The 59,920-nt window shown below is 41.6% G+C and overlaps 4 protein-coding genes across 9 annotated transcripts; 3 read left to right on the plus strand and 1 right to left on the minus strand.

Moving 5' to 3' along the window:
- Window positions 1-1,100: 1,100 nt before the first annotated feature.
- On the plus strand, window positions 1,101-5,863 carry LOC124043299 (ras-related GTP-binding protein C-like). 2 transcript variants are annotated; one of them, XM_046361750.1, is made up of 7 exons: window positions 1,101-1,617; window positions 1,829-2,032; window positions 2,593-2,792; window positions 3,302-3,416; window positions 3,559-3,701; window positions 4,591-4,739; window positions 4,951-5,863. In XM_046361750.1, the coding sequence occupies exons 1-7, from the start codon at window positions 1,432-1,434 to the stop codon at window positions 5,106-5,108; spliced, it is 1,155 nt and encodes a 384-aa protein (XP_046217706.1). In that variant the 5' UTR covers window positions 1,101-1,431; the 3' UTR covers window positions 5,109-5,863. The 2 variants fall into 2 exon arrangements, with proteins under 2 accessions (XP_046217706.1, XP_046217707.1); XM_046361751.1 differs by having other exon boundaries at window positions 4,987-5,863.
- Window positions 5,864-9,960: 4,097 nt separating this feature from the next.
- Window positions 9,961-36,759, plus strand: LOC124043300 (four and a half LIM domains protein 3-like). Its single transcript, XM_046361752.1, has 6 exons — window positions 9,961-10,128; window positions 31,706-31,885; window positions 32,937-33,111; window positions 34,857-35,026; window positions 35,178-35,364; window positions 35,945-36,759. Exons 2-6 carry the CDS (start codon window positions 31,730-31,732, stop codon window positions 36,103-36,105), a joined length of 849 nt encoding a protein of 282 aa, XP_046217708.1. The 5' UTR covers window positions 9,961-10,128; window positions 31,706-31,729; the 3' UTR covers window positions 36,106-36,759.
- A 4,004-nt stretch (window positions 36,760-40,763) lies between these two features.
- LOC124043302 (chromatin modification-related protein MEAF6-like) lies at window positions 40,764-46,377 on the minus strand. Of its 3 annotated transcripts, XM_046361757.1 has the most exons (8): window positions 46,141-46,377; window positions 45,513-45,628; window positions 43,725-43,812; window positions 43,558-43,603; window positions 43,257-43,425; window positions 42,121-42,150; window positions 41,309-41,342; window positions 40,764-41,166 (listed from the first exon to the last, which is right to left on the minus strand). In XM_046361757.1, exons 1-8 carry the CDS (start codon window positions 46,228-46,230, stop codon window positions 41,152-41,154), a joined length of 588 nt encoding a protein of 195 aa, XP_046217713.1. In that variant the 5' UTR covers window positions 46,231-46,377; the 3' UTR covers window positions 40,764-41,151. The 3 variants fall into 3 exon arrangements, with proteins under 3 accessions (XP_046217713.1, XP_046217715.1, XP_046217712.1); XM_046361759.1 differs by lacking the exon at window positions 42,121-42,150; XM_046361756.1 differs by lacking the exon at window positions 40,764-41,166 and having other exon boundaries at window positions 41,325-41,601.
- On the plus strand, window positions 46,322-51,769 carry stpg1 (sperm-tail PG-rich repeat containing 1). 3 transcript variants are annotated; one of them, XM_046361753.1, is made up of 9 exons: window positions 46,322-46,479; window positions 46,734-46,832; window positions 46,921-47,042; window positions 47,146-47,244; window positions 47,492-47,671; window positions 50,429-50,540; window positions 50,673-50,841; window positions 51,096-51,286; window positions 51,467-51,769. In XM_046361753.1, exons 2-9 carry the CDS (start codon window positions 46,799-46,801, stop codon window positions 51,538-51,540), a joined length of 981 nt encoding a protein of 326 aa, XP_046217709.1. In that variant the 5' UTR covers window positions 46,322-46,479; window positions 46,734-46,798; the 3' UTR covers window positions 51,541-51,769. The 3 variants fall into 3 exon arrangements, with proteins under 3 accessions (XP_046217709.1, XP_046217711.1, XP_046217710.1); XM_046361755.1 differs by having other exon boundaries at window positions 46,454-46,479; window positions 46,734-47,042; window positions 47,146-47,221; XM_046361754.1 differs by lacking the exon at window positions 46,322-46,479 and having other exon boundaries at window positions 46,735-46,832; window positions 47,146-47,221.
- The last annotated feature ends 8,151 nt before the right edge of the window (window positions 51,770-59,920 follow it).

Genomic DNA, 59,920 nt, shown 5'->3' on the forward strand with positions numbered 1-59,920 from the left:
ATCTTTGGGGTTTTCATTTTCGTTGCCATCTATATTAAACTCATGAATTGAGGTAAATTCAGATTTTCTCACTAAATTGTAAAATTATTTTGTGTATTTTTACCTTCCTCCAACCCTCTCCTTCTTGATCTTACAAATGCCACTGTTGCTCTCTCTTCATACATTGGTCCATTTCTAGTTGTAAAGAGAATAACTGACCCTTTCCTTCTTCATCAAGGTCCTCCATAGAGATTAGAAAAAGTATTTCCTTAAGTTTATTTTACCTCAGTCTTTTAAGTTCAACAATTTCTTTACCTCTCTTCATGGCTGTTTGTCTTTTTTCATACTTCATTGATTCCCAATATTTCCCATAAGACTTAAATGGTTGGGCTTTCTTCAAATTTTGTTGTATAATATCTTTAGCAATGATTTTGAAATTAGCATCTTCCAACAGTCTACTATTGAGTTTCCAATAACTTCGATAGTTCTAATTGTTGGATTGCCATACTGGCTGGCAACGTTCTTGCTCCTCTGAACAACAGTGTCCTGACAGCAAGGTTTTATTCAAATCTCCTCTGTTGAAAATGAAATGTTAGTCTAAAAGAAATGGAATTGGCTTTTAACCAATCAGCATTCAGGATTAGACCCACCCCTTGTATAAACAAAATTATAAACTGGGTGGTTCAAGCCCTGATTGGCTGACAAGCCTTGCTATATCAGACCACATACCACAGGTATGACAAAACATTCATTTGTACTGCTTAAATTAAGTTGGTAACCCATTTATAATAGTAATAAGGCACCACCTCTGGGGTTTGTGGTATATGGCCAATATACCACGGCTAAGGGCTGTATCCAGGTACTCAGTGTTGCTTCGTGAAAAGAACAGCCCTCGGCCCCCCCAACAAACTAAATTCCCAACCAACGCGTGTCCCGACACGCGTCCTCTATTCATCTGAATGTGTTGACCGTTGGAGAAATTGCTTGAGCTGCGCTGAAAATTCGAGAAGTGGGAAAAACAACGGGCCAATGTTCTAACACTGCTGTGCGTAGATGTACACGTTTTGGGCTATGATTAACGTTTTAGGCGGGAGAACCAATGAGATTAAGGGGGCGGGAAATACAGGTTATGGCGGAAGTGAAACAAAATTGGCAAGTTGATAAGCTAAACCCTGGGGTGTTGGGTAGCGGAAGTATAGTATACAATAATGTTGTTTGATACTAAAATGCTGGTATTTAGTTCGTAGTGAATACACCCTATAACAGCACTACCTATCGTATATTTTCAAATCACGACGAGGTTGTGAACGACCAAGCAAAACCAGTAGCTAGCAATCTATCTGAGTAGTTAGCGTTAGCATTAACTAGCCTAGCTATCTCCAAACAGGGTTGGATTTGACCAGTAGATTTAACAATCGCTAACGTTGATTTGTTTGGTGGAGTTGAGGTAAAATGTCGATTCAGTACGAGGAGCCTGCATTGGCTCGGAATTATGGTGTTGTGGACTCTTTCCCAAAGGATTTTGGCTACGGAGTAGAGGAACCAGATATCGAGGAGGAGAGCACGACGTCAGGTGACAGTAAACCAAGGATCCTGCTGATGGGATTGCGGAGAAGTGGAAAGTCATCTATTCAAAAGGTGTGTTGCTATACTTATGTTAGTTTAGTTCTCCAATAAGTTGCTGCTGGTCAGTTCTTCTGTGCATCACTCCAATGTTTATAATGTGTATGCACCATAGTGTTTATGCATAGTACACTACTCAAGTTGTTGATTACCTAGCTAGTTAGTCAAGTAGTAATGTACACTGATTGTATTTGTCTAATTTAAACATCTATTGTGCAATATCCAGGTTGTATTCCACAAGATGTCGCCCAACGAGACGCTGTTCTTGGAGAGCACCAACAAAATCTACAAGGATGACATCTCCAGCAGCTCTTTCGTCAATTTTCAAATCTGGGACTTCCCTGGTCAGGTGGACTTCTTTGACCCTACCTTTGACTATGAGATGATCTTCAGGGGCACGGGGGCTTTGATATTTGTCATTGATGCTCAGGTGAGAATACTAGAGGAATGTTAGACATCGTACTAGGGCAATTCCAAGGTAACACACTTTAATTATGCTTTAAAATGTATGCCAAACAAAAACTATTGATTTCAAAGATGAACAAACCATACTACTCCAATGACTACTTAGAAAACTGCAGATGCACAGTTTGGTAACAGAATAATGGTAAAATCTCCCTCAGTTTTATTCTGTTACTGAACTTGTTATCTGCACAGTTCTTCCTGTTATGTTATTTTTGTAAAATGTGCAGTGGAAATTGTTAAAAGTAGTCCTTGTGCATAGAGATGTATGGTTTGTTTAACTCTAAATCAATGTTTTTTTTGTTAGGTATACATTTGAAAGTGAAAAAATTAGTCTCAGCATAATTCCGTAACCATGCAATTGCCCACTACCAATGGCAAACATTGAGAAGGCTCTTCTTTTCTTCAGCAGTCCTGGGAGACAGACTGTACAGCCTACAGTTCCACTGATCTTTATTTATTTCAAAAAATAGGCTGATTCATTGTGTCTGCTCTCCTTATGCCTTTGTTCTCTATTGGTTTCATCAGGATGATTATGTTGAAGCCTTGGGGAGGCTACATCTCACAGTGTCCAGAGCCTACAGGGTCAACCCAGAGATCAACTTTGAGGTGTTTATCCATAAGGTTGATGGCCTGTCAGACGACCACAAGATAGAAACCCAAAGAGACGTCCATCAGAGAGCCAACGATGACCTGGCTGATGCCAGCCTGGAGAAGCTTCATCTCAGGTTAAGGGCCCTACACACTTCACTCAATCTATGCAAACACAGCAACAGCGCATCATTTTCACATGTAGTTCTATGTACTTTTGTGTGGCTCAATTTGTAACGGACTGTATACAGCGCTCCGTCGTTCTGTTTGCATGCCGTGTGTAGCGGCCTTTAGTATAAAGGACAAGACACAACATAATGAACGTCGGCCGTGCGCAGTAGATCACCTGCTGGGTCTGGACCAACTGTGCTATTCAACATGAAGAATCTTAGGGAAATGAACAGTAGTAAATGTCAGCTGAAATTCTGTGGTCAGAGGAGATATGAAGGCCACACTCGCTTTTAACCATTTGTCGGCGCAGTCTGTTTTGTCCTTAACTGGTGGTAGGTTAGGCATGTGGCTGAATGTTACTCAGAGGGATCAGCTTGTTTTTGACCTAACATGTTGGGAGAGGAACTGTTAGAAACACAGGAAATATAACTGCGATCTCAATTCTCTCTTTCTCCTCTCTCTTTCCATGTTTCAGCTTTTATTTGACCAGCATCTATGACCACTCTATATTTGAGGCTTTCAGTAAAGTTGTCCAGAAGCTCATTCCTCAGCTACCAACATTGGAAAACCTTGTGAACATTTTCATATCAGTACGTATTATTTTGACCAATAAGCTGATTTGAACTGATGCTTGTTTTTCTGTACTTCTACACAAATCTCAACAGATTTTTTGCAATGTTTTAGTCCTTTAGATAATGTCAAAATTCGCCCTGTGTTTTTATTTTTGGACAGAATTCTGGGATTGAGAAAGCCTTCCTGTTTGACGTGGTCAGTAAGATTTACATCGCCACCGACAGCTCCCCTGTGGACATGCAGTCATACGAGCTTTGTTGTGACATGATCGATGTTGTCATTGATGTCTCTTGTATCTATGGGTGAGAGAAAATCATATGCCAGGTTTCCCCAACTGGCAGGCTGAATTTGTCCCGCAGGTGGTTTTATTTGGCCTCCCAAGTTTTATAAGCAAAAAATAAATAAATAAACACTAATAATAAATCATTGTTGGACATAAGACTACAAAAACACCAGGAAATCAGCTCCAAGTGATTTTAATTTTGGAAATCTGTTCCCAAGTATTCCCACGCATAATAGAGAGAAACATGATCGTAGACAAATGTAAGAAAGGTTTCAAATTATTGTGTTTTAGTCAACTTTTTTTGTATTTTTTATTTTACCAGGCAAGTCAGTTAAGAACAAATTCTTATTTTCAATGACTGCCTAGGAACAGTGGGTTAACTGCCTGTTCAGGGGCAGAACGACAGATTTGTACCTTGTCAGCTCGGGGATTTGAACTTGCAACCTTTCGGTTACTAGTCCAACGCTCTAACCACTAGGCTACCCTGCCGCCCCATTATGTGTTTGGGCTTCTTGTCGTCAATTTTCAGTCTACAAATCATTTGTAATTATGTTCCGGCCCCCGACCATCTGCTCAATAAAACAATCACCCCTCGTCTGAATCTAGTTGATGATCACTGTCATGCCATTTAAAAATGCGTGTATTGAACATCCTATTTAACTGTCTCTTCATTCAATTATGTTGTACATGCTTGGGATTTATGTGAAAATCATTTGAGATGAACAGTGCAGTGAATACGCATCACTCTGTCACTGTATTCAGTTGAAGCAGGTGGTAAGGATGCTTTTGTGATTGTAAAAGTTAACAAGGAATCGTAGATTGCTGTGATTGTGAAAAGCTATTGTGGAGAGCTTTGAGTTTATTTTGGGATTGTAAAAAGTGAATAGCTTTGTATTCTTCCATTGCAGCCTGAGGGAAGATGGAAATGGCAGTGCATATGATAAAGAGTCTTTGGCCATCATTAAGCTCAACAATACCACCATACTCTACCTGAAAGAGGTCACCAAGTTCCTAGCCCTCGTTTGCATCCTTAGAGAGGAGAGCTTTGAAAAGAAAGGTAAGACAAAAGTCTGGCACCATTTATAGGATTGAACCATTTATGTTAGCAGCCTATTGTTGATTTGACCGACATGCATATAGCCTTTAGAAGAAGTTTAACACGCTGTACTACCATGCTGATCTCATTTGTAGTGCTGGGAGATACTGGCCCAATTCCCTTTTGAAATAAATTCATATAGCGTGATTTATTTTCTGATGTTTTCTTTCAGGTTTAATAGACTATAACTTCCATTGTTTCCGCAAAGCCATCCAGGAGGTGTTTGAAGTGGGGTCCTTGACACAGAGGACAGGCAGACTACAGCCAAGTTTGTCCAACAACAGCTTGTCCAGCGTAAAACTTGGTGTATTAAACGGAAGTGCTGTTTAGAGGAATGTAAGAAAAGGAAAGAGGTTTGGAATGCCTTAGCCACTGAGAATGGACAAGTAGTAATTGTCTATTTTACTTGGAAGGCTATGGACCATCAAAGGTGACACAGGGGAAAAAGCAGGAAAAACCTTGAAAAATAACACTTGGGATGGGGGAGGGTGCTGTTCTGTGCAAGGATTGGAAAGGGTAAAAAAAACGCTGCAATGGACTAAACACTGAACAGAGTTGAAGCCAGCAAGCACATCTATTTTAAGCACCTCAATGTTTTTGGGCTTGACCATAATGATTATTTTTGCTACAAACAGTTTTATGAGTATCAAGATGACAATGTCGTCATTGTGGTCTTCCTCAGCACAAGTAATTTAAACAGGGCACTATCTATGTTTTCCCGCTCTTATTTCAGGCAAGGTTCAACAGGAAGCAATGTTGGAAAACAAATTAATTAGGAAGCCTGCATACAGTAAATATCACTACCATTCAAAAGTTTGGGGTCACTTAGAAATGGACATTTCCTTGTTTTTGAAAGAAAAACACGTTTTTTTGGCCATTTAAAATAACATAAAATGGATCAGAAATACAATGTAGACATTGTTAATTTTGTAAAAGATTATTGTATCTGGAAACGGCTGATAAAAAAAAAAGAAGGAATATCTACATAGGCGTACAGAGGCCCATTTGTCAGAAACCATCACTCCTGTGTTCCAATGGCACGTTGTGTTAGCTAAGGAACTCTGCCTAGAAGGCCAGCATCCCGGAGTCGCCTCTTCACTGTTGACATTGAGACTGGTGTTTTGCGGGTACTATTTAATGAAGCAGCTACTAAGGACTTGTGAGGCGTCTGTTTCTCAAACTAGATACTTTAATGTACTTGTCCTCTTGCTCAGTTGTGAACCGGGGCTTCCTGCTCCTCTTTCTATTCTGGTTAGAGCCAGTTCTGTTCTGTGAAGGGAGTAATACACAGCGTTGTATGAGATCTTCAGTTTCTTGGTAATTTCTCGCATGGAATAGCCTTCTCAAAACAAGAATAGACTGACGAGTTTCAGAAGAAAGTTCTTGGTTTCTGGCCATTCTGAGCCTGTAATCGAACCCAAAATGCTGAGGCTCCAGATACTCAACTAGTCTAAAGAAGGACCGTTTTATTGCATCTTTAACCAGAACAACAGTTTTCAGCTGTGCTAACATAATTGCTAAAGAGTTTTCTAATGATCAATTAGCCTTTTAACATGATATACTTGGATTAGCTAACACAACGTGCCCTTGGAACACAAGAGTGATGGTTGCTGATAATGGGCCTCTGTACGCCTATGTAGATATTCCATTTAAAACATCAGCCGTTTCCAGATACAATAGTCTTTTACAACATTAATAATGTCTACACTGTATTTCTTATCAATTTTATGTTATTTTAATGGACCAAAAAATATGCTTTTCTTTCAAAAACAAGGACATTTCTTAGTGACCCCAAACTTTTGATTGGTAGTGTACATGTTCGTGTTATCGCACTGGTTACTACGGTGCAAAGGGGTCTATTTGGAAGCATACAACTATAGATCTGGGACTATTGCTATATGTATTTCAACTTAGTTGATTTGATTGTTTTGGAGCCTAGCAGAAAACTAGGCCTTGTTCCTCAAAGATAACATTCCCCCATCTGGGAAGAGAACCACCTCGAAAAGTACTTGTGGTTGTAAACTATGATACTGTACCTACTACTCTCATGCAGTTGTCAGTTTCAACCTGTAGCCAAATTCACTATAAAATGAGTTTACTGTTGGGCCAGTCAGTACCCTGTGCTGCATAAAAACATATATATTGAACTATACTAATGACAAAATGTGTGAATGTTTGCTGAAAGGTCTCTGTGTTACAAATACCTGGGTCCAACTTTTTTTTTTACATAATGTATTAATTAATTTAATCTTAAAATTACACAATTATGACTGGTGTGTGTGTGTGTGTGTGTGTATAAAAGCTTTCCATATCAGAGAGAGAAATACCATCTAAAAGGTCAGTACAGTACTTACAGTATGTTTTTAGTAGTGAGTACCAACAACCCTTGTGGTATGTAGAGGTAATCATTCAGACTGCGTCCCTACATAGTGCAATACTTTTGTAGTCTGACTACCCATCCTCATCACTCTGGCCACATCCACTAGCATTTCTTGTATGGAGTGATCGATAGAGCAGCGGAATTCGATTCAGGATGTCAGGCAACTACTTTTGACCAGAGCCCTATGGGTTTCCCTATGGGCCCTGGTCTAAAGTACTGCACTATAAAGGGAATGCTTGAGGTCTCCCTAGACCCCAACTGTGCAAGTTATAATAACTTAATAAATTACCAGCGTTTCAAATGGAGTAGTACAGGATGTTAGTCTTATTGGTTCTAGGGTGCTGTAGTGACTGACTCTTAGCATGCCTCCAAAGCGGCACACTATTCCCTATATAGTATACTATTTTTTTTTACCAGGGCCCGGACAAAAGTAGTGCACTATAAAGGGGATAGGGTGTCATTCGGGATATCATCTTTATGATGAAAGTGTTTGTTACTCATTTGACAACCAATTGGTATGATTCCATTGTGAGATAATGTTTGCATTGGTCTTTGTTCTGCTTTTGGGTGCAAAGGGAGGTGAATCATATTGAATATGTTGTCAGATGCCATAAGGTTATAAATGTGTTTTTTTATTGAGTGTAATTAAGCATTTAAAGCACTTGAATTAGAAGGGAAATTTGAATGTCTCCTATTTTATCTGAAATTGTGTGAAGCATTAAAGATATTTTTTCATTTGAATATTGTCACTCATAACTGTACTGTTCTGAACATCCAGTCTACCTACCATTTTTGATCCTATACAGTAAATGTATTGTCTTGAACCAACAAAAAATGCTTCTGAGGTTGAAACAAGTCACTTGCCTAAATTGAGGCTAGACGTGTGTTTCGAGGCTAGACGTGTGTTTCTTGGCTAGGGTTGCAAACTTCCGGGAACTTTCAATACATTCCCTGGTTTCCAGAAATCCTGGTTGGAGCTTTCCTGCTTATTCCCTCCTCATTCTGGGAAAACCAGGGAATTTATTGCCAGTTCCTAGAATTGTGCAACCCTAGTATTGGCTCATCATGGCACTGCTGCTGTATTACAGTGGGCAGTAGATGGCACTATTGATCTACTAAGGAAAATAATCTGAGAAGCGGAGTATGATGATGTCTATGACTGTTAATAGAATTATAAATATCGGAGGTTCAAGACCACTGACCTAACCACAAATGTAATGTAACGCACACCTAGATTGCTGTATGGTATTTATTATAATATGAAATACCTGGAGTCAGTGTTACATTACTTTGGTACCAGTGACCGTCTCTACATTGGTGACCTGACTTGAACTGTGTATACATGTTCCTGTATGGTCTATGCATTGTAGTCTTTAAGGTAGACCCACTGCATGCTGTTGGGAATGATCAGTTCAGGTGGTTGCTATCACCCAAAAATAATGTTCCATTATTCCATTACATAATTGAACCCCCCCCCCCCCAAATGTTGTACATAATTGAAACATAGGACCTCTGAGCATCTTATAAGCCTTTTAACAGTACAGGGTGAACAACACAAGATAAATAGGTTGAAATAGTTAAGTCAGTTACATGTGAGATTAAACTTTGTTCATACTACCAAGTGCTCATGCATTTTCATGCCTAATGGGTAGTGGCAGGATGGAGCCACAACGTAACTCTTTAATCAACCCCAGACCTCCAGTTTAGACTGGTGGAAAATGGAGGTTAAAAAAAAGGAAAATAATATCTTGCTTGCCAGGGCTTTTTTCAGGAACCCAGCAGTTTCTCGTGACCGCAGAGTATTTACTCTGCTGAGTGAGTTGGTAAGGAGCCTTAATCAAGTCTGAATGAGTGACAACACAAAAGTGAAGCCTTATGGTAGTTAATTGCTTAAGTTTTTACCCCCATCAGCCTCTTATCAACCAATGTTAGTGACAGTGTTTGGGAAGCTACTCTGAAAATATAGTATACCAAGGCTAGCAATTTATTTTCAGTGAAAATGGTTAAGCTAAAAAAAAATGCATATGTCAATCTGAAATGTCATAGACTATAAATACAAGAACAGATCATTTTGGGGTCATATGTTAACATTTGACCCCAAAGTCATATTTAGCCTATTAAACACAAGTGAGAGAATTATGCAGGTCTGATGCCGAAAAAGAAAGGAAATGATTGCCTATTTCACCCATATTTTATTTTTGCAAAAAAAGTAGTAGAGTGTATTTCCAGTAGTTATCTACACCACTACGTGGCAAAAAAGTAATTAACTAGAGAAAACACTACCCAGATTTGAATTTAGTTAAACTACCACCAAGCTAATGCAAAATGTAGTTAAATTACAAGTTGAACTACTTGTAGTTCACTACTTCTTTACACTGGTTAGTGAGATTACACGACCTGGTCCCAGTCCTGCTTGTGCTCTTGTCAACTCCATTGGTAATTGTCAAGCCAAACACGGCATGACACTAATGGGCGACAAGGAGTTAGCCTGATAGTACAGACTAGCACTAACATAACACAGGGATGAAGAACAAACAGATAGATACAGGTTGATGAGTCAGTCGTCTGTGATCCAGAAGGTACAGTAGGAAGCAGTCTACGGACTTCTGTTCACGTTTGACTTTTACATTCAAGTCAAAAACACAGCTTTAACAATGACAACATAGAGATTTTGTCTAAACAAGCACAGACTTCCAAAGTAAATGAATAGCTCAGTAAAAAAAATGTTTTTGTCTGTGCCACTTGAAATGACCTGTGCGGCTGTGCCTCGGCAGTAAAGCGAGAAGCGACATTTCTGGAGGGCGTGATTTTACGCGCTTGCCTGATGCTGTTGCGCAAAGGAGGTAGTAAGTAGGCTGCACGATGCGTTTCACATTCGTTGAAGTTGAGAAGGGTTCAGCACTGCGTCGGATCTTGACTTGTCAATATTTGGAGTCGATTTTGCTGCCAGAGAAAAGCTGCAAGCTACAGGTTGGTGACCTAAACAAATAAACTACATTTGACAAAGTTCCCTGACCCGAAAGGAGCTGTAAATTGGTGGTATGATATTTTACAATCATTTGTATGAGTTTTATAACAAATAATAACAAAATTATGAGAGCCTATGAGAGCCGATAAGATCAATTCATGATTGAAAACGAGATTAAGTGAATAGTCTTGTTTATCCTTACTTTTACTTGTCTACATTTTAGTCAATGAAGCACCTTGATAATACAGTTGGTGATGCGAATCGAGTCACCTGACGAATCGTCCGTTATTAGACCCTTCAGTTCTAGCCTACTGACTATTTTATTTGATAAAATATGTGTTATATGTTAACTATTGTCATAAATTGAGAAAGGTATTTATGCTTATTTTTTATCAAGGGAACATAAATTCGCGTAATGTTTTAGGTCAAGATATCTGGACACTCGACGTCCACAAGACAGATCGCAGCTCGAGAGATCTTTCTCACAACTCACCTGTGTCTCAGACAGTACAGTACAGCTGCGAAACTCTGTGATACGTCTATCATACACACACGATTCGACATGAAGCAGATGCACAAACACAATGCTTGTTAGAAGGAACATTCATTGTTGGTTTTTTTTGGTTGTTGACACAAACCACGGGCAGAGAATGGAATTTGTCTTTCTCTCTCATGCTCTCTCATGCTCTCTCTCGGTTATTTATCCTCTTTATCTCTCTTTACACTTTATACATCCTGTTGCTCAGATTCTTAGCATCTTCCCTTCTCTCCCAAGGAACTGGACTGACAGGACATATGGTAGGATGTAGCCTAATTATATATGGTAGGATGTAGGAAACTAACTGAGGGATGTGGGGGTTGGGGTTAGTTGCCTTGGACAGAGGCACACAAGTTTATAATTGATACCTATAAGACCACAACACAACAAGACCTGCAGACCATTTTGAACAGGTATGATTTAAAGAGAGAACAGGGAGTCTTTTGAAGAGATGGGACCTTCTGCTACATTAACCCCCAGTTCAATCTCTGTTTGAATTACATGGATTCTGACACATTAATGTTGAACAATAACACACGTAACATATTATTTGCTCACACATTCAAACTAAGAGCTTGATTAACAGTGTCCTGATATGGTGGGGGGAGACATTGTGTAACTGGAAGAAGACCGTTTAATATACACTGTTGTTTTCAACTGTTTGACCTTTTACCTGTGATTTCCTGGCGTTATCGGGCATCGCAATAAAAAACTGTAAGGACAAATTCTGTGTAGGACACCTATGCAGCAATCTCAATTAGCCAACATCCTTAAGAGTAATGTCATGTCTTATACTTAAGATTGCAAGTATTATTTTCCCAGACACTCACCATCGTTGGCACCAAATGGAATAGTTTCTGCATGTATTCAGTAAACTCTATATCCATGTCATCATGTGAGTTCGACCCACTTTGGGTGTAATTAACATAGCTCTTTGATTACTTCAACAATTGGCTTTTTATGAGGAGTCTTTCCCTGTGAGTAACCAGCAGAAATGTGGTGGTAACCAGAGAGAACTGCTTCATTATTTTTAGAAAATGAGGAATTTGCCGTTTTTAGAACAGAGGGACGATGGAAGAAAAATGCATTTGCTGTTTTTTTCAATCCCAACATTGAACCCACCACATGATTCTGCCACATTCTGACCACAGTCTCATTCCTCTGACATTCCTCTGTACAATCATTGGAGCAGAGCCAAACGGTTTCCAGGACTTCTGGAGATGGACAAGTCTTTCCCAGGCTGGGAATACATCGTCAATAGCAACTTATTCCCCATATAGTGCACTACTTTTGGAATAGTGCCATTTGGGACAAAACCTGGTACGGGCTCAGGCCATAATTAGGGACATTGACCCATAGGTTATAAATTATTCATTATCATTATCACACTGTTGTTTCTGTTTCTGGCTGGTTCTAGAGTGTCACTTTTCCCACCATGAACAGCAGCAATGGAAGATTTAAAAGGAGTTGGGTTATGCCCTCCTGTCTCTACCCCCTTCTCTCTCTCTCTCTCTCTCTCTCTCTCTCTCTCTCTCTCTCTCTCTCTGTTATGCAGGTGAATGAGGACCCAAAAGCGACTTGGCGAAAACAGAGTTTTTAATCCAGTAAAGATACTTAACAAAACAAAAGGCATAATACTACTCGTAAAGACGAGAACAGACTGGAGACATGATCAAGAACTGCAGGTTGCCTCGGGAAGGCACTTGAACCTAGCAGACTCAGACACCTGCTCACCACGCAGCATCTGAGGGAAACACGACACGACAGGGCAAAACATAGACACAGCACGGTGAATTCTAGACAAGGATCCGACAGGGCAGGAACGGAAAACAAGGAGAGAAATAGGGACTCTAATCAGGGAAAAGGATCGGGAACAGGTGTGGGAAGACTAAATGATTGATTAGGGGAATAGGAACAGCTGGGAGCAGGAACGGAACGATAGAGAGAAGAGAGAGCGAGAGAGTGAGAGAGGGAGGGGGAGAGAGAGGGATAGAAAGAGGGAAAGAACCTAATAAGACCATCAGAGGGAAACGAATAGAAGGGGAAGCACAGGGACAAGACATGATAATCAATGACAAAACATGACACTCTCTCTCTCTCTCTCTCTCTCTCTCTCTCGCTCTCTCTCTCTCTCTCTCTCTCTCTCTCTCTCTCTCTCTCTCTCTCTCTCTCTCTCTCTCTCTCTCTCTCTCTCTCTCTCGCTTGCTCTCTCTCTCTTTATCTTTCTCTCTGTCTCTCTCTCTTTCTCTCTCGTGCGCTCTCTCTCTCTCTCCCTCTCTCTCTTTCTCTTTCTCTTTCTCTTTCACTCTCTCTCTCTCTCTCTCTCTCTCTCTCTCTCTCTCTCTCTCTCTCTCTCTCTCTCTCTCTCTCTCGCTCTCTCTCTCTCTCTCTCTCTCTGCTCTCTCTCTCTCTCTCTCTTTTCTCGCTGTCTCTCTCCCTCTCGCTTGCTCTCGCTCCCTCTCTCTCTCTTCTCTCTCTCTCTCTCTCTCTCTCTCTCTCTCTCTCTCTCTCTCTCTCTCTCTCTCTCTCTCTCTCTCTCTCTTTCTCTTTCTCTTTCTCTTTCTCTTTCTCTTTCTCTTTCTCTTTCTCTTTCTCTTTCTAATGAATTTGGTCCCATTCATTCATTGTGTCCAGAAACATGTGCATTCCACTCCATCTCCACTCCACCATTCCTCAAACTCCCTCTCCCAACAAAATTATGTTTGGGGTCTAGAACCATTTATCTCAACAGTCCTAAAGTGCTTACACATGTAGATGTTGCTCAAAAACAAAGAGAAATAAATCTTACAGCATCCATGAAACAAAGGCAACAGGCTGTAGGGTCGCCAGGGGCTCTGGGAAAATAAACACAGTTGATACTATTAACACCCGGGGCCTGGGGTTGGATGGATGCTCGCTCTACTGGCTACCAGCATCTGATGCTGGGAAAATATATTTACATGCATATTTGTTTTGGATAATGACTGACTGCTGATTGTGCACATCAAGCAAACTTTATTTATTTATTCTTTGGCCGAATTCCCACTGCAAAATAATCCAAATGAAACATAGCCTGTTGCCAAAAGCAACTGTGCTTTAGAAGAGGATGCTAGTGACGTTTCCTGCCTTCTTATCTCCATGACGACCTTTTACTAGATATATAAGATTATATCTATTCCCCTTTTCAATTGATTTTCATCCGTTTATCTTCTCATTTAAAGCACATATTTGTTGTTATCTTTACTAGACTGACTTCTACACCATGTCATACTCTGGCCTTTCCTTTTCTTTGTTCATGAAGACAGCATAGGTCTACCACACAGAGCGAAGAAGGCCTTGGCACAGTGACGTCTTTTTATTTGCTGTCAGATTTGGCCTTTTGTTTTAGTACACACCAGAGGTGGTGCGGGAGGGACGTAGTTCTAAGGCTTTCAGCTGCATCTTGCGTTGTTCCCTACAGGGTATAAACAGCCAGCTGGGGGCCCAAAGCTAAACACAGCCAAGCACGTACCCTCTCATTCATTTAGCTTTTATTGTTCCTCAAAGGGCAGGTAAAAGATTACAGGCTCAGTTTTTTAGGTGTTAATGTCAGCAAGGGATTTTTAAATTACTACCCTACGAGCAGGTGGAGTCCGTGTTTGTCATTCAATTCAGATAAGAATGAAGATTAGGTAAAGTCTTCACTTGTCTTGAGTTGATAGTATCATCATCGCCCAGTCTGTGTTTCCCAGTGCAATTGTGTCTCTTTTCAACACATTGATTCAAGTGATCTCCCAAGGACATTGGCAAAGGGATGTTGGACTTGGTCGATGTTCAAGTATCCAAAACGAGATGTTTTGCAACCTGTGTCTCAAAACATCCCGTTTGGAATGCATATCAACTTGATGAGAGCAACCACTGTTCATTTTGGTTTGTGTGTGCGTGCAGGCAGCTAACAGTGCTTTCTGATCCGGCAGGAAGTCAGTCACTTCACATTGGGTCTCTTTGTACTGGGATAAAAGAGAGAGGGAGCAGTCATCTGACCGATGACAGAATTTATGGCCCCAACCATGAAAATTTTACTATTGCTACAGGAGCTTTTAATGTGTTTATAGCAACTTTAATAGCCCATCAATATCATTCTCTGTGAGAGCTGTGTTGTGTGACCCACAAATGTCTAACAAAATGTGAACTGTTCTGGGCATGTTTAAACATAGGCTAATTTATTTATCTGTTATTTTACCAGTTAAGTTGACTGAGAACACATTCTCATTTGCAGCAACAACCTGGGGGATAGTTACAAGGGAGATGAATGAGCCAATTGTAAACTGGGGATTATTAGGTGACCATGATGGTTTTTTGAGGGCCAGATTGGGTATTTAGCCAGGACACTGGGGTTAACACCCCTACTCCTACAATAAGTGCCATGGGATCTTTAATGACCTCAGAGAGTCAAGTCACCCATTTAATGTCCCATCCAAAAGACAGCACCCTACCCAGGGAAGCATCCACAATCACTGCCCTGGGGTATTGGGAATTCTTTTGGCCCTCCAGCACCAGAGCATCTGAAGGAACTGACCAGGACCAACCCGGCTTAGCTGGTATGCTGGTATGCTGGCTAATCTGGTTTCATGATAAATACATATACAAGTAAAGTGGGGTAACTATTAAATTACAGCTGACAGTGTGATCACGCTCTCTGTAGCCCATGTGAGTAAGACCTTTAAACAGGCTAACATTCACTTGACCCAGTCATTCACTGACCCAGTCTGTAATACCTATATGTTTCAAGAAGAACAACGTAGTCCCTGTGCCCAGGAAAGCCAAGGTAAATTATTATTGCCTCTTAACATTCACTTCTGTAGCCATGAAGTGCTTTGAAAGGATGGTCATGGCTCACATCAACACCATCATCCCAGACACCCTGTATCCACTCCAATTCGCATACCGCCCCAACAGATCCACGTATTACGCTATCTCTATTGTACTCCACACTGCCCTCTCCCACCTGGACAAGAGGAACACCTGAGTGAGAATGCTGTTCATTGAATACAGCTCAGCGTTCAACACCATAATGCCTTCCAAGCTCATCACTAAACTAAGGACCCTGAGGTTGAACACCTCCCTCTGCAACTGGATCCTGGACTTCCTGACGGGCCGCCCCAGGTGGTTAGAGTAGGCAACCACTCATCTGCCACAATGACCCTCAACACAGGGGCCCCTCAGGGGTACGTGCTTAGTCCCCTCCTGTACTCCCTGTTCACCCACGACTGCGTGGCCCCGCACAACTCCAACGCCATCATTAAGTTTGCTGACGACATGACGGAGGTAGGCCTGATCATCGTCGACAACGATATAGTTAGAGAGTGAGAGACCTGGTAGTGTGGTGCCAGGACAACTACCTCTCCCTCAACATCAGTAAGACAAAGGAGCTCATCATGGACTATGGGAAACGGAGGGCTGAGCACGCCCCCATTCACATTAACAGGGCTGTAGTGGGGCGGGTCGAGAGCTTCAAGTACCTTTGTGTCCACATCACTAAGGATCTATCATGGTCCACACACCAACACAGTCGTAAAGAGGGCACAACAACACTTCTTCCCTCTCAAAAGGCTTTAAAGATTTGGCATGGGCCCTCAGATCCTCAAAAAGTTCAACAGCTGCACCATTGAGAGCATCTTGACTGGCTGCATCACAGCTTGTTATGGCTACTGCTTGGCATCCGTACGCAAGGCGCTACAGAGGGTAATGCATATGACCCAGTACATCACTGGGTCCGAGCTCCCTGCCATCCATGTGGTGTCAGAGGAAGGCCCTATGATAAAATTTGATTTGATTTGATGATTTGAATGGTCAAAGACTCCCGCCACCCAAGTCATAGACTCTTCTCTCTGCTACCACATGGCAAGCAGTAGCAATTCACGAAGTCTGGAACCAACAGGACCCTGAACAGCTTCTAACACCAAGCCATAAGACTTCTAAATAATTAAACAAATAGCTATGCAGACTATCTACATTGACCTGTTTTCCACAAACTTTTTTGGACTCATCACATACAGCACAGTCAAAAGTTTGGATACTTACTCATTCCAGGGTTTTTCTTTATTTTTACTATTGTTCTACACCATCTCAATTGGGTTGAGGTCGGGTGATTGTGGAGGCCAGTTCATCTGATGCAGCACTCCATCACTCTCCTTGGTCAAATATCCCTTACACAGCCTGGAGGTGTGTTTTGGGTCATTGTCCTAATGATAGTCCCACTAAGTGCAAACCAGATGGGATGGCATATTGCAGTGTCACCAGCAAAGCACTCCCACCTCCTCCTCCATGCTTCACGGTGGGAAACACACATGCAGAGATCATCCGTTCACCTACTCTGCATCTCACAAAGACATGGCAGTTGGAACCAAAAATCTTAAATTTGGACTCATCAGACCAAAGGACAGATTTCCACCGGTCTAATTAATGTCCATTGCTCGCAGTGGTGGAAAAAGTACCCAATTGTCATATTTGAGTAAAAGTAAAGATACCTTCAAATAAAATGACTCAAGTAGAAGTGAAAGTCACCCAGTAAATTACTACTTGAGTAAAAGTTGAAAAGTATTTGGTTTTAAATATACATAAGCATCAAAAGTAAATGTAATCGCTAAAATATACTTAAGTATCAAAAGGAAAAGGAAAAGTATAAAACATTTAGAATTCCTTATATTATGCAACCCAGACAGCATGATTTTCTTGTTTTTTTATTTATTTACAGATAGCCAGGGGCACACTTCATCAGTCAGACATAATTTACAAACGAAGCATTTGTATATAGTGAGTCTGCCAGATCAGAGGCAGTGGGGATAACCAGGGATATTCTCTTGATAAGTGCGTGAATTAGACAATTTTTGTGTCCTGCTAAGCATTCACAATGTAACGAGTACTTTTGGGTGTCAGGGAAAATTTAAGGAGTAAAAAGTACATTATTTTCTTTAGGAATGTAGTGGAGTAAAAGTTGTCAAAAATATAAATAGTAAAGTACAGATAACCACAAGAACTACTTAAGTAGTACTTTAAAGTATTTTTATTTAAGTACTGTACACCACTGATTGCTCGTATTTCTTGGCCCAAGCAAGTCTTCTTCTTATTGGTGTCCTTTAGTAGTGTTTTTGTTGTTGTTGCAGCAATTCGACCATGAAGACCTGATTCACATAGTTCATGTAGAGATGTGTCTGTTTCTTTAACTCTGTGAAGCATTTATTTGGGCTGCAATTTCTGGTAACACTAATGAACTTATCCTCTTCAGCAGAGGTAAGTCTGGGTCTTCCTTTCCTGTGGCGGTCCTCATGATAGCCCCTGATGGTTTTTGCGTCTGCACTTGAAGAAACGTTCAAAGTCAAATTTTCCGCATTGACTGACCTTCATGTCTTAAAGTAATGATGGACTGTCGTCTTTGCTTATTTGAGATGTTCTTTACATAATATGGACTTGGTCTTTTACCAAATAGGGCTATCTTCTGTATACCACCCCTACCTTGTCATGATTGGCTCAAGCGCATTAAGAAGGAAAGAAATTCCACAATTGAACTTTTAACAAGGCATACCTGTTAATTGAAATGCATTCCAGGTGACTACCTCGTGAAGCTGGTTGAGAGAATGCCAAGATAATAATGAAAACCCATTGAATTAGTTGGTGTGTCCACGCTTTTGACTGGTACTGTATGAATTTAGGGTTGGATCAGAACGGCCAGAACGGAGAATTAAGTAAAACCACAAGTCCAAATTCCTATCTCTATCGATGGCTAATTTAGGAAAGCGCCGATTCTTGGTAGCTAGCGAGCCACCAGAGGACAACAACACAACAAGATGCAATTTTTTATTTTCAAGAATGACATTTGACTTGTGATGTGATTGGTCTGAACTCATTCTGCACATACTGAGACAAAGGGGCGCTGTTTTGTTAAAGCGGATCCTTTCTCCGGTGTGAATGGCAGGAAATGTATGAAACACAGAAGGATTATTTATCGAAAGATACATTTTAAAATATATTTTTTTCTTGGCAATTTTTTGGGGAAGCCTGGCCTCCCCTTGGCATCCATGAATACATGCCACTGGTGTAGAGGGAGAGATCAGAACGCAACTGAGTGAGCGAGACACGGAGGTGAAAGGGAGTTTAATAATAAGTCATGTTTGATGCATGGCTTGGTTTCTTTAATGTTTTACCCCACAAATACACATGTACAAATGGAACACTAAAGTCAAAGTAAATGAATGTTGTCTTCAAGACGAAAGTTTTACCCAATAGTTTTACAGTATTTGAAAAAATATATACAGTGGGGCAAAAAAGTATTTAGTCAGCCACCAATTGTGCAAGTTCTCCCACTTAAAAAGACGAGAGAAGCCTGTAATTTTCATCATAGGTACACAGATGACAGACAAAATGAGAAAAAAAATCCTGAAAATCACATTGTAGGATTTTTAATGAATTTATTTGCAAATTATGGTGGAAAATAAGTATTTGGTCAATAACAAAAGTTTCTCAATACTTTGTTATATACCCTTTGTTGGCAATGACAGAGTTCAAATGTTTTCTGTAAGTCTTCACAAGGTTTTCACACACTGTTGCTGGTATTTTGGCCCATTCCTCCATGCAGATCTCCTCTAGAGCAGTGATGTTTTGGGGCTGCTGCTGGGCAACACGGACTTTCAACTCCCTCCTAAGATTTTCTATGGGGTTGAGATCTGGAGACTGGCTAGGCCACTCCAGGACCTTGAAATGCTTCTTATGAAGCTACTCCTTCGTTGCCCGGGCGGTGTGCTTGGGATCATTGTCATGCTGAAAGACCCAGCCACGTTTCATCTTCAATGCCCTAACTGATGGTAGGCTTTGTTACTTTGGTCCCAGCTCTCTGCAGGTCATTCACTAGGTCCCCCCGTGTGGTTCTGGGATTTTTGCTCATCGTTCTTGTGATCATTTTGACCCCACGGAGTGAGATCTTGCGTGGAGCCCCAGATCGAGGGATATTATCAGTGGTCTTGTATGTCTTCCATTTCCTAATAATTGCTCCCACAGTTGATTTCTTCACACCAAGCTGCTTTCCTATTGCAGATTCAGTCTTCTCAGTTTGGTGCAGGTCTACGATTTTGTTTCTGGTGTCCTTTGACAGCTCTTTGGTCTTGGCCATAGTGGAGTTTGGAGTGTGACTGTTTGAGGTTGTGGACAGGAGTCTTTTATACTGATAACAAGTTCAAACAGGTGCCATTATCTTGCTTGTTTGTAGGTGACCAAATACCTATTTTCCACCATAATTTGCAAATAAATTCATAAAAAATCCTACAATGTGATTTCTGGATTTTTTTTCTCATTTTGTCTGTCATAGTTGAAGTGTACCTATGATTAATATTACAGGCCTCTCTCATCTTTTTAAGTGGGAGAACTTGCACAATTGGTGGCTGACTAAATACTTTTTTGCCCCACTGTATCTGGTTAAAGATCAAATTTTGATGTCCGTTCGAGTGCTCAAGTACTCGATACTCATGCCCATCCCTATAAAATAATATTGTTCCTTGAATTTTGTTGAGTTTAGAGTGACGAAAAATATCTAGCTAACAGCTAACTGCTCTCTCAAGTCTCATCATTGAGACCAGCAACAGTACGGATGCAGCGTGGAAAGCGCAGGGAGCGTGGGACAGACAGAGACGAGCAGCTAATGCATACTAACAAAGAAAGTTATTGTTATTTTTTCTTCTTCGGGCAGAGCCTTAAATTTGGCAAAAGCATTCTGGCCTGTGTAGGGCTGGGCCTGAACGTTGCGTGTATGGGTCGGACTCAGGCAGTAAATTCATGCTTGTACAGGGCTCTAGTTTGAATGTCAGTGGAAAGCGCAATACATCACCCAGCACATGTCAACAAGCACAACCAGCTGATGAGTCTTTTTTTGAATCCTAGGAAGAAACTGGTAATGTTAGCATAGGCTACCTCCACACTACTGTAGGATTGTTCCATTTCATACAAAGACTCCTTTCTCTTTTCTCTTGCTCCTAGGTGTCCTGGGGTTTCATCATGGAACATTCTGGGTTGTAAAGCATAGGGTACACTAGACTCCTCTGCTGGGAAAATAAACACACCGTGAGCATCCCAAATGGAACCTTAATCCCTTTACAGTACACTACTTTTGACCAGAGCCCCATTGGTCCTGCAGTAGAACTCACATGGCTCATGCGGTTACAACTGGCTCCGCACTCTGAAAAAAATGTCAGGTTAGAAAGAAAACAATTTCAGGGAACCTTGAAGGGACAGAGAGCGGCCTGGTCTGGTGTTGGGCCATGTGGGAGACAAAGAGGGAGAGTATGTTTTGCTGTCTGGCTCACAGTACAAAGCCTTTAGAGTTGATGACTCCGATTAATCTTTCACCGACGTGGACAATATATCACTGAAGAATATCCACATGTCCGCTGTGGCTGGAGGTGCAAAATGCAGAGTTATAACAGAAGTGTGCTAGGAGAGAAAAACACGTGTCCCACTGATGGATTTCTGTTTGACTTAACCACTCACTGGGAGCAGGACGCAGAGACACAGATACATTTATATATACTGAACAAAAATATAAACGCAACATGCAACAATTTCCAAGATTTTACTGAGTTACAGTTCATATAAGGAAACCAGTACATTTAAATAAACTCATTAGGTCACAATCTATGCATTTCAACTGACTGTGCAGGGGTGCAGCCATGGATGGGCATGGGAGGGCATAGGCCCACCCACTTGGCAGACAGGCCCACTAACTAATCGGGATGTAAACAAATTTGTGCACAAAATATGAGAGAAATAAGCTTTTTGTGGATACATAACATTTCTGGGATCTTTTATTTCAGCTCATGAAACATGGGACCAACACTTTACATGTTGCGTTTATATTTCTGTTCAGTGAAGGGTAGGTCCAATGCATCTGTGGCTCTGAAAACAATGATGCTATCCAGCTACTCTGTGTTACAATATGTGTACGTGTGTGTACGTGTGTGTACGTGTGTGTACGTGTGTGTACGTGCATTTGTACGTGCCCATCCTGCTGTTCATTCTTTTACTCCTTGCTCTATTTTTGAGGCCTTCCCTCTAAATCGTTTCTATACCCGGGTCACGTTCATGTGTAACACAACCATCAGGCGTAAGGATGAGGAACCACAGAGTGAGTGTATCCATGCCGACGTGGCTCATTCAGGGTCAGTCATCTCCTCTACAGCTGGAAAGGACATGCTGTTTGGGAATAGCTCTTTGTTGTTCAGTAGCTCTTACTATAACAGAACGGTCTGGACATTGCATAAATGAGCTGAAATTGAGTTTAAACCAAGATATAAATATTGTCCGTGGGTGGGTAGACACAATAGATCAAATTGATCCAACAGAAAGGGAATGGTTTGTATTTTGATTATGGTCAGACATATACATTTTTATGGTTAACATTTGTATCACTTTCAAAAGATAGAAAGGAATGTCATAATGCTTATACTTGTCGACACAACAGGTGGAGTACAAATAACGTATTTGCAGATGTCGTGCTGTGTGGGGACTATGCCCGGAAGGAAGGCCATTGTTGTATCAGTGCAGTGGTTTTAGGGATGGATGAACTAGAATAGCTAGAAGCCTAACCTCTTGAGAGACATTAGCAGGGGAAGTCAAGCTGATTTCCACCGCTCTCACAATAAACGGACATGAAACAGATATGGAGTTTGATGGACTTGTCTGTTTTGTGTTCCGTCCAAGTGTCTTTGACCTTGTAAAGCCTCAAACCTCTTTAGGCTGATGCAGCCTAGCTGATGGGGGAGGAGGATATAGCTGAATGTTCCCATTACAAATGCTCTGCTGCTATGACATTTTGTGGAGGTTAGCCAAGTTTTCAGTTGCTTGATTATAAACAAAAGAGACAAATAGGGTGGATAAAACAGAAGTTGTTCTTTCGCCAGGTCTTCTGTCTTGTGTGCTTGCCATCATGTATAAATGATGGCAATAATGGTAAATAAAGTGTGAGGCTTGCCATTTGAATGGCACGTACACTCCACTGCTGAGCAGACTCCTTACTTGACCAGACGCAAATAACTTATGGGTTCTAGTACATTTAACTCAATACCTGTAAAAAAACAACCGCAACTGTGGAATGGAATTCCTTTCATGAGCAATGGTTGATTCCCCCCTGTTTAATATCAAGCCAGCCCTGTGTGTGCAAAATGCATTTCCAAGAAATGAGGTCTGCTTCATTAGGAACTCCATGTCTGCGTGCCAAATGGAACCCAATTCCCTATAAAGTGCACTACATTTGGCCAGAGCCCTTTGGGTCCTGGTCAAAAGTAGTGCATTATACAGGTATTGGGAATAGGGTGCCATTTGGGATTCAGTTCGGTTCTTGGGTTCAATCACCACTAGGACATGGAGCCTGTGAGGCTGTGACTTCAGCTCTGTCTGCTGAGTGGGAGCTGCTAAACCCTTCACCCCAGAGCTTTCCCTTCCATTCACTCCCCCTTTAAAACCTACCGCCTGAATCTCCGCTGCACATCATTGAACTCACAATCCTTCTCCGCGCTCCTTGCTTTTTGACGTTCTGAAAGCATTTCAAGGGTGTTCTTTCCCTTGAAAAGAGGGAAAATATAATAAACAAAATGTCTTCCAAGAGAAACATTTATGTGTCTGCCTTTAGAGTCTCTGTCAATGCCATGTTCCTGACATTGTTTTCTTGAGCCCGTGTTACCTGAACTCTTGAGACTTTTCTCCACTCATGTAATTCCAACCTTTATCCCCCCCACTTTTGCTACTCTACAAAATGTATGCTTCCCAAATGGCACCCTATTCCCTATATAGTGCACTACTTTTGATCAGGGCCCATATGGTTCTGGTCAAAGTAGTGTACTATGTAGGAAATAGGATGCCATTTGAGACACAGCCCATATGTACCCTTTTGGACCCTATTTGCCCTTCCCGTTCCATAGGAAAGCTACTGGGGTACATGTATCTGACCTCGTGTCACATACTCTAGCAGCTCCCTACAGACTTAAGAAGCAGCCGGAGGGTGTTATGATTGTCTCAGTATAGTAGAGCTGTCAGGCTTATTTCCATCCCGTCCTCCCTATTCACCACACGAGATGTCAATCACCTGATTAGAACATGTAATCAGGAATGTTTCCCAGGGTGAATCAGGGGCCTTGGCAGCCTGGGTGCTAGATCTGTTTTATGTTCTCTTGCCAACTTCTTATGGAATTGTAATGCAAAACCTTGTTTGGCTTGACAATAAAAATGGAGTGTTCAAAATCACAGATCTGGGACCAGGCTAGGACCTTGGAGGTCCATGGTGTCTAAACAGCAATAAGTTAAGCTGATCTGTTAGTATGCCGCTGACAGAATGTGCAAGGGCAGTGTGTGCAATATGTATTATGTATTTGGTTGTACGAGACGTGTACAACATGTATGACATGGGTAACGTGCAATGTATGTTCTACAGTGAATTCGGAAAGTATTCAGGCCTCTTGACTTTTTCCACATTTTGTTACAGCCTTATTCTAAAATGGATTAAATGTTTTTTCCCCCCTCATAAATCTGCACACAATAAACCATAATGACAAAGCAAAAACAGTATTTTAGAAAACGTTGCACATTTGTAAAAAACAAACAACTGAAAAATTACATAAGTATTCAGACCATTTACTCAGTACTTAGTTGAAGCACCTTTGGCAGTGATTACAGCCTCAAGTCTTCTTGAGTATGACACCACAAGCTTGGCACACCTGAATTTGGGGAGTTTCTCCCATTCTTCTCTGCAGATTCTCTCAAGCTCTGTCAATGTAGATGGGGAGCGTCGCTGCACAGCTATTTTCAGGTCTCTTCAGAGATGTTAGATCGGGTTCAAGTCCGGGCTCTGGCTGGGCCACTCAAAGTCATTCCGAGACTTGTCCCGAAGCCACTCCTGCATTGTCTTGGCTGTGTGCTTAGGGTCATTGTCCTGTTGGAAGGTGAACCTTCACCCCAGGCTGAGGTCCTGAGCGCTCTGGAGCAGGTTTTCATCAAGGATCTCTCTGTACTTTGCTCCGTTCATCTTTCCCTCAATCCTGAATAATCTCCTAGTCCCTGCCACTGAAAAACATCCCCAAAGCTTGATGTTGCCAGCCCCATGCTTCACCGTAGGGAATGTGCCAGGTTTCCTCCAGATGTGATGTTTGGCATTCAGGCCAAAGTGTTCAATCTTGTATCATCAGACTAGAGAATCTTGTTTCTCATGGTCTGAGAGTCCTTTAGGTGCCTTTTGGCAAACTCCAAGTGGATTGTCATGTGCCTATTAGTGAGGAGTGGCTTCTGTCTGGCCACTCTACCATAAAGGCCTGATTTGTGGAGTGCTGCAGAGGTGGTTGTCCTTCTGGAAGTTTCTCCCATCTCCACAGAGAAACACTGGAGCTCTGTCAGAGTGACCATTGGGTTCTTGTTCACCTCCCTGACCAAGGCCCTTCTCCCCCAAATGCTCAGTTTGGCCAGGCGGCCAGCTCTAAGAAGAGTTTTGGTGGTTCCAAACTTCTTCCATTTAAGAATGATGGAGGCCACTGTGATCTTGGGGACCTTAAATGCTGCAGACAGTTTTTGGTACCCTTCCCCAGATCTGTACCTCAACATAATCCTGTCTCGGAGCTCTACGGACAATTCCTTCGACCTCATTGCTTGATTTTTGCTCTGACATGCACTGTCAACTGTGGGACCTTATATGGACAGGTGTGTGCCTTTCCGAATGATGTCCAATCAATTGAATTTACCACAGGTGGACTCCAATCAAGTTGTAGAAACATCTCAATGATGATCAATGGAAACAGGATGCACCTGAACTCAATTTCGAGTCTCATAGCAAAGGGTCTGAATACTTATGCAAATAAGGTATTTCTGTTTTTTAATTTTTAATACATTTGCAAATATTTATAAACAACTGTTTCCATTATGGGCTTGATGAGGAACAATTTGTAATTAATACATTTTAGAATAAGGCTGTAATGTAACAACATTTGGAAAAAGTCAAGGGGTCTGAATACTTTCCGAATGCCCTGTATGTTGTGTGTGTTTTGTACAGTGTCAATTTTGTATACAGCAGCAGACAATTTCCCCCTCTGGGGCATCAAAAGTAATCCTATCCTACCGTTGACTGGTTGCCTTGGATACTTACTTGTAGGTACATACATTTTTTTTTGCATGGGAATCTCTCTCTTTCCTCTCTCTCACTCCTCTCTCACTCTCTCTCTCTCTCTCTCTCTCTCTTTCTTTCTCTCGCTCTCTGAATTTCAATTTAAGGGTGTTATTGGCATGGAAAACCTATGTTAACATTGCCAAAGCAAGTGAACTAGATAATAAACAAAAGTGAAATAAACAATAAAAATGAACAGTAAACATTACACTCACAAAAGTTCCAAAAGAAAAAAGAAATTACAAATGTCATATTACGTGCAAATAGATAAAGTATAAAAGGGAAAATAAATAAACATAAATATGGGTTGTTTTTACAATTGCGTTTGTTCCTCACTGGTTGCCCTTTTCTTCTGGCAACAGGTCACTAATCTTGCTGCTGTGATTGAATACTGTGGTATTTCGCCCCAGGAGACAGGGGAGTTCATCAGAATTGGGTTTGTTTTGAATTCTTTGTGGATTTTCTTTTTGGTGTAATCTGAGGGAAATGTGAATCTCTAATATGGTCATACATTTGGCAGTATGTTAGGAAGTGCAGCTCAGTTTCCACCTCATTTTGTAGGCAGTGTGCACTGTTTTCTCTGTTTTCTCAAGAGCCAGGCCGCCCTACTGTGGCCTTTCTTAATAGCAAGGCTATGCTCACTGACTCTGTACATAGTCAAAGCTTTCCTTAAGTTTGGTTCAGTCACAGTGGTCATGTATTCTGCCACTGTGACTGTTTAGGGCCAAATAGCATTCTAGTTTGCTCTGTTTTTTTGTAAATTCTTTCCAATGTGTCAAGTAATTATCTTTTTGTTTTCTCATGATTTGTTCTAATTGTCTAATTGTGTTGCTGTCCTGGGGCTCTGCGGGGTCTGTTTGTGTTTGTGAACAGAGTCCCAGGACCAGCTTGCTTAGGGGACTCTTCTCCAGGTTCATCTCTCTGTAGGTAATGTCTCCCTTGCTTTGTTATGGAAGGTTTGGGAATCGCTTTCTTTAAGGTGGTTGTAGAATTTACCTGCTCTTTTCTGGATATTGATAATTAGCAGGTATCGGCCTAGTTCTGCTCTGCATGCATTATTTGGTGTTCTACGTTATACACAGAGGATATTTTTTTTCAGAATTCTGCATGCAAAGTCTCAATTTGGTGTTTGTCCCATTTTGTGAATTTTTGGTTGGTGAGCGGAGCCCAGACCTCACAACCATAAAAGGCAATGCGTTCTATAACTGATTCAAGTATGTTTAGCCAGATCCTAATTGGTATGTCAAATATTATGTTCCTTTTAAAGGCATAGAAGGCCCTTCTTGCCTTATCTCTCAGCTCATTCACAGGTTTGTGGAAGTTACCTGTGGCGCTGATGTTTAGGCCGAGTTATGTACAGTTTGTTGTGTACTGTAGGGCAACGGTGCCCTAGATGGAATTTGTATTGGTGTTCTTGAGAACTGGACCTTTGGAACACCATTATTTTTGTCTTACGGAGATTTACTGTCAGGTCTGACAGAATCTGTGCAGAAGATCTAGATGCTGCTGTATGCCCTCTGTGGTTGGGGACAGAAGCACCAGATTATTAGGAAACATGACGTGGATGCTACACTACAGGACTGTTTTGCTAGCACAGACTGGAATATGTTCTATTATTTATCCAACGACATTGAGGAATACATCACCTCAGTCATCGGCTTTATCAATAAGTGCATTGATGACGTCGCCCCCACGGTGACTGTACGTACATATCCCAACCAGAAGCCATGGATTACAGGCAAAATACGCATTGAGCTAAAGGCTAGAGCTGCCGCTTTCAAGGAGCGGGAGACTAATCTGGATGCTTATAAGAAATCCCACTGTGCCCTCAGACGAACCATCAAACAAGCAAAGCGTCAATACAGGATTAAGATTGAATCCTACTACACTGACTCTGACACTCACCAGATGTGGCAGGGCTTGAAAACTATTATGGACTACAAAGGGAAACCCAGACGCGAGCTGCCCAGTGACGCGAGCCTACCAGACAAGCTAAATGCCTTTTATGCTCGCTTCGAGGCAAGTAACACTGAAGCATGCACGAGAGCACCAGCTGTTCTGGATGACTGTGTGATAATGCTCTCGGTAGCCGATGTAAACAAAACCTTGAAACAGGTCAACATTCACAAAGCCGCTGGGCCAGACGGATTACCAGAATGTGTACTCAGAGCATGCGCGGACCAACTGTCAAGTGTCTTCACTGACATTTTCAACCTCTCCCTGACCGAGTCTGTAATACCTACATGTTTCAAGCTGACCACCATAGTCACTGTGCCCAAGGAAGCCAATGTAACCTGCCTAAATTATTACCGCTCCATGGCACTCATGACAGTAGCCTGAAGTGCTTTGAAAGGCTGGTCATGGCTCACATCAACAGCATCCTCCTAGAAACCCTAGACCCACTCCAATTCACATATCACCCCAACAGATTCACAGATGACACAATCTCAATCGCACTCCACACTGCCCTTTCTCACCTGGACAAAAGGAACACCTATGTGAGAATACTGTTCATTGACTACAGCTCAGCATTCAACACCATAGTGCCCACGAAGCTCATCACTAAGCTAAGGACTCTGGGACTAAACACCTCCCTCTGCAACTAGATCCTGGACTTCCTGATGCGCCACCCCCAGGTGGTAAGAGTAGGCAACAACATGTCTGCCATGCTGATCCTTAACTCTGGGGCCCCTCAGGGGTGTGTACTTAGTTCCCTCCTGTATTCCCTGTTCACCCACGACTGCATGGCCAAACACGACTCCAACACCATCGTTAAGTTTGCTGACGACACAACAGTGTGATCACTGACAACGATGACAAGATAGCCTATAGGGAGGAGGTCAGAGAACTGGCAGTGTGGTGGCAGGACAACAACCTCTCCCTGAATGTGAGCAAGACCAAGGAGCTGATTGTAGACTACAGGAAAAGGAGGGCCGAACAGGCCCCCATTAACATCGATGGGGCTGTAGTGGAGTGGGTCGAGAGTTTCAAGTTCCTTGGTGTCCACATCACCAACGAACTATCATGGTCTGAACATAACAAGACAGTCGTGACGAGGGCACGACAAAACCTTTTCTCCCTCAGGAGACTGAAAAGATTTGGCATGGGTCCCCAGATCCTCAAAAAGTTCTACAGCTGCACCATCGAGAGCATCCTGACCGGTTGCATCACCGCTAGGTCTGGCAACTGCTCGGCATCTGACCGTAAGGTGCTACAGAGGGTAGTGCGAAAGGCCCAGTACATCACTGGGGCCAAGCTTCCTGCCATCCAGGACCTATATAATAGGCGGTGTCAGAGGAAAGCCCATAAAATTGTCAGAGACTCCAGTCACCCAAGTTATAGACTGTTTTCTATGCTACTGCATGGCAGGCTGTACCGGAGCGCCAAGTCTAGGATCAAAAGGCTCCTCAACAGCTTCTACCCCCAAGCCATAAGACTACTGGAAAATTCATAAAATTGCCACCGGACAATTTACATTGACTCCCCCCCCAGCTCCCCTCCCTCCCCTCCCTTCCCTTGTGTACACTGCTGCTACTCGCTGTTTCTTTGTTACCTATGCATAGTCACTTCGCCCCCACCTACAGGTACAGATTACCTCAACTAGCATGTACCCCCGCACACTGACTCGTTACTGGTTCCTCTTGTATATAGCCTCGTTATTGTTATTGTTATTGTGTTACTTTTTATTTTAGTCTACTTGGTAAATATTTTCTTCTTCTTGAACTGCACTGTTGTTAAGGGCTTGTAAGTAAGCATAAAGTCTACACTTGTTGTATTCGGAGCCTTTTACAAATAAAGTTTGATTTGATTTAAAACAGTAGACATTTGACTTCAGATTCTAGTAGGGTGAGGCAGGGTGCTGCAGACTGTTTTCGTGCCCTCACCAATTCATTGATGTATATGTTAAAGAGGGTGGGGCTTAAGCTGCATCCCTGTCTCACCCCACGGCCCTGTAGAAAGAAATTAGTGTTTTTTGCCAATTTTAACCGCACACTGGTCGTATGTTTACATGGATTTTATAATGTTGTATGTTTTTCCCCCAATACCACTTTCCATCAAATTGTAAAGCAGGCTCTCATACCAAATTGAGTCAAAAGCTTTTTTGAAATCAACAAAGCGTGAGAAGACTTTGCCTTTGTTTTGGTTTGTTTATTTGTCAATTAGGGTGTGCAGGGTGAATGCGTGGTCTGTCGTATGGTAATTTGGTAAAATGCCAATTTGATATTTGCTCAATACATTGTTTTCACTGAGGAAATGTATGAGTCTGCTATTAATGATAATGCCAAGGATTTTCCCAAGGTTGCTGTGACGCATATCCCATGGTAGTTATTGGGGTCAAATTTGTCTCCAGTTTTGTGGATTGGGGTGATCAGTCCTTGGTTACAAATATCGGAGAAGATGCCAGAGCCGAGGATGATGTTAAAGAGTTTAAGTATAGCCAATTAAAATGTATGGTCTGTATATTTTATTATTTCATTGATGATACCATCAACACCACAGGCCTTTTGGGGTTTGTATTTTGTCCTGTAGTTCATTCAATGTAATTGGAGAATCCAGTGGGTTCTGGTAGTGTTTAATAGTTGATTCTAAGATTTGTATTTGATCATGTATATGTTTTTGCTGTTTGTTCTTTGTTATAGGGCCAAAAATATTTGAGAAGTGGTTTACCCATACATCTTTGTTTTGGACAGCTAACTCTTCGTGTTGTCCTTTGTTTAGTGTTTTCCAATTTTCCCAGACGTGGTTAAAGTCTATGGATTTTTCAATTACATTGAGCTGATTTCTGACGTGCTGTTCCTTCTTTTTCCATTGTGTATTTCTATATTGTTTTAGTGATCCACCATAGTGAAGGCGTAGGCTCAGGTTTTCTGGGTCTTTGTGTTTTTGGTTGGATAGGGTTCTCAATTTCTTTCTTAGGATTTTCTTTCTTAGGTTTTGATTTGATAGGGAAGCTGAGAGCTGAAATATATTGTTTAGGTTTTTTACTTCCAAGTTTACACCTTCACTATTGCAGTGGAACATTTTGACCAGGAAGTTGTCTAAAAGGGTTACAATTTGTTGTTGTCTAATTGTTTTTTGGTAGGTTTCCACACTACTTTCCTTCCATCTATAGCATTTTTTAATATTATTCAGGTCCTTTGGCTTTGATGCCTCATGATAGAATATTGCTCTGTTCAAGTAGACTGTGATTTTGCTGTGATCTGATAGGGGTGTAGGTGGGCTGACTGTGAATGCTCTGAGAGACTCTGGGTTGAGGTCAGTGATAAAGTTGTCTACAGTACTACTGCCAAGAGATGAGCTGTAAGTGTAACTACCATAGGAGTCCCCTCGAAGCCTACCATTGACTATGTACATACCCAGTGTGTGAAAGAGCTGCAGGAGTTGTGGCCGGTTTTTGTTGGTTATGTTGTCGTAGTTGTGCCTAGGGGGAATATGTGGGAGGGAAGGCTGTCACCTCCAGGTATGTGTTTGTCCCCCTGTGTGCTGAGGATGTCAGGTTCTTGTCCAGTTCTGGAATGTAGGTCACCACAGACTAGTACATGTCCCTGGGCATGGAAATGATTACTTTCCCCCTACAGAATGGAGAAGTTGTATGGGGATGGGGATTCTAGTGGGGGTAGCACACAGGAGTACATTTTTCTCAGTTTCTATCCAAATGTAAAATATTCCTGTTTTGATGAATTTAATAGAGTGAATTTGGCCTGCTCTATATGAAATTAGCATGATTCTTGTAGGATGACAATGTCTGTATTAATGATTTCTCTCTCTCCTCACGCTCTCACGCCCCTCACTGCCCCTCCCCCTCATCCCTCACACGTTCACAGCGCTCTCCTCCTTCGCCTCTTCCTTTGCTCAGCTAACATTCACTCACTGTGAATGTGATGTTTCCTTTCAGGAGGTGAATCAGGGATAAGACAACATGAGTGACCGTTTTGACTGTGGCGAGTGCAAGGAGTCCCTGTACGGACGCAAATACATCCAAGTGGAGGATGTTCCCCACTGCATCCCTTGCTATGACCGCATGTATGCCAACACATGTCAGGAGTGCAAGGAGCTCATCGCACACAATGCACGGGTAAGCATAAACTGTATGATCTGTCTTTGTGTCTGTGGGTGTAAATGTGTTTAGCATATGTTGTGTGTATGAATGTGTTTACATGTGGCAAGTGGATGCTTTCTGTCTACAGTTGTTTGAATGTGTGCTCACTTATGAGGTTTTACTTCTGTGTACGTACACAAGTGTGTGCGTGTGTGTATGTGTGCATTTGTCCTTGTCCATCTGTTCGATTATAATGGCTTCTAGAGAGCTGGAGTTCTTGGAAAACACAACTTTCCTGTTCTTTTCGCTAATACCAAGACATCTGAAAATCCCCTTTGAGCTGCTCCAGGCCGACATTAAGGCCTTTTGGTTAGAGTCAAATGAAAACACAGGGCTGAAGGGAACACCCTTAGACGCCACAGGGCACGGGTGACCCCTGAGTTATGGACTCTCTCAGAGGGACTGGCAGTAAATACATCTCCTGTTAGCTTTGGCCCTCCTCCTCCTCCACACAATACTTACAGCACTCCTCCCTCTCTGTCCAATTCCCTTTTACTAACACTGTGAAAACCCACCAACGTGTCAAATAAAATGGATTATTATTGTTTTCACCCCGAACATAAAGCGAGACATTAATCATGCGATGTGTGTTAACAGTGTTTGCTTGCACTACAGTTGATCTGGAATATAAGAGGTGGATTATAAAAAAATCTCTTTGTGGACACTGTTTCAATATTTACTCAAATGGTTTATATTGAAGTTAGAGTTATTCACTAAAACCTCCTTGTTAACAGATCTAATCTAGCTCATTGTCATATAAACATAACTGATGAATGTGAACAAGAGAAGGCTGGTGGATGGAGATATAGAAGGACGGGCTCATCGGCTGGAATGGAAGGAACGGAAAGGTGTCAAACACATCAAACACATGGTTTCCATTTCCACTCCAGCTGTTACAATGAGCCCGTCATTCGATATCTCGGCCCACCGGCTACCATTAACATGAATGGTCTTTCAATCCAAATATTTCGGACTCTGACCTGCCTTGCCTGGGTCCATCCCTCTCACTCCTCCTCTCCCTCTCCAGGAGCTGTTCTATGAGGACAGACATTACCATGAACACTGTTTCCGTTGCTTCCGCTGCGATCGCTCCCTGGCAGACGAGCCCTTCACCAGCCAGGAGGAGGCGCTGCTGTGCAACGACTGCTACTGCAATGAGTTCTCCTCCAAGTGTGTGGCCTGCGACAAGACCGTTATGCCAGGTACACAAACCTGATACTGTTTACCATGATTAGTAGGAGGTACTAATCAAAACTCTCAAAAACGTGCAGGGATACATGACAACACCAGTGGAGGTGGCTGAGGGGAGCAAATGGAATGGCATCAAATCATGTGTTTGAAATATTTGACAACATTCCAGTACCATTACCACGAGCCCGTCCTCCTGTGCACAACACCCTTTGACATTATTGAGCTGAGTCGAGCTGAGCTGTGCCGCGCTAGGCTGGTTACAACATCCATCATAGTTGCTGTGGCATAAAAGTGCATTAAAAAGGCCTAACTGGTGATGCTTTGGCCTGTGGTTACTCAAGTCCTGTTCTCACACCTACAGACGTAGGATCATAATTTGATCACACTGTTGCAAGATAACTTTTCCGCAATGCAGGATATTAAAACTTGTAGTGTATGTGAGGTTTAAAAAGGCTTCTAAAGTTTGTAATTTAGTTTCCTGCTGTAGCAAACTGGCTCAAATGAAGATCCTATATCTGTATCAATGCCAGGTGTGTAATACCTGGGAAACCTCTCTCATGGTTATTACAGAGTAAGCAGCACTGCTTCAGTCAGTGTCACTAAAGGGTAAACGTAAGGGTTCTCACAACCCAAATGGCACCATATTCCCTATGTAGTGCACTACCTTCAGGGCCCTGGTCAAAAGTAGTGCACTACGTAGGGAATAGTTTGCCATTTGGGACATTTCCATAGAAAGGCGAATGCATTTTTGTTGTTGAGCAGCTAGGGTGTGACACAGCTTAGATGTGACATTGCAATTGTCTGCTCACTCGACTGAAAGTGCCTCACTGTTGAATTCTGTCCCCAGGGTCTTTGTGACTGCATGGCAGCATTACGCTATCAGCGGGGGTGGGCGTCAAGATGACTGCAAATTACATAGGGTTTAATCTGGACAGGGTGGGGTGTTATTTCTCCACAGTTTCTGCAGAACTGAGCAGTCGTTTTGTTAGGTTTCTGTAGTGGAACGCAGTGAAACACTACACTGTGCCCTCGCCCTTTTAAAAAATTCAGGCGGTTACACGTTCCACTGGCCGACCTCCCCACGTGCGCATTTCAGGTCCCAAAACTCGTAAAACAAGAGCAATGATTAAGAGGTCTGATGTTCATTTTCATAGGCATGGCTCGCTGTTTTATTTTGGCTACTTTTATTACCTACATGGAGGAAGTGTGTATTTGTGGAAGACCAAACTGCACATGCTTAAAGTCAGAGGTTCCAATAACAGTCACCCATAAACCATAATTCTGAAATACCTCCTTTCATAAAGCCAATCGCCCCTGACTTTATGTAACACCACACAAGTGTTCTTGATGGTAAAATACTGTAATATTATTTATACTTTACGAGATGACTGGGAGGTATATTGAGTCTGTGTACAAACCGGTTCAGTTATTACTGAATCATCCTGTTTTGGCAATAGCAGTAGTGTGAGCACTTGGAGATTATGCAATGCTGAGGTTGGACAATCTAACCCAGAACTAAAGTGGCTGACATGGCACACAAACTTGGGATGACTACTCAGATGATGACTCTTGCAGACAGACTGAATTATACAAAACCTGTCTGTGTATCTTTCTCTTTGTCTCTATTGCTCTCTCTCTCTCTCTCTCTCTCTCTCTCTCTCTCTCTCTCTCTCTCTCTCTCTCTCTCTCTCTCTCTCTCTCTTTCTTTCTCTCTCTCATCCCTATCTATCCCCCCTCTCCCTCCTCCCTCTGTCAGGCTCAAAGAAGTTGGAGTATGAGGGCTCTGCATGGCACGAGAACTGCTTTGTGTGCCATGGCTGTGAGAAGCCCATCGGTGCCCAGTCCTTCATCCCAGACAAAGACCACTACTACTGTGTACCGTGCTACGAGGGCAGGTTCGCCCCGCGATGCAGCCACTGCAAAAAGGTGAAACCAGGGTCCCCTCAAATCAACTGCTAACCTTCATTATCCTCTCCCTGTCACTGTTAGTGACATGCTCACAGTAGTAGATAGGTTCCTTGTGAAAAAGACTTGCTAGATCAAGTGGGTGAGGTTGATGGGTATGTATCCTCCGTAGGCACTGGCAACAGGGGGTGTGAGCTACAAGGATGAGACGTGGCACAAAGAGTGTTTCGTGTGCACAGGATGCAAGATCCCACTGGCCGGCCAGCCCTTCACCTCCCAGGGAGACACGCCCTACTGTGTCAAATGCTTCAGCAGCATCTACGCACAGAAGTGTGCCTCCTGTAACTCACCCATCACAGGTTAGTACATTCTCCATTCGACAAGATAATATGGATTGATTTGAGACACTGTTTTGTCCTTTAATGGAACCTTATATAGCCCATAGAGCTCTGTTCAAAAGGAGTGCACTATAGAGGTAATAGAATGCCATTTGGGATGCACTCAATGTCTTCACCATTATGTCACTTTGTACCAACCCAGGCAAATGCCAGAGCACAGACGTACTGTAAATATACTAGTAAGGCTTGCAGCTATGTTTAGAATGCCAATGTTCCAATTAAACACAGGGACTTCTGAGACTAGGCAGATCCTCAGCAGGGCTATTATTGTAGCCAACCATAGAATAACCCACATAACTTAATGTTCAGAGTGTAATTTCTTTGTGTTATGTAATGTCTCTCTTACTGCCCAGCTGTCAATCCAGGTGAGATTCAAAGGTCTCTTTGCAGATGTAGAATATGTCCCAAATGGCACCCTATTCACTTTATAGTGAACTACTTTTGACAAGGGCCCATAGGGCTATATAGGAAATAAGATGCCATTTGAAATGCAACCGTATACTATTATAGATGCTAACGAGTGTGTTTTATTTCCCTCCAGGGTTTGGTGAGGGGAAGTATATTTCTTTCCAGGATCGTCAATGGCACCAGCCCTGCTTCAAGTGCTCCCGCTGCTCCGTCTCTCTGGTTGGGGCTGGCTTCTTCCCCGACCGTGACCAGATCCTGTGTGGAGACTGCAACAACGACCAAGAAGACCAATGAGAATCACTGTCTTCGTCCTTCAACTGCACCTGACCAATCACAAATGTACAGTAATAGCTAACAAGTTTGTAACACAGTGGTGCCCACTTCCAGGTTAACATCTACAGTACAGTACAGAGAGCATCTAAACCTCAACATATTAATGCAAACACTACATTTTATACTACATCACCTTAAATATATTTATATTTTTAAAATTAAATCAGCATTGCATGTATTCTGTTGTTAAACTGCCTTTACAACATAAATCACATTGAAATGTATGTTGAAATGTATGTTTTAAGTCAGCAAACAAGTATGATGTAACTAAAGCTTTTCCTCTTGTAATTTGTAATATATTTTTGCACACAAATACATTAAATATTTCTTTTTCTAAGGTATCGTACATATTAATGCACCTGACCTGGGCTCTGCTGAAATATGGTGTTAGTGATGCACATATAGTATGAACTAAGTGCCTTAACAGCTGTATTTTATTGCAGCAATATAAAAAATGATCCAAATGTTGTCAGAGCTCAGCTTGTCAATAATACATTTTTGTATTCTTTTATATAAACCAAGATTGCCTTTCTTGCCTTGTTTTTTAATGCTGTATTGTAACTATTGTGTAGTGTTACTACTCTAAAGAAATAAAGAGTAATTTATTTACTGTAATAATAACGCTCTGGAGAATACTGTATTTGTAAAGATTAATATATTCTATTTCTCAAAATGGGCCAAAACAAACCCTTCATAAGTCTTTGCCTTTCCTTCAGACTTCTGCGTACATTACACATGACTTTCCTTACTCAACCCTGGGTGTGAACAGATTTGATCATTGATCATTACATTGATTGTGCCAGGGTGTTGGTGCCTAGTGGCCACTCCCTGGAATCCAGTGAGGGTTCAGGCAGACCAACACAAAAAACATTGTAGCAGAGGTACAAACTGTCCCCAAAAGGCTGATTAAATCTTTATTCAATGTGGAATGTAGTTTTCTTCAAAATACCCAATGACTTGCTAAAGCCACTTTTTGATAATGGGCTGTAAAAAGCTTTACACAGTCTACGCAATGGATCCAACAGTTCTATGTAGCGTTGTGCTCCGTAGCTCCGTTTGTATAGACTTGCAATTCACTGACCATGGCACTATGGCAACTTCATAGCACTATGAAAAAAAGCCCATGCCCTCCATATGTACCTCACAAGACTACACAGAGAACAAAAAGTAGCTGGCATTTTAAACCAAGTTGTTTCTACAGTTAAAAACAGATATGTTGGGTCACGTGGGTCGGAAGCGAGAGACAAGACTGTTCACACATTCTTACAGGATTGACAACAACACGTGTGCTGTAAATTCAACTGAAGTTGACAGGAAGTGAGGGGCCTAGCCTCTGAGGTCGCAAGTGCATGTGCTTGAGGAGCCACCCCTCTGGGACGTGTCAACACCCAGGTCAATACAGTGTGTATGCATCAGTCAAGAATGGGGCTGATAAACACTTTCATATGCATGATTCCTATATGCATGATTTCCAGGAACTGGAAATGACAAATAATAGTAATAGATTAAAATGTATCTCTTGTTCAAAACAGTACGTGTGTGTTTTGTGATCAAGCTTATGTCGAAGCCATGTCGAAGAGCCCACATTTTAAATACTAACTGCGTAACAAGCTTGATTCTCATCGCAACAAAAGCCTATCAGATGACATCAACAATCTAGAAAGAAAATCAAGGGCAATGTTGTTGTGCGTTTTTTAAATATTTTTTTCCCATGACTTCTCCTGGAATATGGCTGACCCTGTTTGTGGAGACGTTAGAAAGTGGCCTTGTTTGGTCCCACGAGGACTATCAGCCACGGTTGTGGCCACAACACCCAAAGAGATCTGAGCATTATAGACTAGTTAATCTGGGGCTTTGTCCCTATAGGGTTCTGGCCAAATGGAGTGCACTATATAGGGAATAGGATGCCAATTGGGATACAGGCTGGGGCTGGGGATGCAGTCAACAGGCCCCACCGAAACCTATTCAACAGTTCTGCCGGTGGCAGCTGCAAAATAAATCAGGCTCACATAATGTGACCCTCTACAGACCATCACTGAGATATAGGCCTCACATGATGCACTAGGGTCTGTAACAGGATACATTCACAACACACTATACTGTGCTAGAAGTACTCTTTTCCCCAGCCGGCGCTCTCTACAATTGAGCCTGGGGACAGTTATACTACAAGTAATCTCAGAACACAGAACCAAATCTCATGAGAATGCTGGCCAACTACTTGATTTGGTTAACATTTATGTTAAAAGTCTGTCACAAGAGAGTACATACTGGAACCAGTTATACAACTAGTGCCATTTCGAGGAATCCAGTTGTTCCGGAACATTAGTCTTTAGTTTATGAATTTCCTGTACTGGCTGGAATCAAAATAGAAATGGCCCGACCCTGTAGTAATTTTATTTTTCAAGCTGCTTCGCACAGTCTATTGTTCCGATCAGAATGTTTTGGATGGAGCAAAAAAAAACAACTGACAGATCATATTGCTACAACAGAACAAAGAGTAACATTTTTATCTATGACACATGATTGAGTCATGGACAGAAATGTGACCTGCTCGAACCACAAACTCATCATGTCAGACTGCATGGCTGAAGACATGGGAAGTGACAGGGAGGGGAGGACATGTATTTGGACTAGACACTGTGGTTTGGATAGAGAAGGGAAAGAAAGAAGTATGTCATTTGAAATACACCATCATTCTTCATGAGGGATTATGAGTGAGGTAAAAGCTAGAGAATAAAATGAAACCCATTTGTTAGAGAAAAACCCAAATCTTTCTCCCCCAAGTCCCTACACCAACAATAATACCCAAAGCAAGAGGAGCGGTAGGCCTAACCTTGGAAAGAAGCAGCAGCTAAGAATACATATAGTAATTCTATAGTACATTCCAAATGAAACGTGACTAACATGGTGTGGAGGGAGAATAGCATAAAACTGAAGAATGCATTCTAGGGATTGATTTATTCCAGACAGCCTCTCCATCATTAATGTCAGCAGTTTAGCTTTGCCTGGGTGTCTCCAGAGAGATGATGCTTGAAACCATTCAGACCATGCCCCAAATGGCACACTATTCCCTATATAGTGCAACTACTTTTGACCAGGGCTCATAAGGCTTTGGTCAAAAGTAGTGCACTATGTAGGGCATAAAGTGCCATTGGGGACTCAGCCTGTGACTAACGTGGAAGTCACAACATCATAATGGGTCAGTGTTCTGACTAACCTCACATGACAGAACTGGGGGATACTGTATATGACTTGAACACTGTTCTGAGTCAAGACTGAGGTGGTACAGACTGTCCCAAATGGCACCCTATTCCTTATGCGGTCCACTACTTTTGACCAGATCCATATGGTTTCTGATCAAAAGTAGTGCAGTAAATAGGGAATAGGGTGTCATTTGTGATCAAAAGTAGTGCAGTAAATAGGGAATAGGGTGTCATCTGGGATACATAAGACCCGTGAGCCAAGCCCAGAAGCTGTGGTGGCAAAGGACTTTGAAGTGCAGGGTGTGCCATGATGGCATAATACAGTTGACATGGCAGAATATTGGTGAGAGGACACCCTAATCAATAAGATCTTAGGCAATACAGAGAATTTAAGAACAGCATGAACCATACATTTGATAGGTTGATGGCAGATTTAAACACTTATGACTCATAGTAGCCAAATGTGGAACAGGGAAAATACTTTTTGGTTATGATATGGAAATCCAGTGGTTGAAAGGCAGTTAAGGAAATTCTTTGAGGTCTTTTGAACATGCATTATGAAGTAGCACTACCTAGTGAACGAATGTGGTGTTGCACAGTGGCAGTATAAGAACATTCACTAACAAACCTGCATATCTACTTTAAAAAGGTTACTACTACTACGACTACTACCTTTTCACCCTGCATTTCAAAACAGGAGTCTCTATTCACCAACCTGTTTCAATACTATGCAGTACACATCATGTTTGATCTTTATAAACAAGGGAACATTCTGGAAATAGCATGGGATAGGCTGTCATGGTGTTGTCACCTGGTTCACTCAAACTGTCACTATTTTCATAAAACAAACTCAGTTGATGAGAACTGCCCCACAGGAATGCCATAATGACTTCATATCTGTGTAAACAGTGTTCTTTTAATCATACTTGGGGTCAGAATAAAACTGTTTGAATGTGAACATTGTTTTGATACCATTTCCAGAATCTCACCGACTGCACATCTTCTCTGGGATGAGGGAATTACTGACAAATGTGAATGGTTACGTCCAAAATGAGACCCTAATCCCTATATAGAGCACTACTTTTGACCAGAGCCCTATTGGCCCTGGTCAAAAGTAGTGCACTATAAAAGGTAATGGTGATGCTATTTAGGACTGATCCAATAAGACTTGGGAGACATCCTACGATCCACGAGGCTCGTCTGAGCTCATTGGCCTGTAATTGGTATGTAAATGAGCCATGAAGACACCACAAACAAACCAGGCAGCAATTGCTGTCAGACAAGGGGAAATCTGATGATAATAAACTAGCTTCTGTGTTGATTTTCCTGCTGTATTATTACTGAAGAATACAGGGTAAAGACAGATGGTGACTAATGATTTAATGAAGTGTAGATTTTTAGCAATAAACAAATGTATTGTAATTTCAAGGTTTTATTACAATCTTATGCAAAACAAATCTCAAAATAAAATAAAACATTAAAAAGAAGCTGGGATATTCTAGAGCTACAAAACTACACAGTGACTAATACGAAGTAAAACAACTTTTTTGTTACAAAGAGAGAAAAATGGTGGGAGTTACATAATAAATAGTGCATTTTCAACCCTATACAATAAGGTGTTATCCAACCCCCACCTGCGTCTTGAGTAACATGCAATAACACACCTTGTCTGCAGGAAAATCGTGAAACGGAAATATTTCTGATAGCAAGTGAGAGGCAATGTTTCATGCAATGTACACAATAAAGACAGTTAAAGTTCAGAGGGGCTCTCTGCTCCACCATAGACCTTTGTCTGGCCACTTGATCAAGTCGAATAATCCTGTGGAACAAGGGCAATATAGACAACAGAATTAAAAGCAGAACCTACATCTTTCTAATAATACATTTCTTTATTAATAGCTCAATGCAAGCAATGAGCAGACATTTAAATGTTATGTTGTCCTACAAAATGAATAGCTTACCACTCTGGGTTTTTTGTTCACTTTCATGTCAAATCTAAAAACAAAACAATGCAAGAGTTGTGTTAGGTAGGCCAATTTCAGGTTTGACTAAATACAACGGTAACTACGGGGGGACAACAAGCACCACTACAGTTACTCAAGCTAAGAGACCAAACCACAACAAGACCACCAGAGCACCATATGAACACCTGGGGTGCAGCGAAATATGTTTGTTTGTACTCAACCTTTGACCTCCCCATCTCATTTTGGCAGGAAGAGCAGCTTTTTTCATAACTGGATTAGGGGAACTTGACCTTTTGGAATGAAACCATGAAGGGTCAAGAAATACACTAAACTTCTATAGAAGAAGTGTTTAAGCCCCTATGATTCATAAACACTAAATAATCTAGTGTTGAGTCTACAGAAGCTAGGTGTTAATACCTTATTATAAACAACACATGATTTGAGAAATGAAGGGTTCATCCCCAAATGGCACCCTATTCCTTGTATGGGGCCTGGTCAAAAGTGGTGTACTAAATAGGGAATTGGGTATCATTTGGGACATTGTTGAAGATTTGGACATGCAATAATGATAGTGAATCTATGAGGACGCATGAACCGACAGAAGCAAAACAGAGAGCTGAGGGATGGAGAGAGTGGGAAAGTCAGGATGGGGTCAAAGAAGGCGGGGGTTGTATCCCAAATGGAACCATAATCCCTTCATAGTGCACTACCCTTGACCAGAGCCCAAGAGCAGTGCGCTATGTAGGGAATAGTGGTACATAGCCAGGATGTATCACCACAGGAAGCAGGAAGTAAAATTGGAGACTTACTCAAAGTCATAATCAAACATGGCAGAAGGGCTGGGGCAGCGTTAGGGGAGGAAAGAGCAGCAGTAGTTAGTACACCGGCCTGACTCACTCTAAAAGGATGCCTACGTATCTGTAAAATTAACCTACAACAATATTTTGTCTTTTCACAAAATGAAGCGTATCTTATTGAGCAGATCTGGCGCTAAATATATTAAGCTACATACAACATATAACACAGTGGACAGAAACAGGTGTGATAAGCTTACTATTCCTCACATTCCAGCTCCAACACAAACAAAGACTATCCACTTGCTATAAACCAGATGTTTATACACTAGTACACCCAATCAAACTGACCCTGACAACTTTAAAAATGGTGTGTTGCTAACCCAAGAAAAACAAAAGCAGTACAAGCTTAGCAGCTTGGCCAAAGAAATGTCAGAGTCAGAGACAACGTGCATTATCCATAGCAATCAAAAAGAGTGAGAGAAGAGAGCACAGCACAGATTTCAGACTCGACAGTAGGGCCATGTTCAGTTAATCTTACATTTCACTCATTTAGCAGACGCTCTTATCCATAGCGACTTACAAGAGCAACACTCTTAACTGCTAGGCTACCTGCCACCTGAACATTCCACAGCAATGTGTCCTACTGAAACCCCCTAGGAGTTAGCCTAGACCAGGGGTGATGTATTTAGGAGTTAGCCTAGACCAGGGGTGATGTATTTAGGAGTTAGCCTAGACCAGGGGTGATGTATTTAGGAGTTAGCCTAGACCAGGGGTGATGTATTTAGGAGTTAGCCTAGACCAGGGGTGATGTATTTAGGAGTTAGCCTAGACCAGGGGTGATGTATTTAGGAGTTAGCCTAGACCAGGGGTGATGTATTTAGGAGTTAGCCTAGACCAGGGGTGATGTATTTAGGAGTTAGCCTAGACCAGGGTGGATGTATTTAGGAGTTAGCCTAGACCAGGGTGGATGTATTTAGGAGTTAGCCTAGACCAGGGTGGATGTATTTAGGAGTTAGCCTAGACCAGGGGGGGATGTATTTAGGAGTTAGCCTAGACCAGGGGGGATGTATTTAGGAGTTAGCCTAGACCAGGGGGGATGTATTTAGGAGTTAGCCTAGACCAGGGGGGATGTGTTTAGGGTCAAATACCTGTGTCTGTTTTTGTTCTTCCTCTTCTTGTGGCTTCCGTGGTGACTGCCTGAGGAAGAGGATGCAGCCTTCTGAGGTTTGAGGTCCTGCAGGGCCCCATCTGCATCCTCTGTGTCCTCCTGACTGGGCTCATTCTCCTGGTTCTGGAGGTCTGGGGACGTGTCGCTCTCTGTCCCACACAATGGAGCAGCATGTCACACTCACATCTATCAGTATCTCACACAGATATATGCACTGTGGTAAAAAAATATATATAATAATAAAAAAAGTTGCATTCAGTTGTTCTGAACCAAATACCTACGCTTTTCATTCATGTGATCTGGTATCCCACCGAGTGCACAAACAGCCTGTTCAACAAAGGCGAAAAGTTGGTCAGACTCAGCATTTATACATTCTTGCAATCATACACGATCTAGCATGAACATATTGAGAGGAAAGGCAGAGGATAGAGTGAGGTGAAGCACTCACTGCTACAGAAGTGACGGAGGACTTGCTGAACAGACGCTCTGCCTCCTTGAACTTTCGGTTTCTTCTGTCCGTCTTGCTGTTGGAATTTCTAAAACAGAACATTACAGAACAGGGTAAATACGGTTTAATTCGAAAGTTTACATACACCTTAGCCAAGTACATTTAAACTCAGTTTTTCACAATTCCTGACATTTAATCCAAGTAAACATTCCCTGTCTTAGGTCAGTTAGGACCAACACTTTATTTTAAGAACGTGAAATGTCAGAATAATAGTAGAAAATGATTTATTTCAGCTTTTATTTTCTTTCATCGCATTCCCAGTGGGGCAGAAGTTTACATACACTCAATTAGTATTTGGTAGCGTTGCCTTTAAATTGTTTAACTTAGGTCAAACGTTTTCAGGTACCCTTCCACAAGCTTCCCACAATAAGGTGGGTGAATTTTGGCCCATTCCTCCTGACAGAGCTGGTGTAACCGAGTCAGGTTTGTAGGCCTCCTTGCTCACATACGCTTTTTCAGTTCTGCCCACAAATTTTCTACAGGATTGAGGGCAGGGCTTTGTGATGGCCAATCCAATAACTAGACTTTGTTGTCCTTAAGCCATTTTGCCACAACTTTGTTAGTATGCTTGGGGTCATTGTCCATTTGGAAGACCCATTTGCAAACAAGCTTCAACTTCCTGACAGATGTCTTGAGATGTTGCTTCAATATATCCACATAATTTCCTACCTCATGCTGCCATCTATTTTGTGAAGTGCACCAGTCCCTCCAGAAGCAAAGCACCCCCACAACATGATGCTGCCATCCCCGTGCTTCACAGTTGGGAAGGTGTTCTTCTGCTTGCAAGCCTCCCCCTTTTCCTCCAAATATAACGATGGCCATTAAGTTTTATTTTTGTTTCATCAGACCAGAGGACATTTCTCCAAAAGGTACGATATTTGTCCACATGTGCAGTTGCAAACCTTATTAGTCTGAGTTTTTTGGGGGCGGTTTTGGAGCAGTGGCTTCTTCCTTGCTGAGCGGCCTTTCAAGTTATGTCGATATAGGACTTGTTTTACTGTGGATATAGATACTTTTGTACCGGTTTCCTCCAGCATCTTCACAAGGTCCTTTGCTGTTGTTCTGGGTTTGATTTACACTTTTTGCACCAAAGTACGTTCATCTCTAGGAGACAGAACGTGTCTCCTTCCTGAGCGGTATGACGGCTGCATGGTCCAATGGTGTTTATACTTGTTCATCTGTACAAACAATAATACACGTGGTACCTTCAGGCATTTGGAAATTGCTCCCAAGGATGAACCAGACTTGTGGAATTATATATATATTATATATTATTTTCCCATGATGTCAAGCAAAGAGGCACAGAGTTTGGAGGTAGGCCTTGAAATACATCCACAGGTACACCTCCAATTGACTCAAATGATGTCAATTAGCCTATGACATAATTTTCTGGAATTTTCTAAGCTGTTTAAAGGCACAGTCAACTTAGTGTATGTAAACTTCTGACCCACTGGAACTGTGATACAGTGAATTATAAGTGAAGTAATCTGTAAACAATTGTTGGAAAAACTACTTGTGTCATGCACAAAGTAGATGTCCTAACCGACATGCCAAAACTATAGTTTGTTAACAAGAAATTTGTGGAGTGATTGAAAAACAAGTTAATGACTCCAACCTAAGTGTATGTAAACTTCCAACTTAAACTGTATACTGCAAACACAGGCTTGATGATTCAATATCAACTATTCACTTTTCATGTCTAAGTGTGCTGTACCATGTCATGCTTACTTTTGGTTGGTGAGATATCTGTCCCATCCTCTGATGATGTTCCCATACATCTGGGTATCTTCCAAGTAGCTGCCCTCAAATGCATAGATCTGTCGCTCCAAGTTCACCAACGTCTCCTGTGGAAAGTATGCAAAAGGCATTAGACTTTGCATTTGTGGTTTATGAAAAGGACAGAATGTGTTATTACAATATAGCCAGAGACTGTACCAGCACAGATAAAAGAGGAAACTTCTGGAACCAGAGCCATGATGTACAGTATGAGGGTATGCTCATAGTAGGTTTTGGCTGCTCCTTGTGGGCAAAATAAGTTACTACATAGTAACTAGCCCCAGCGACACATTGTACATAAACATTGAGTCCGGAGTAAAATAATCTATACCCATCATGCTCAATAAATGCATGTTACATTTTATCTAATGTTCGATAACTCAATTAGTATGGAAGCTAGCTAACGAGTTAGCCACAAATATGTTGGTAGAAAGCCGAGGCCTCGTCGTAGTAACTAGCGTGGCCTAACGTTAGTTAGCTAGCTAGCAAGCTAACGTCCAAATAAAGCATAAGATGCAGCAATATACGCATATAGCAAGATATTTAGCGAAATGGAAACGTAGCTAACTAATTCACTTACCGCAAGTTCTTGTTTCCTCTTGACCAGCTCCGAGAGTTCCCGACGTGTGTCGGGAATCTGTGGTGGTGTCGCTTTTGCATTCATTGCCATGATGAATCTTCGAAAAACAAACAGCCGCGCGTCTTCAATGATGAAGCCAAATAAGCAGTAAAAACATTCGCCACGTGTAGGCGCTAGATGACAGGTTGCGTGCAAAGAGCCAAATGCGTTTAATTATCTGGCCTCACCCTCTTTGCTTTCCGCCAAGAACGTTTACTCGCTGTCATGGCAACATATCATATATGGAAACACTGTATCCTCACTCAGAAATGTGTTTCTGGCTACTGTGACAGCAGTTTGGTAAGATATAAATTATTGCATCCTATGATCACTTTGCGTGTTTAGCAAATGTAGGTCGATGATCATAACAAAAGTCTAAATCCTTCTGAAATTATTTACATGTATTTTTTACTTTTGTTTTATCATAATCATCGAGCAACATTTACCTTGCAAATCGCTAGCTTGTGGCTACTAGTCATCAGCTAAATGTTAGCATGCTAACGTTAGATGTTGCAGTATCGTTGCCATTACAAACTCTCTTCCCTTCTAAACAGATTGTCAGGCGGTGCAAATGCATCGGGCACCTGTCCCTCCAGTTGTGTTGAATGTCTCTTAGCTAATGATGGGCAAAATACACAAAGGATTGAATGACAGTAAGTGTCATTTTTTTGCCTTTCATCCTTTGTAGACCTAAGTAACGATCTGCTCAGACTTCAGATATCTCTTTTTATATTCATCAAGGCTGCAAACTTCCAGGATACATATCATCAATACCCACCAAATACCAAACAGTGGTGATAAGCAATGAGGATAAGAAAGGGTTCTTGTCACAAGCTAAGAGGTTCCTTTCAGAAGACAGTCAGGTAGATATGTCAACCAGTTAATCAATCAGTCCTCCAGCTAATCAATAAATCAACCAACACAATAATTGTCCAATTATGATATGATTTTCAAATGTGATTTCAGAATGAATCCCCAGGGCCAGGCACATATATGTCTCACAGGCCTGCTGAAATCAGCAGCCCCTCCTTCTCAAAGAAAGGTACAGGAGGCTTTGCATCCCAGGTCAGACATGTTAATGGTACCCTACTCACAACCTCAATCTATTTGTTCTCATCAGTAGAATCCTCATGAGATTTTAATTAAATGTATTCTCAAACTTTACCGATAATAGGGATCAAATGAAGTGTCCTTAGGATCTCAGAAACCAGATGAAGCTTATGTTATAGATTATTAGGAAGGTCTATACTCTCTTAAAACCCAGTCCGCTGCCATACTTCGCTTACCTAGGGCATCTTCTCTTCTCCACTAGGCTGTCAGAGTTCCCCGTAACCCTCAGAGAGGTATCCCAGGACCAAATGCCTATAACCTGCAGTCCTCTCTGATCCACAAACACAGCTTTGGCAGGGGAGGCTCCAGAACTTTCCGACTACCAGTGGCTGTACAACATGATGGCCCTAAGAACAAGACACCAGCCCCTAATCAATATCATGTAAGTGCAGTATTCAAGGTTATTCACAACATAGGTTATATGAGAATACCTTTAAACAGGTCAACATTCACAAAGCCGTTGGGCCTGACGGATTACCAGGACGTGTACTCAGAGCATGCACGGACCGACTGGCAAGTGAAAATAAATTACTACCGCCCAGTAAAACTCACATTGGTAGCCATGAAGTCCTTTGAAAGTCTGATCATGGCTTACATCAACACCATCATCCCGAAATCCTAGACCCTAGACAACAACCTCTCCCTCAACGTGAGCAAGACAAAGGAGCTGATTGTGGACTACAGGAAAAGGACGGCCGAACACGCTCCCATTCACATCGACGGGGCTGTAGTGGAGCAGGTTGAGAATTTCCAGTTCCTTGATGTCACCAACAAACTATCATGGTCCAAACTATCACACCAAGACAGTCATGAAGAGGGCACAACAACACCTTTTCCCCCTCAGCAGACTGAAAAGATTTGGTATTGGTTCCCAGATCCTCAAAAAGTTCTACAGCTGCACCATTGAGAGCATCCTGATTGGTTGCATCACCGCCTGGTATTGGCAACTGCTCGGCATCCGACCGTAAGGCGCTACAGAGGGTAGTGCATACGGCCCAGTACATCACTGGGGCCAAGCTTCCTGCCATCCAGGACCTATAAGGCAGTGTCAGAGGAAGGCCCAAAAAATTGTCAAGACTCCTGTCACCCAAATCATAGACTGTTCTCTCTGCTACCACACGGCAAGCGGTACCGGAGCACCAAGTCTAGGTCCAAAGGCTCCTTAACAGCTTCTACCCCCAAGCCATAAAGACTGCTAATCAAATGGCCACCTAGACTATTTACATTGACTTATCTATGCATAGTCACTTTACCCCTAACCTGTACCCCTGCACATTGACTCTGTACCAGTACCCCTTGTAAATAGCCTCGTTATTGTTATTTTATTGTGTAATTTTATTTTATTTTTTATTTTAGTTCATTTAGTAACTATTTTCTTTACTCTATTTCTTGAACTGCATTGTTGGTTAAGGGCTAGTAAGTGAGGTCTACCTGTTGTATTCAGCACATGTGACAAATAACTTTTAATTTCATTTGATGAGAAGAGGGAACCCATGTTTTAGATCCATATTGGAATGTAAAATATGAAATACTGTATGTTTATTTCCTGTATACAATAGGCTTACATGTTTGTGTACTGAACATTTTACTCAAAAGATGTTGCTATGAAAGTACAGTCGTGGCCAAAAGTTTTGAGAATGACACTGCTGCTTCAGTGTCTTTAGATATTTTTGTCAGATGTTACTATGGAATATTCAAGTATAATCACAAGCATTTCATAAGTGTCAAAGGCTTTTATTGACAATTACATGAAGTTGATGCAAAGAGTCAATATTTTCAGTGTTGACCTTTCTTTTTCAAGACCTCTGCAATCTGCCCTGGCATGCTGTCAATTAACTTCTATGCCACATCCTAACTGATGGCAGCCCATTCTCGCATAATCAATGCTTGGAGTTTGTCAGAATTTGTGGGTTTTTGTTTGTCCTCTCGCCTCTTGAGGATTGACCACACGTTCTCAATGGGATTAAGGTCTGGGGAGTTTCCTGGCCATGGACCCAAAATACCCTGAGCCACTTAGTTATCCCTCTCGCCTTATGGCAAGGTGCTCCATTGTGCTGGAAAAGGTATTGTTCGTCACCAAACTGTTCCTGGATGGTTGGGAGAAGTTGCTCTCGGAGGATGTGTTGGTACCATTCTTTATTCATGGCTGTATTCTTAGGCAAAATTGTGAGTGAGCCCACTTCCTTGGCTGAGAAGCAACCCCACACATGAATGGTCTCAGGATGCTTTACTGTTGGCATGACACAGGACTGATGGTAGCGCTCCCCTTGTCTTCTCCGGACAAGCTTTTTTCCGGATGGCCCAAACAATCGGAAAGGGGATTCATCAGAGAAAATGACTTTACCCCAGTCCTCAGCATTCCAATCCCTGTACCTTTTGCAGAATATCAGTCTGTTCCTGATGTTTTTCCTGGAGAGAAGTGGCTTCTTTGCTGCCCTTCTTGACACCTGCCTACTGCAATTCCTGAGCAAGCTCTGTACTGGTGGTGCCCCAATCCCACAGCTGAATCAACTTTAGGAGACGGTCCTGGCGCTTGCTGGACTTTCTTGGGCGCCCTGAAGCGTTCTTCACAACTATTGAACCACTCTCCTTGAAGTTCTTGATGATCCGATAAATGATTGATTTATTTGCAATCTTACTGGCAGCAATATCCTTGCCTCTGAAGCCCTTTTTGTGCAAAGCAATGATGACGGCACGTGTTTCCATGCAGTTAACCATGGTTGACAGAGGAATGACAATGATTCCAAGCACCACCCTCCTTTTAAAGCTTCCAGTCTGTTATTCAAACTCAATCAACATGACAGAGTGATCTCCAGCCTTGTCCGCGTCAACACTCACACCTGTGTAATTAACGAGAGAATCACTGACATGATGTCAGCTGGTCCTTTTGTGGCCGGGCTGAATTGCAGTGGAAATGTTTTTGGGGGATTCAGTTCATTTGCATGGCAAAGAGGGACTTTGCAATTAATTGCAATTCTTCTGACCACTCTTCATAACATTCTAGAGTATATGCAAATTGCCATCATACAAACTGAGGCAGCAGACTTTGTGAAAATGTATATTTGTGTCATTCTCAAAACTTTTGGCCATGACTGTAGTGTTTTTGTTTAAAGACTTGCCTTTATTCTTGGTGCTTTAGGTGTCTTTTGATGGGGTATTGCCAAACACGTTAGTGTCCGCTCAATCAGTATTTCTGTCAACAACTGGACGGAGTTCTATGTGCTCAAACACTCTAAAAGGACCATCGCCATGTAAGTATTACACTTTTTTATTAAAGCAGTATATTTTTGCTAATTGGGAATATCATTTTTAATCGATACTGCATTACATCGACTCCTCTACAGGATTTTATATATGACACTGTTTATCTTTGCTTGTTCAAGGTCACTACAAAGTTAATGATGCCATAACTCAGAAATGCCCCAAGGTTCCCCTCTCCTGCTTTAAGTCCAACTCTGTGAGGATCCAGTCCCCTGTGAATAACCATGTCCCAGGCCCAGGCACCTATAGTCCCTACCAGGCCCCAGAGCCAGTCAGGAGAACCATCCTACCGTGAGTAAAAGCACAGGGTCCATATTCATGAACCATCTTAGAATAGGAGTGCTGATTTAGATGACGTTTTGCATTTTTGATCAGAATGTTTAAGATTGCATGGACGGACGGGCGGGGGGTCCTGATTCTAGATCAGCACTCCTACTGGGAGACCCTTTATGGGCACGGATCCAGGACTAGCAGGGTAATCGTTTCTCTGATAACATCTCTCTGGTCTTAAAATGCACTCCCTTGCCCTTTAACCCTTGTCCAAGGAGGAGACATTACCTGGGAATATCAGCTCCCCCTCTGATTCTTCTGAAGAACCCTCCCCTGCCTGGCCCTGGGCAGTATGATGTAGTGAACTATGGATACCCGACCAAGCACTTCATGTCCAGTGCCGTGTTTGTTTCTGGGACAAGCCGTTGGACCCAGGATGTGCGCGGCCAAGGAGTTCCAGGGCCAGGTGCTGTATTAATGACCCTTCTTATCACACTAACGGTTATAGTGGCCATTTTTCGTTTTCTGTTATACTATATTATTTTTTACTATTGTTATTGTTATTCTTTAAAAAATACATTCATGTTTAACTTTCATTTCACTGCAGAGGATATTGATTGAACTTAATGTCACTTTTTGTTTATAGGTTACTATGAACCAGACACATCATCAAAGCGGTCTTTCTTATACAATTACTCCAACAACTGGATTCCAGCATGAAGCACTTGAGACAACTCACATTGCTTTTGTGTGGGTGTTTTTGCATGTGTTCACACCACACTGTGCATATATTTACTAGTGTACTTTATGTGAAATTGTATTGTGGTTGAGTGGCTTGGTGTGGGAGTTTGTTTCTGCATGTGAGGAAGGTTTTGTACAACGTTTTCATGTGCATTCCATGTACTGTACGCATTTGTTTCACTGTGACTAAAGAGAAATATACAAATCACTTCATATTTCCATCTATTCAGTAATAGCATTTCCAATACAGTGTCTTCAGAAAGCATTCATACCCCTTGACTTATTCCACATTTTGTTGTTTTACAGCCTCAATTCAAAATGGATTAGATTCCATTTTTTCCACTCCCAACTACACACAATACCCCATAATGCCAAATTGAATCCATGTTTTTAGAAATTTGACCAAATGTATTGAAAATAAAACAGTATTATCTTAATATTCACACCCCTGAGTCAATACATTGTAGAAGGACCTTTGGCAACAATTACAGCTGTTAGTCTTTCTGGGTAAGTCTCTAAGAGCTTTCCACACCTGGATTGTGCAGCATTTTCCCATAATTATTTTCAAACTTTTGCAAGCTCTGTCAAATTGGTTGTTGAACATAGCTAAACAACCATTTTCAGGTCTTGCCATAAATTTTAAAGTACATTTAAATCAAAACTTTAACTCGGCCACTAAGGAACATTCACTGTCTTCTTAGTAAGGAACTCAAGTGTAGTTTATTGTCCTGCTGAAAGGTGAATTAATCTCCCAGTGTTTTACATTTTAGTCATTTAACGGACTCTCTTATCCAGAGAAATTAGGGTTAAGTGCCTTGCCCAAAGGCACACAGACAGATTGTTCACAAAGTTGGCTCAGGGTTTCAAACCAGCAATCTTTCAGTTATTGACCCAACGCTCCTTACTGCTGGACTACCTGCTGCAAGACTGAACCAACCGACTGAACCAGATTTTTCTCTACGATTTTGTCTGTGCTTCTCCATTCCATTTCTCTTCCCGCCTGAAAAACTCCCCAGACCTTAACGATTACAAGCATACCCATACATGATGCAGCCACCACTATGCTTGACAATATGGAAAGTGGTACTAAGTAATGTGTTGTATTGGATTTGCCCCAAACAACACTTTGTATTCATGTTTTGCAGTATGACATTAGGGCCTTGTTGCAAACAGGATACATATTTTGGAATATTTGCATTCTTCTTTTTTTCACTTTGTAAATTCGGTTAGTATTGTTGAGTAACTATAATGTTGTTGATCCATCGTCAGTTTTCTCCTATCACAGCCGTTAATCTCTGTAACTGTTCCAAAGTCACCATTGGTGAAATCCCTGAGTGGTTTCCTTCCTCTCTGGCAACTAAGTTAGGAAGGATGCCTGTATCTTTGTAGTGAATGGGTGTATTGATACACCACCCAACGTGTAAATAATAACTTCACCATGCTCAAAAGGATATTCAATGTCTGTTTTTTAAACCCATCTACCAATAGGTGCCCTTTTTGTGAGGTGTTGGAAAATCTTCCTGGTCTTTGTGGTTGAATCTGTGTTTGAAATTTACTGCTTGACTGCGGGACCTTGCAGATAATTGTATGTGTGGAGAACAGAAATGAGGTAGTCATTCAAAAATCATGTTAAACACTATTATTGCACAGAGTGAGTCCATGTAACTTATGTGACTTGTTAAGTACATTTTTACTCTGGGACATATTTAGGCTTACCATAACAAAACGGTTGAATACTTATTGAATCAAGGCATTTCAGCTTTTCATTTTCGTAAAAACATAATTCCACTTTGGCATTATGGTGTATTGTGTGTAGGCCAGTGACGAAACATCTCAATTGAATCCCTTTAAATATATATATATTTTAATTAATTGATTTTGAATTCAGGCTGTAACAGAACAACATTTTGAAAAAATCAAGCGGCATCAATACTTTCTGAAGGCATTGTATCGTTAAGAAGAAACATGTGTAAGCATGTTTTGTGCCCAGTAATGTAGAGATGATGGACAGTAATGGTAGTCCCTGACAACTGCTAGTGGTATCATTGTCAGCGGTACACCCCAATAACAGCTGAGCACATGAGACAAGGTAGTCAAAGCAACTGTTGGGGACGTGCTGTGGGGTGGGACACTTGGGAGTGGGTCTGTATGAGGGATGGGACACTGAGGAGGGGTTCTGTATGTGAACAATGTGCCTGAGCATGAGACAGGGATAACTTTTAAACCAAAAGACAAATGGCCGTGTCAGTCAGTCACTCCCTTATCCCCTCTCTCACTTCATTGAAATGTTAGTACACAGTGGCACGACAACCCATACCCATCTTATCCCTTGTCTCCTGTATATCAGTTAGTAGTCCCCATTAGTGGTTGGTTTACATGATAAATTAGCATGTGCCAGTCCCTTTGACAAGTAGGCTCATGTTTTCAGTATTATGTCTGGAACCTCTGTGTGGTTATGCCTATGGTGCATATTTCAGGGCATTTACATCATCAAGTGGCCCAGATAAGGTTCTGGCTGCCAAAGCAGTTTCGACCATCATAATGAGTTACATCTCAGCCTGTTTTGTCTGCCAGATTGAGTTACACTTAGGACAGTTGACCACTGAACAAATATGTCAAACTCTATATTATACACAGTCCCCACTGGGCACACACTGGTTGAATCAACATTGTTTTCACATCATTTCAATGAAATTACATTGAGCCAACGCAGAATAGACGCTGAATTGACGTCTGTGTCCAGTGGGTCACACTGCAACACAACTTTAAAATTGTGGTTACATATACAGTACCAGTCAAAGTTTGGACACAGCTACTCATTCCAGGGTTTTTCTTTATTTTGACTATTTTCTACATTGTAGAATAATAGCGAAGACATCAAAACTATGAAATAACACATGGAATCACATAGTACCCAAAAAGTGTTAAGCAAATCAAAATATATTTTAGATTCTGGAAAAGTTTGCCTTGATGACAGCTTTTTACACTCTCTGCATTCTCTCAACCAGCTTCACCTGGAATGCTTTTTCAACAGTCTTGAAGTAGTTCCCGCATATGCTGAGCACTTGTTGGCTGCTTTTTCTTCACTCTGTGGTCCAACTCATCCCGAACCATCTCAATTGGGTTGAGGCCGGGCGATCGCGGAGGCCAGGTCATCTGATGCAGCACTCCATCACTCTCCTTCTCTGTGAAATAACCCTTACACAACCTGGAGGTGTGTTTGGTCATGGTTCTGTTGAAAAACAAATGGTAGTCCCACTAAGCACAAACCAGATGGGGATGGAGTATCGCTGCAGAATGCTGTGGTAGCCATGCTGGCTAAATGTGCCCCGAATTCTAAATAAATCGCTGATAGTGTCACCAGCAAAGCACCCCCACACCATCACACCTCCTCCGTGCTTCACAGTGGGAAGCACACATGTGGACATCATTCGTTCACCTTCTCTGCATCTCACAAAGACACTGAGGTTGGAACCAAAAATCTCAAATTTGGACTTATCAGAACAAAGGACAGATTTTCACTCATCTAATGTCCATTGCTTGTGTCTTCATCTTATTGGTGTCCATAAATAGTGGCTTCTTTGCAGCAATTCGACCATGAAGGCCTGATTCATGCAGTCTCCTCTGAAGAGTTCAAATCAAACTTTATTTGTCACATGCGCCGAATACAAGATGTGTAGACCTTACCGTGAAATGCTTACTTACAAGCCCCTAACCAACAGTGCAGTTCAAGAAAGAGTTAACAAAATATTTACCAAATAAACTAAAGTAAAAAACAATTAAATGTAACACAATAAAATAACATAGGGCTATCTTCTGAACACCATCCTTACGTTGTCACAACAAAACTGATTGGCTCAAATGCATTAAGAAGGAAAGAAATTCCACAAATGTACTTTTCACAAGGCACACCTGTTAATTGAAATACATTCCAGGTTACTACCTCATGAAGCTGGTTGAGTGTATGCCAAGAGTGTGCAAAGTTTGGCTACTTTGAATAATCTCAAATATAAAACATATTTTGATTTGTTTAACACTTTTTTTGTTACTACATGATTCCATATGTGTTATTTCATAGTTTTGATGTCTTCACTATTATTCTATAAACCCGTGAATAAGTGGGTGTATCCAAACTTTTGACCGGAGCTGTATATACATATTGATGAAAGCAAGCACTTTAATATGGCTTCCAGCGGACCATCTGCTAGTGAGTTATCAGTTGACGATTTTTCCTGGCCACTCTGCATTCTCCTCTACTGATACCACGGCAACTGCAGACTTGGTTGACTCCCACGCTTTAACAGCTGCATATATATTCAGACACTGACTTCAATATTCTGTCTGCAGAAGCACTCCTTGTAAATCCAAACAACAATTTATAAGGCTTTCACTCCCAAACAAAGCATCTGTCTGAGCTCCCTTTAGTTTTGAGAAATGAATGTGTTTTTTTTTACTCCTCTGGTCTGGGAAACTGCTAGGAAGACTGTTTCATCCTGTAAAATAAACATCTTTCAGAGTAGGCTTTAGACCAGGGGTGTCAAACATGCTGCCCGCAGGCCAGATCCGGCTTGCGAGGGGGTCCAATTTGGCCCGATTTGAGTTAAAATCATTGTACTCAAAAAATATTAAAATAATATAATTAGTTGGGGGGGAAACATACTCTATAGTTTTAAATGACTAAAACCAAATCGAAACTGTGTAGAAATCATAATGGACCTACATTCATACAGCAACTACTTTAGGTAAATTTTGACTGTGAGGAAATATAACCAGACCTCATTGAAGGCCAAATACGGCCCGGGGGGCTAAATTAGTTTGACACCCCTGCTTTAAGCCTTTAGGAAGCTTTGTGTTATGGAGCTAGCTCCCTGTGACAGAATTTTCGGACATTTAAACTATTGGCTCAACTAACGGCTCTTGTCTGAGGCCACGGGTGTTGAAATTGTAGTTCCACAGGGGGCAGAGACACTGAAACACATACCTCTGTGGTTTTATGGGAGCTGTCTGAGGTTTATTACAGTTTGTACTCACATTTGAGCAAGTTTAAGCGTGTTCATTCAAAAGAGCCCTCCCTTGATACAGCCTTTTGTTGTGAGAGAAGGTATGTTTGTGCAACATTTTGCATTTGTGTGTATTGTGAGATCAAAATGTTTATTTTCCCCTTTCCCCATGTACTGTATAGTGATTAGCTGTGTAGTGAGAAACCTGCCTGACCCTTAAAATATTTATGATTTAACACTGATATCTGTAATCTCTTTATTGTCACACTTCTTAGCCAATCTAAATAATCATTGGTGCACCGACAGGCATGCTACATATTCAGCATAAGCCATTTATCACTCTTTCCTGAATAAAACATTTTATTTATCAAATAAAAGAGCAATAACTCCATTAATTATATTTAGCTTTGAAGTTACTGATAATCATCTGGAAAATAAAGGAATGAGAGATCCAATTGAATTTTGGGATTCATAATTTGGAGTATCCACAGAATGCTGCTAAAGTGTTGGGGTGGCTGAGGGTATCTTAAATCAAATTTATGGTAGAGCTAATCGTGTCAACCTAAGCTTATTTCTCTGATTTGGCAGTACATCAGGGGATTAGGGGCTGAATATGGTGCTATTATTTCATAAAGATTGCATAAGATGTTTAAAAACTGCCAGCGATATTTACAGGAGTGTTGAGACAATCTCAGATTGCGTCAAGGGACCGTGTGACAAGAGATAGTTAAGAAATAGAAAAATATTAGAACCTCTATTTTGTTGCCTCTTGGTGGGATTGTGAGAGCCTTTGATCGGTTGAATTAGGAAGCTGTGCTTTTAATTATGAATATGTAATAGTCTACAGACAATACCACAGAAATTAAAATGGTCTGTGAAAAATAACCTCAAGCAATAACTATGTATGTATGGATTGATGGATGAGATGAATGATGGATAGGTAGATGATTGGAGGGATAGAAGAGTGGATGGATAGAATAGATGGCAGACAGACTGACTGACTGTGACCTAAAATCGTCATCAGCTCAACAAAACCTCTTTACTGATCCTGCTTCCTTCTGTATAGCTGTAAAACATAACTTGAATGATTTGTGGAAGAATAGGCTTAGTAATGGCTGTTTGTATCAGCAGGGGACACAAGCCCCTGGGAATCATGACTTATCCATTCTATTTTCATACTGAAAACAGCACAAACATGAGTTGGAGCCTGGTTGATTGCACTGCATTGTTGAATATTCAGTATTCTCAAACCAGGAACTTTCAGGGAGCAAGAAATATCAGTGAATGATATTAAACAGCTTTTTGATTAACCTGAATAACTGATAACATTTCATTATGTGTGCCTTTTAGTGTATGAGAAAGTTTTTATGAGCTTTGCAGATAACATTTCATTGTGTGTGCATCATAGAGAGAGACCATTTTCCAATCGAGCCCTATCTCATCTTGGATGGGTGTGGGTGATTGAATGTCCTCTACCATTCCCCCACCCCCTACTTCCTGTCCTTGCTTCTCAAAATCTCATTACTTAACAGGACATCCTCCAGACTTCACAGCACTGTACTTACTACTACTCATTTCTCCTTCACAGGCACTGTAGTGCAATTCAAACGAATAAAAAACAATTGCATTAGGGATGCTGTTGCTGCTAGTCTTGGGTTTAAGAGAGGCTGTTGATGTGTTCGAGAGGCAGTAGAGTGCACTATAGTACACCGACAAGCAACAGTCCCCTCACGGACATCATAACTCATCTTGTTGGTGTGTTTTGATCCATCTCATAGGCTCCCACGCCCGCCAGTGCTGACACAAGGAGAGCGGACACACGGTGTTCTCAATCCTGTTGAATAATATTTATATTTATATCTCCCGCAGGATTTGTCAGTATTCTCTGGTCTTGTCATTCTGCAGTCTTGGAAGAGTCTGATTTTGAACTGTCTTGATTCAACAGAGTGCAGTGGTTTAAAAGAGAGGAGTGTCAGAAGAACTTGAAAAAGAAAGAGATGAGCCTTCAGATGCGATTCTCAAGCTTTGTAAAAACTTTCTGGAATATTTGAATGGCTGTTTCTACTGTCCTAAGTGGCTCATACATTTAAAAAAAAAATTTTGTCTCAAGACCTAGAAATGCATTTTGCCTTTCGTTTTCAAAGCATCCTGACATCATGTTACATGGATGTCCCGATTCTCTGATCTCCAATAGACCCAGTATACCAGGCTCCCGAGTGGTGCAGCGGTCTAAGGCAAGAGGTGTCACTTGCTGTATCACATCTGGCCGTGATTGAGAGTCCTATAGGGCTGCGCACAATTGGCCCAGCGTCGTCTGGGTTTGGCCGGGGTAGGCCGTCATAGTAAATAAGAATTTGTTCATAACTTACTTGCCTAGTTAAATAAAATGTATTTAAAAAAAATACCAGGCAGAGTATCCCAGAATGTACTGCATGATGTTGATGCAAAATACTGAATCGTTTAGTGAAGTGAAGGTAAATCATTCTATTTGGTTTTGAAATGTACTTCCCATGCGGTTTATATCATTCATTTGTACTGGTTTATTATTTACATTAGCCTAAGAATATTCAAATATGTCATATAGGCATTTGCTAACCTATCTGTGTTTGGTTTCTTCAACTTTCTCAGAGAGTTACTATACTGTAATAGGCAGATTATCCTGACACGTATTATTTATCTGATTTGAAATCAAAAGTGTCCTCAGGGCAAGGGGTGGAGGTGAGAATCAGGTTAAATCCATTTTTTAAACGGCGCTTTCATTTTTAAATTAATTATCCACACACAGACTGACCCAACCACATGGGGACATTGTTTTTTAAAAATGTCCTGATATAATTTCACTAAATTGTAGGTATAAAACTACTCACAAAAGTTAGTGAACCTAATAGAATATACACTCGCATTGGCTTTGTGTAACAGGCCTGGTCCAGCAGGCTTATAGCTCGCCCTGCCTCATCTAATTGGAATAGACACCAGACTCCATCCTCTGCAAGATAAATGTGTCCCCTACAGTGAAAGGAAGGTCGTATTAATTATTAATTACCTAATCAACACCACTATTCTCTCACTGTGTCACACTACAGACTGATTTAATTACAACATTAATTCCCATGTAGCCTATGTTGCAAGCTGTTTCCATTCACTGTTTGCCTCTTAGTTAGGGAATAAAGAGCAGTACAAAAAAGACAGACAAAAAGCAATGACACATTTTATATGAGTTCAAGTGACCGTGTTACCCCCTTTGATTAATGACCTGTTTATAAAGTTGTAATAGCCTAAGTGTTATTATGGTCATAGCACAGATTTCTGTGGGCTCCTTGGATAGATAGTCCACCTTGCTTGGAGTGTCCAGGATAATT

This window comes from Oncorhynchus gorbuscha, linkage group LG09 (genome assembly GCF_021184085.1).
Source record: "Oncorhynchus gorbuscha isolate QuinsamMale2020 ecotype Even-year linkage group LG09, OgorEven_v1.0, whole genome shotgun sequence".
Classification (NCBI taxonomy): domain Eukaryota; kingdom Metazoa; phylum Chordata; class Actinopteri; order Salmoniformes; family Salmonidae; genus Oncorhynchus; species Oncorhynchus gorbuscha.

Coding starts and splice junctions, on each gene's coding strand:
- LOC124043300 (XM_046361752.1), top strand. CDS start 31,730: ATGAGTGACCGTTTTGACTGTGGCGAGTGCAAGGAGTCCCTGTACGGA. Junction 31,886..32,936: donor TCATCGCACACAATGCACGG/GTAAGCATAAAC, acceptor CTCCCTCTCCAG/GAGCTGTTCTATGAGGACAG. Junction 33,112..34,856: donor CGACAAGACCGTTATGCCAG/GTACACAAACCT, acceptor TCCCTCTGTCAG/GCTCAAAGAAGTTGGAGTAT.
- LOC124043299 (XM_046361750.1), top strand. CDS start 1,432: ATGTCGATTCAGTACGAGGAGCCTGCATTGGCTCGGAATTATGGTGTT. Junction 2,033..2,592: donor TATTTGTCATTGATGCTCAG/GTGAGAATACTA, acceptor TGGTTTCATCAG/GATGATTATGTTGAAGCCTT. Junction 2,793..3,301: donor CTGGAGAAGCTTCATCTCAG/GTTAAGGGCCCT, acceptor TCCATGTTTCAG/CTTTTATTTGACCAGCATCT.
- LOC124043302 (XM_046361756.1), bottom strand. CDS start 46,230: ATGGCAATGAATGCAAAAGCGACACCACCACAGATTCCCGACACACGT. Junction 43,813..45,512: donor AGATATCTCACCAACCAAAA/GTAAGCATGACA, acceptor GTTCTGTTTTAG/AAATTCCAACAGCAAGACGG. Junction 43,426..43,557: donor AGATCACATGAATGAAAAGC/GTAGGTATTTGG, acceptor TGTGTGGGACAG/AGAGCGACACGTCCCCAGAC.
- stpg1 (XM_046361753.1), top strand. CDS start 46,799: ATGATGGGCAAAATACACAAAGGATTGAATGACA. Junction 50,541..50,672: donor TCTAAAAGGACCATCGCCAT/GTAAGTATTACA, acceptor TGCTTGTTCAAG/GTCACTACAAAGTTAATGAT. Junction 50,842..51,095: donor GTCAGGAGAACCATCCTACC/GTGAGTAAAAGC, acceptor CCCTTGTCCAAG/GAGGAGACATTACCTGGGAA.